Source organism: Littorina saxatilis, linkage group LG16 (genome assembly GCF_037325665.1).
Source record: "Littorina saxatilis isolate snail1 linkage group LG16, US_GU_Lsax_2.0, whole genome shotgun sequence".
In the NCBI taxonomy this organism is placed as follows: Eukaryota; Metazoa; Mollusca; class Gastropoda; order Littorinimorpha; family Littorinidae; genus Littorina; species Littorina saxatilis.
In genome coordinates, this window is record NC_090260.1 from 44,494,217 (window position 1) to 44,565,909 (window position 71,693).

General features: G+C 41.5%; 1 protein-coding gene and 1 long non-coding RNA gene across 2 annotated transcripts; one reads left to right on the forward strand and one right to left on the reverse strand.

Annotated features, from left to right (window-relative positions):
* Positions 1–17,602: 17,602 nt before the first annotated feature.
* On the reverse strand, positions 17,603–27,495 carry LOC138951103 (uncharacterized). Its single transcript, XM_070322760.1, has 3 exons — positions 27,246–27,495; positions 23,999–24,219; positions 17,603–19,602 (listed from the first exon to the last, which is right to left on the reverse strand). Exons 2-3 carry the CDS (start codon positions 24,192–24,194, stop codon positions 19,223–19,225), a joined length of 576 nt encoding a protein of 191 aa, XP_070178861.1. The 5' UTR covers positions 24,195–24,219; positions 27,246–27,495; the 3' UTR covers positions 17,603–19,222.
* A 5,635-nt stretch (positions 27,496–33,130) lies between these two features.
* Positions 33,131–43,374, forward strand: LOC138951106 (uncharacterized). The gene is made up of 5 exons (XR_011450987.1): positions 33,131–33,779; positions 36,822–36,890; positions 37,979–38,073; positions 40,328–40,498; positions 42,116–43,374. It is a non-coding gene; the product is annotated as an uncharacterized lncRNA (long non-coding RNA).
* The last annotated feature ends 28,319 nt before the right edge of the window (positions 43,375–71,693 follow it).

The window sequence follows — 71,693 nt, forward strand, 5'->3', positions numbered from 1 at the left end:
CCCCCCCACACACACACACACACACAGATAAAGCAATGACAAAAAAAATAGCAGAAACTTACACTTTAACACTCGAACACACACACACACACACACACGCACACGCACACAAACACACGCACGCACGCACACAAACACACACACACTCACACACTCACACATGCACACAACGACGCCCATTTTCATAGAAACACAGTAACCCCCTCGTATAAGCGGGAATGAAAGAGTGGTGGCCAATGACCCAGAACAAACAAAAGTCAAAGCTGGCAACTCAGGTTTGTATTCAGGGAAATTTGCACGAAATGCATGCAGAAGATACGACTTTTCCCTCTATTTTCTCTCTTTGGGAGCGTCAGCTCGGTTTGACATGAAAAACTGAAGAAAAGCCCTGCCTTTTTGCACTGAGAAACTGTGGAAGTAGCGTGTTTACTACTGGGTCTGGCTGTAGTACATTTACCCTCATTTACTTCCTCGTTAGCTTCCAAAGTAAACTCTTTTTTCGTCCCATGCATGCGAAAGTGAGGATGTACTTCCGATGTCACTCAAAACTTTAGAAGTAGTCGCAAAATACCCTGAGTTACTTCCTCGCTTTGCTTCGAGGTAAACCCTTTTTCCGGCCCATGCATACGAAAGTGAGGCAAGTACTTCCGATGTCACTCAAAACTTCGGGAGTTGTCGCGAACTTCCCCCATAAGCATACGGGCCCAGTACATGCATCCATGTTTAAAGGTAAACTGTTGGAACTGGAAGACAGGAGCTGTATGAATGATGCACATCATCTCTGGTTTCTCGGGAGGCCTGAAAACAACCATAACAATATTATCTTACCTATTAACATGTCTTGAAAATGAAATAAGTACTATTTCAACTTCACTATCAGACGATTCAGAGCAAAATCACTCACTAATTCGGTAATTGTTTTGTTTATTCTTTTACAACCATAGTTCATACACTGATACAGCAGCATTTGATTATGTGCATACAGATTAAAGATCAAGCATTTTCTAAACTTGAGTAAAAAAAAGAACAGAACAAGCACACACTCTGTGACTCACACTCACAGTCACATCCAGTTACTCATTAACACACACATACACAACAGATGAATCTTGCTCAGTTCTACAAAGGCCACGTTTGCTATGGTCATGTCTTGGATTTTAAAAACAATAACTTACCTGCTTGTTGATCCAAACCGATGATTGAAAATCAGTGAGAGTAGTGTAGAACAGTGCGATTCATCGCCAACCTCCCCATTCAAGGCAGACCGTGTCCAAAATCAGCTGTATCATTCACATCCCGATTGAATTCTTTCAGAAGGGCAGTCGGTGTTTCAACTTCTTTGTCGGTATATTTCTCTGGTGGACGTGTTGAACTGCCAAATATTAGATTGTTTTCAATATCAGTCACGGCGGCCGCCATGTTTTTTGTCATCAATACTATTCATGTACTCCACTAAGGAAGAGCGTTTTATTGTGTCTTAAACCCGACTTCTCGGGAAAGTGATGAATCGAATTTTATGGTCCACAAAAACTTGCTTCATATTTTATTTAAGGGCTACTTTTATTTGCCTTTATTTTTATGGCGCACATTTTGTGCCCCACATTTTGTTTTGGCCTTCATTTTGTGGTCCACAAACTGGAAATGTGTCCCACAAATTTGTGGGCTTATTTTTGTGGTCCACAAACTGGAAATGTGCCCCACAAATTTGTGGGCTTATTTGTTGGATTAATGACATCGAATGCCAAGGATACTCAAACCTGTGCGACTGTGAACAATGACTTTCAAACAAGTTGATGGAAAGCAACACTGTTCACCGGCTGCTGGTTGTAAAGGTAAGTTTGTGTTTGTTAATCTGTTGTTGACGTCCTTTGAAACCTTACGTGTCTGGTAGCTCATCTGCAGGTCAACTCAAAGGTTCGAGTCCAGGCCGGTAGGCACACGGGTCCACTTATTGTGCAGACTCAGGGACGGATAGCATGTCTAACACCCGGTCTGCCGCCATGGCACGTGAAAAACCTCGGCCGTTACTTTGCCAGAAGTGCATGTGGCTGAACACACACACACACACACACACACACACACACACACCTTCACACACACACACACCTTCACACACACACACCTTCACACACACACCTTCACACACACACGCACACGCACACGTACACACCTCCATTGCTAGTGCTAACTTCCTATTCGAGAAAGTGATCCGAATCTTCCAGGAATGGAACTTTGGCCCTGTTAAAGACATCGGACACAGATCGACCGAAAAAATAGATTTCGCTAACATTTTCCCTGTGATATTTTCAGTATGTGTTGAAACAAGTGTAATCGGGTAGACTTCATGATACAACATTTTGAATATGATGACAGATAATCTTGACAATAAAACTTTTTCAGAGAGGAGAAAAAAGTCTTAATTTTTCCAAACTATCGAACAATTTGAAAACACTCACATTTAATAACTACATGTATTTCAAGGTAATATGAAGTCTCGACTTTACCAAGACCAGTTTCAACAAAATTTAAATTTCAGAAACAATTATCCTTTTCCAACAAAATTACAGGTCCTGATTTCTACAAACAAAATTAGGAGTGATGAAAGAAAAGATATTTTAAGTCCAATACCGAACATTCACAACAATACATCAAAGTACATTACAACGTTATATATATATATTTAACAAATCGTTTCAAAACAATCCTTTATCCGGCTCCAATGCACACAGTTTTATCTGTATTAAAGGTGGCCATTGTTTTTTTTCTTACTAACTGAATATGAAAGAGATTCAAAATAATGTTACGACAAGCTGTCACCAATAAACTTAAAAGTTTGAAAACTTGAATAGCGCAACTATTGAATCTGACCTTCAGAAAGGCATATGTGGTGGGGTTTTTTAACAAGGGGTCACCACTGTAAGTAGATGCGTGTTATGTGAATATAACCTTTACGTTCACTACTTAGTTATGAAACAAAACGGACACAGAACAAACAACACACATGTACACAACAGAAATGATAAAAAGCACCTGTAGGTGATTTAGTCATCCAGTAGCTTATTAATGTTACCAGCAGCACATGTATTGTAATTACACAAATATAATTACAATACTAACTAATTATAATTACAAAAATAAACATACAGTTGTGTACTCACTCAGAAGTAGATGTTGAATTCTTTAAAATACAGGCACAATTGTAGAAGTATTAACACTTTTTAAAACAAACTACTGAAAACGTACTCAAACTTTAAGTTTCATCCGCAATTGTGATAGTACAGAAAATACCTAAACTAAGTATGGATATTCAGCAGCACACTTTACCGCTTTCAAAACGACGTTTCTTTTTCCACTTTAACAGTTTTTCAAAACATAGTGTCTAGAAAACAGCTCACTAAACTCCTTAACCTACACCATCCTCACTATAGAGGGTTCACTCACTAATTTAGACTACGGAATGAATGCTATGCTAAATTTCTATTTTTGTCCCCAGAATAAGAATCTATTTGGGACATGAATCTTGGTCATTAGACAGACATAGAAGCGGTGATGGGTCGTCGACGGTGGTGGGACCGTGTCGTCAGAATTTGATCACACGAAAAGAAGCAAGCCGTGCACGGGGCTAATAACAGATTTGATCACAGTCTTAAACAGTAGTTTGCTGTAGGGATTTTATGTCTAGTATTTGCACTTCCGCGGAATCCGCATGCGTGCGCTCTTTGACACATGCGGATCTCAGCCGCCGATTGAAAAAAAGCTAACATAGCACAGTCTTCGTCCCAAATAGAAATAGTTTCTGCGAGGATGTAAACTCCCCCCTTTAGTTTCCAGTCTTCGTCGTGAAAATGTCCTTGCTATTTTTAGCACTATATTATACAACACAGGCAAAACTCGACCGACCTTCGAACACTTCGTCGTAAAAACCGCTAGTTTAACGAACGCAGCTTCGCCACAGAGGTTTGTGCGTTTTGATATGCATTACTTTCATTTTGGTTGTGTCCCTAATAGATCTGAGCTGCTTAAAGAGCTGTCACCGTGTCAACAAGTGACTGTAGGTTAAGTTGAACCAGGTACCCCTTTTCTGCTGTGACACCGCGAGCAGTACCGCAGAGCTATGTTTAGGCAAAATCCGGCAACTTGATGGCACACAGTCTCTGCTGACTACAGAATTTCACAGGGCAGTTTTACTCGCACGAATTTACCCGGATCACTGGGGTATTTCGCGTCCTGAGGACAGTGTCACACATACATCTTTTAACTTTTCTAGTCTCCCACATAACTAAGCTTCGTAGTTGTCGAATTCACTTCAGTCCGTGATATGGGCTAAATGCCGCTTTTTCACAATCATTAGAACGAGAAAGGCTCCTCTGAATAACTCGGATTCATCTGTCATCTGGCATCTGGTGATTCTTGACAACCGTCGTTTATTCGGCCCCCGCCGGAATTGGATACTGGACGCTGCAAATAATAAATTAACGGTCTTACTAGTAACCTAATATCAAGGTTACCATAATAACTCTATCGAAATTCGGCATACGAAATACAAAACTTTTTTTCTTTTACTCACGCGATATTACTCCAAAGTAAATAGCTACCTTTGTTCTGGGACAAAGCAGTCTCATAATTTGACATAATCACGTCCCGCCATAGACTTCGCCTGAGTCTATCTCCGTCTCTCATCTCGAACGGCTGACAGGTCCGATCGCTTCGACAGCGAGATCAACAGTGAAGAATATTTCTCGTATTTTCTGCCACTATGCTCCAAACCATTTTCACTGAAAGCGAATTCTGGCGAGTTTCATGTAGCGTACGTGATTTATGCTTTACCCGGCTAAAACATAACTAAAGATCTGGCAACACAACATATCGACAGGCACTCGCTATAGTCCTTTCTGGGCTGTGGACAAAATTCTTTACACGAATATGAACATTGAAACAATGAAATTTGCTTGGTATGACTCTGAATAGGTTTTTTTTTTCTTCTGGCAGATGATCTCCATAAAAGTGATACCCAGTAACAGACGACACGAAGAACACCAAGAGGAGTGAAGGGAAGAGGCGTGGAGTTGTGAGATGTTTCCACAAACTGCCAAGAAGACTTTTCAAAATGAAAACAAAGTTGTGGCTGTGGACCCATGGGACTTCAGTGTGCACACAGTGGAGAAGGTGGCTTACCAGACACTAATATGGCCGTGTTGATGAATTGGTGTCAAGAGATAGGAGGTAAACTGACAGTCAAATACAACATGATAGTCTCCTGAATAACTTGAGCATCCATTGAGATAATGTTTGGGAATGATGTTAAGAATGTTACAGCGTTAATATAAAGCAACTGACTCTTTCCGCCTGCATTTCTTTGGACAAGACGTGGATATAGCGCACCATGGTAAGTCCACCAAAGAAAGCTTATCATGACGTCAGCAGTGAATGACGCTCTAGAGTTGAATGACTGGGCTGAAGTAGTACCCATCTTCTCTTTCATAGCTGACGTTTTCCCTCACATTGCTGACGATCAGCTGCACTCTGTGCTGGCACATCTTGTGAAACGGGGTGAGTGGAGAGCTGTAGATAGGGTGTTACATCGAGTTGTGAACATAGAGCACCACAGATGGGCTGTTGAAGAATGCTGTAAGTATGCAAAACGTGATGACTTCATACAGTATGCATTGCATCACATTGCTGACGATCAGTTGGACTCTGTACTGACACATCTTGTGACACGGGGTCGGTGGAAAGCTGTAGATAGGGTGTTACATCGAGGTGTGAGTAACGCTCGTCAAAGATGGTCTGTTGAAGCATGCAGTAAGTATGCGAGAAGTGATACTTTCATACAGTATGCTTTGCCTTGGTGTGCTGACGATCAGTTGCACTCTGTACTGGCACATCTTGTGACACGGGGTCAGTGGAAAGCTGTAGATAGGGTGTTACATCGAGGTGTGAACAAAGAGCGGCACAGATGGGCTGTTGAAGAAAGCAGTAGGTATGCAAAAAGTGATGACTTTATAAAGTATGCGTTGCCTCACTGTGCTGACGATCAGTTGGACTCTGTACTGACACATCTTGTGACACCGCGTCGGTGGAAAGCTGTAGATAGGGTGTTACATCGAGGTGTGAGTAACGCACGCCACAGATTGGCTGTAGAAGAATGCAGTAAAAAGGCCAACAATTATGACTTTATACAGTATGCGTTGCCTCACTGTGCTGACGATCAGTTGGACTCTGTGCTGGCACATCTTGTGACACGGGGTCAGTGGAAAGCTGTAGATAGGGTGTTACATCGAGGTGTGAACAAAGAGCGCCACAGATGGGCTGTTGAAGAATGCTGCAAGTATTCAAAACGGGATAACTTTATAGACTACTATGCTTTACTTCACTGTGCTGACGATCAGTTGGACTCTGTACTGACACATCTTGTGACACCAGGTCAGTGGAAAGCTGTAGATAGGGTGTTACATCGAGGTGTGAGTAACGCACGCCACAGATGGGCTGTAGAAGAATGCAGTAAAAACGCCAACAGTGATGACTTTATAAAGTATGCGTTGCCTCACTGTGCTGACGATCAGTTGGACTCTGTGCTGGCACATCTTGTGACACGGGGTCAGTGGAAAGCTGTAGATAGGGTGTTACATCGAGGTGTGAACAAAGAGCGCCACAGATGGGCTGTTGAAAAAAGCAGTAAGAAAGCGACAAGTGATGCCTTTAGACAGCATATATTGCTTCATTGTGGTCACTTTCAAGATTCTATTTTAACACATCTTATTCGACGCAATTTCTGGAAAGCTGTTGGTAAATCAATTCATCAAGGTATAACTACAGCGGATGATATGTGCAACTGCAAGACGCGAATAATAAATAGATATATTCTTCCGCGTGATTACGCTATCGTCCTGCCTTTCATGGTAGAACATGGTAAAATGGACTTAGTTTGTATTGTTTTAGACAAGGTCGTTGCCAGCTCACTTCATAGGTGGGTTACAGGTGGAACCAGACTCTCACAGGGTGATGAAAAAGTGTCACTTCATGATTTGAGTAATTGTCATGTTGATGTACTATTCACAATCAGACTGTTCAAGGCAGTACTGGTTGTTAGAAAAGATGGCAAGGCACGACGTAGATATCTTGAATTGACGAAAGACCTGTATAAAGTGCTGTACAGGTCATTAGAGCACAATGTGTGTGTGGCGTTGTGCAGTGATGACAACAGTTTAAAAAACATAAACGATCCTGTTGACAACTGTGTGCCTGAGATCTATCACAAGATACATTCTTGCATGGAAAACATTACCGTAGGGTGTTCTGTTGAAGAAATTATCGACCAATGGAAATTACAAGACAGAAAATCGCCATCTGAGCCGTTTGGTATAAGTGAACAGAGTTCCAGTTCCACACATGTGTTTTTCCAGTTTCTGCAGCACTTAAACCTGTACTACCAACACAGGAAGGGAGAGAATGATGACGACATCCTTCTGACGATGTTTGCTGTTCTGCCTCTTTTCCCTGAACTGCAGAGTGTGGCCCTTAGGCTCATGCTACGTCACAAGAGGTGGGACGTCATCAGCCACGCTTGTTTGTCACGTGTGTGGGAGCAAGATCGGTGGCAGTTGTTAAAGGCCGCTGTGAAGCAGAGACAGTGGAACGTTGTCAGGAAGTGGGCAGACCACACACTGTGTGACGATCAGCGGGTCTGGGCGCTGAACAAAGCTCTGAATGAGAAGCAGTGGGACGTGGCCTTGCTGCTGGCTGACCACGGACTGACCGACATCGAACTGATGAGAGTGCACTACCGGGTGGCCAAATACGCCGACTGGGATGTTATTCTTCCCATGTTTGAACGGGGAGGTGATGTGGCAGAGATCAGAGAACGGCTGGGGAAAATGAGAGAAAGGACCAGGATACCTAAGGACATAAAGGAGAACATTGTTCGCACGCATAAAAAAGCCCTGACACTGGAGACCAAAATGCGAGGTAAAAAGTCTAAGAAAGCCCTGAGAAAATGTTGTCAAGAAAGTAACTGGACCTTAGTGTTGCATTCTCTTGTTCGTTTTACCAGCAAAAAGTCTCGTGACATGGCTCTGGCAATAGCAGTGACGAAGAAGGCCTGGCACGTGGTGATACAACTGGTGAGACTACGCCGGATGGATAGAGCCATGCGGGACTCCTTCTTCTCCGACATGATGGGACAACAGCAGTGGGGCGTGTGCAGAGCGCTGCTGGAGCAAGGGCTTAGTGTTCAGGTGTGTCGGTACGCTCTGCCACAGCTGATGGAGATGAATCAATGGACTCTGGTTGCCAGGGTGATGGAACACGACGTGGGTGACGATGTGAGACAGCAGGTGATGCAGCGTGCCTGGGAGAGGAGGGAAGGGAGCGTGGTGTGGCTCTGTATCAAATCCTTGCCAGCTTTTCTGACTGTCGAGAAACGCGAGGCTCTGTTCCAACGGGCATTCAGCTGTGAAATCTGGCAAGTAATAAAGCCGCTGATAGAGGAAAAGGACGAGACTGGAATCAGACATCGTGACACCGCTCTGCTGGAAGCCATTGAGCAGCACCAGTGGGATGTAGTGGATCACTGCCAACGTCACCACGCTGACATCAACATGAAGAACGATTACGGCCACACACCGATACACAGAGCGGCCATGAAAGAAGACTGGGAGGCAGTGAAGGAGCTGACAGTGAGAGATGGTGATCCCAACCTGTTGGACAGGGAGGGCCTATCTGTGCTGCACATGGCGATTAGAGCTGAACAGTGGGACGCTGTGGAGTTGTTGATTCAGTTCCATGGGAACATCCATCAAGCTGCACAATACAGAGAGGGTAAACATGGCAGTGATACACGCACAGCACTAAATATGTTGATTGACGCACGTCAGGGGGGAGTAATCAATTCCACATTCCTGTGGTGTGCAGACCAGCAGAAAGGTTTGAATAGCAAAGGGGAGACAGCCCTCCATGCTGTGTGTTTGTCTGACTGCCCACAAGCGATGTATTACTTGGTAGCCAGGAAGGTTGACCCTCTAGCCGTGACAGATACACTAAAACAGTCAGCACTGATGTACGCCGTGCTGAACAACAACTATCCACAGACAATGGTGGCCGAGTGCATTAGGCTGGGCTTTTCCACACACCAACCAAAGCTGAGTCATTTAAAACGAGATTTAGAATGGTTACGCAGTCGAATAATGGGAGGAGGATTTAATCCCAGTGAGGCAGCAACGGAGATCACTTCTCCAATTCTCTGCTCGATACTGCGTGATCTACCCACTGTGACGCGTATGATGTATGAATCGGGCGCATGCTCAAACGGAGAGTTGTTCAGGCTGTGCACAACGCTACACTCATTCACAGACCTTGCTACAGAGGTAGGACGACTACTGGACCGGAAAATAGACCTTGGTGACCCTCAATACGAAACTACAAAAGAGCGCATTGAGGTGGCCCTGCCCTACCTAAAAGTGACAGCCACCACTCCTCGGCGGCTGGAGTGTTTGTGTCGTCTGGCGATCTCTCACCGCCTCAACGTCCGGGGCAAACGTCACAGAGACGTGGACTGCCTTGACATCAGTGAGGCCAGAAAAGGGTTCATTTTGTTTTCTGACCTAACTGGCCCGTTCTGTAACAGAGATTGACTGTGTTTCTGCTGACCTCACGCTGTAGCAGCAATATGTGAAAAGTGCTCTGTGGTCTCATTGCTCCAATCCCTGTTTGGAAAAAAAATCAGTGAACCGTTCTGTGACAATATTCTAGACATTGTTTTTGTTTACCGTTTGATCCAAATCACAAAACAATCGTGTGACTAGACTAAAAGAGTGTACTGTGATATTGTAGATTAACTCTGTGCTGAAGGAAAATCTTTACGACAGTTGGTGTTGGCCGTTATACTTTTGGTTTACTGTGGCACAGACTGTGTATGGTTCAGGGGGGTGTTTATACAAACAGTTTATTCAACTGAACAGAATTCTAGCCGATTTCAAACATTTTATTTCATCAAAGGGGCAAACATTTCATGTGAAACTTAGTGACGGATAAATGTTTCCTGGGTATTCGTTTTACACGTAGTTATTTAAGGAGTCAGCTGGCTACTTGCTGGATAAGTGCAGCACACCTCGCAGCCTGGTGTCCACGTGTCGCCTGGTGATCTCACGCTGCCTCACACTCAGCAAGACACGTACGTCACGCAGACATTGTACAGCTTCCCCTCTCGCCCATGATGAAGATCGAACTACTTGATGTTCTCTTAGTTAGTTAGTTAGTTAGTTAGTTAGTTAGTTAGTTAGTTAGTTAGTAAGTTAGTTAGTAAGTTAGTTAGTTAGTTAGTTAGTTAGTTAGTTAGTTAGTTAGTTAGTTGTTGCTTTTTGGGTCCAGCGGACCATGTTCTCTTAGTAATCTCACTAGTCCACGGTATCTTGTCTGACCTGTAGGCTCCGTGGGACAAAAGGAGACTGTGGTATGTGTGGGTTTTTTTTAATTTTAAGAAGACACAGATTTGGAACAAGATCTGAAATAAAAAGTGTGAACAGATAATTATGATCTTTTTGTAACGTCATTTTACTGTGATAGACCTAATTGTAACTAGGTTCAAACATGGAGACCGCAATGGCTGTTTATACTGAGAAAGGAAACAAAGAGAGTCAGTCCCGAAAACTAAATAGCTTAAAGTGATACAAAAAACCAACAACCAACCAACCAAAGTCACGGACTTTTTCTTCCCTGTCGGATCGACCGGAGTTGGGCGCTCAGAGTAGCCGCCCCTGAATGAGACTCTTCTGGCAAGGGAGAAGCAACGTAGCGGTCTCTCTGTGACAGAGCCGCGCGGGTTGTTGTTGTTGTTAGGGCAAGAATGAGTGTACATATGGCCAGTTTGATTAAATAATAATTAAAATCCTAAAAACACCCTCCAACACTCCAGTATTGTCAGGAAAAACGAGAAAACGAAAAACGAAAGGCCCTTCGCTCCCAGCAGTCACTGAGGCGCCGGCGGAGTCTCGCACGTGACACACAACAAGCGCGGACCAGCAGACGAGCGTCACGCATAAGGTCTGGTGTGCCGCTACCCGCCTGCAGGGTGGGACGGAAACTGCCCTTCGCTCCGTGCTCGGCGGGCGCTGACGTACAAAGTGAGGTGGGCGTGGTACCGGTATGGTGGGGAGGGGCCACATGTACCACTTGTATGTGAGGGAAAAGGGGAAATAGGCCTCGTCGGTATGTGTCAGTAACGGTAGCTGCGACCCTGTATTTGGAGCGCACAAACACTGTCTTTTGTAGTGTGGGCTATCCCACTAAATAAGGACTTTTTGTCGGACTCTGACGTCACATAGCTTAAAGAAGGAAAATCCCATATTCAATCGTTACATTGTTTATTAAATTAATCTCTTCATTCCTTTGATCCTGTAGAAATAATGATTCAATATTATGACTCAGATTTGTTTTTATCGTTTATCACTCATAATGTACTGATCTACATCACGTGAAATGCTGGAGTAAAAAATAAATTCTTCATCTTTTGACAACCATGTTTTATTGATCCATTACAGTTGACATTTCTTCATTGGTTGACGTTGCCCTGTTTTATGACGTATGAAGTGTTACCTTTGATTTCATGGATCCATTAATATTCATAACGATCATATCTCTTCAGTATGAAATGCTGCTTTCCGTTGGTTTTAATTTTCCAATAATCGTAATGTACAAATCTGCCATGTATTAAGTACACATCTGCCATGTATGAAGTATAAATCTGCCATGTATGAAGAACCCATCTGCCATGTATGAAGTACACATCTGCCATGTATGAAGTACACATCTGCCATGTATGAAGTACACATCTGCCATGTATGAAGTACACGTCTGTCATGTATGAAGTACACATCTGTCATGTAGGAAGTACACATCTGCCATGTAGGAAGTACACATCTGCCATGTAGGAAGTACACATCTGCCATGTATGAAATACACGTCTGTCATGTATGAAGTACAAATCTGCCATGTAGGAAGTAGAAGATGGTGATTCATTTTGATATTTTCCCCCCGCGGGTTAGGGGGAAGAATTTACCCGATGCTCCCCAGCATGTCGTAAGAGGCGACTAACGGATTCTGTTTCTCCTTTTACCCTTGTTAAATGTTTCTTGTATAGAATATAGTCAATGTTTGTAAAGATTTTAGTCAAGCAGTATGTAAGAAATGTTAAGTCCTTTGTACTGGAAACTTGCATTCTCCCAGTAAGGTAATATATTGTACTACGTTGCAAGCCCCTGGAGCAATTTTTTGATTAGTGCTTTTGTGAACAAGAAACAATTAACAAGTGGCTCTATCCCATCTCCCCTCTTTCCCCGTCGCGATATAACCCTGAACGGTTGAAAACGACGTTAAACACCAAATAAAGACAGAAATTTTGATATTTCAATGAGCATGATATAAAACTCTAATGCCTATTAAATACAGTTGATTATTTGTTTAGGTTCTTCAATATTCTTGATGTACTGATCTGTTGTGTATGAAGTACGCTAGTACAAGGGTAGATTATTTTGTTTATATCAATCAATGATCATGATGTATATAAGTTACTTATGGACGACACTATTTGATTATTTTGATCCATTAAATTGCATGATATACAGAGCTGTAACAGACGAATGTTGTGTAACATTTATAAAATGTTTGCCTTTGTCCCAGCTACAACTAGTGTGTACGTGTCTATCTTAAAACAAATGCTACAGTTGAATAATGTTACCTTTGATACACTTCATAATGCACCAGCATTGTTGTATTATATATGCTACTAATTCTCTGTTTGCTCCCTAAGGTCATGATGCATCAGCTTTTTTTGTATTAAATGCTACTAATTCTTTTTTCCTCTAAAAGGTCATGATGTCCCAGGTTATTTTATATTTAATGCCACAGTGTGTTTTCCATGCAGCTACTGTGGTGAAAATACAACCTCATAATCTGTGAACGCTGATATTGTGATACGCCTCTTTTAGATGTGTGGTATGCACAGGTGTGCTTAGTGTGAAACGCTGCCTTTGATCCATAATTGATGATCCTACTACAATGACATGCTGCTGTACTTTCATTCGAACCTACTTCTTTTGAAATATTGTGTCGCTGTGTTAGCCTCTCTCTCTCCCCCCCCTCTCCCCCCTCTCTCTTTCCCCCTTCTCTCTCTCTCTCTCCCTCTCTCTCACTCTCTCCCTCTCTCTCTCTTTCTCTCTCCCTCTCTCTCTCTTTCTCTCTCTCTCTCCCCCCCACTCTCTGTCTCTCTCTCTCTCTCTCTCTCTCTCTCTCTCTCTCTCTCTCTCAACTAATATTTTGAGCTAGTTGTTATCCATTTGGTTTTCACACACGAAAATATGTATTCGTATCTAGTATCCCTGCCATAATTATCTCTCTCTCTCTCTCTCTCTCTCTCTCTCTCTCTCTCTCTCTCTCTCTCTCTCTCTCTCTCTCTCTCTCTCTCTCTCTCTCTCTCTCTCTCTCTCAACTATGTGTTCACCAATTTCCCTTCCTCATGGAACATAATTATTTTCGTGTGTGAAAACCAAATGGATAACAACTAGCCCAAACACACACATTATTATTGTCTCTTATTCATTAGCTATGTATTACTCAAATACCATGGTAACGATGTAAAAGTAAAAGCGCGCGCGCGCGAGTGTGTGTGTGTGTGTGTGTGTGTGTGTGTGTGTGTGTGTGTGTGTGTGTGTGTGTTCATTGAAATGAGATTTCATACTTTTCCTGTTGCACTAACGCTGTGCGGTACTAAGCCCGCTACATAGACAACGTGCAAAGCTGTCTGCGTTAACGTGGCAATATACTTGTTCCAAGCTTTAAATGTTATAGTGATCCTTTTCTGAGCTAATTTACTGTTATGGTGAAAATATTGCAATAATATTCATTTTCACTCGAAAATTAAGCTTTTCAGTTTTGGCTTGGTTCCTGACGGATTATGGAGCCAACATTAAATATTATATAGGGCAGAAAATGAGTAATTGTCACCTGAAAATTTCAATTATCAGTGAAAATTACTCATTTTCTTGAGTGATGTTGGCGCTGTTAAACCGTCATACTGTCCCTGTTTTACTGACAATGTACCAAGATTTTACTCTTTTTTGTTGTTGTTTGTTTGTTTGTTTCTTTGTTAGTCCTGAAGAAACTTCCAAAGGCGAACATTTGATTTAGTATTGTATGTGCTGTCCTTGTATAGGTGAGTGCAGAATTCGTTTTTTTTTATTACTTTTTTTTTAACTTTGTTCATCTCACCCACAGTCATTTTGTTGTTTGGACTAAGATTTGTTTGTAACACAGAAAATGCACTTAGGTTTTTGTGTGACAGTGCCTGAAAGACTGTGTCTGCTATACTACTACTGATAGTCAAGATTTACAGACATTGTTGAACGCTCTGGCAGTGGGTTTCGCCATTTTCTTCCATATCGTAATAAAACTATAATCCTGTTGGTTTTATTTGCTACTGCAAAGATACCGTGTTTACCTTTTGAGTGATTATTCGCAGGTCCGCCCAGTGAGCGGGAGGTCGTGGGTTCAAACCCCGGCCGGGTCATACCTAAGCCTTTAAAATTGGCAATCTAGTGGCTGCTCCGCCTGGCGTCTGGCATTATGGGGTTAGTGCTAGGACTGGTTGGTCCGGTGTCAGAATAATGTGACTGGGTGAGACATGAAGCCTGTGCTGCGACTTCTGTCTTGTGTGTGGCGCACGTTAAATGTCAAAGCAGCACCGCCCTGATATCACCCTTCGTGATAAAAAAAAAACCACACGTTTTTTTCGTAAACCAAAAAAAAAAAAAAAAAAAAAAATTATTCGCAGCACAATACATCTGTCCGGGTTTCACGTGTGATAAGAGCATCCTTGCCCTTGGACATATACCAACAATCTATAGTCTGTTCTATGTTTCTTCCACAGCATATTTGTTGTCCTTAACTAATTTCTTAAGGGACACCTGTGCCAATCTGTTAATTTAATTTAGCAAATACTTTTTTTTTTATTCTGCTCAGAAAGAAGTCTGGCTGTTATAATGTTCAATATGTTTCTAAGTAGATTAATTATGTTATTCCACGTGCAATCTTCAGCACATCTCAGATGATTAACACGATCCCTGCGACAAGATGGACTTTATCTTGATTGCCTTCCCAGACAGTTTTCTCATTCATAGCGTCAAAGTCAACAACACTTTCAAGACGAAGCAGTAAATGTATGTAACAATTGATGTTTTATTCAATTTTACTTTTCCCTCAGAATGATTTACTGGGCCATTTTTTTCTGCTGAAGCCTCATGGTCCTCTGTTAACGTGTGTGTGTATTTGTCTAAGTTTATTTCTTTCGTTGTTGTTGTTAATGTGTTTTTATGTGTGTCAGTGAGCATAGATTTTCGGGAACGGTTTTCCTCATGGTTTTTGAACTGTTGGTAGATTTGAGGTTTAATTAACTTTTGAATATGTTAGTAATGATTAATTGTTCTGAATTATTCACACTGACATTTTGCTAACGTATTTGAGAAAGTGACTATAATATTTGAGTATATTTTCACAAGGTTAACGCTGTTTTGTTTTATGTGTTGTTCTTCAGTTTCAACAAAAGCCCAAGTTTGATATTTTTTGTTCCAATTAAAAAGCATAGTACATGTATTTGCAGGAAAAGTCCTCTTACATATATTCCCAAACATCATTTTAGATAACGTTGCCAACTCAGGAATTGTAACTAACCTGGGTTAGTATAGGTTATATGTTAATATATAGGTTACCAGTCTGAACTATCATAAATCATTGGAAATAATAAAAATTTAGTAGCTTGGCATAAGAACTAAGAAGACCCGTACATGTGGTATTATGCTTCCTTAAAATTGGTATGCTTGTAAAGTGTATGAAGTGTATAGTTAATAAATTGTAAGCAGTGTTGATTTTTGTCTTACGTTTTGGTGTGTGTGTGTGTGTGTGTGTGTGTGTGTGTGTGTGTGTGTGTGTGTGTGTGTGTGTGTGTGTGCCGTGTGTGTGTGTGTGTGTGTGTGTGTGTGCAGAGGGATTCCGATTACGAAATACACAGGAACATATGTATATATATATAAATCAATCAACAACTACGCTTTAAATACATGTACATTTCTTTTGAACATTTATTCCATATCAATCAAGGAAACCAATCGACAAACAAAGGGGCAGGCAATTGAAGACATTATATCTCACACACACACACACGCACGCACGCACGCACTACACACACACACACACACACACACACGCACGCACGCACGCACACACACACACACACACACACAAACACACACGCACATTTTCACTAAAAGCCGTAAAGTAACGAAATTGGCGGATCAAAGATCAGGCTCAGGCTCAAATAAAGCCACACAAAAAAAGTCCGTTAACAGTAACATAGGCCAAAAAAATAGGGTTGGTAGGACGGGATTTTTTTTTCTAAAAAAACCATATTTTTAAGTTATTTTGCCAAAAAACAGACTTTTTTTTTTTTAAATATTTTTTTCCCCCAAATGCCCCCAAAAAAGTCTAGGGTCGCGCGAAAAAATAGGGTCGGTCGGGATACCTTAAACAGACTTTTTTTTTTTTTTTGCCTAAGCAACAGCGGGAAAATCCGATATGAATACAACAGAGACGTTGCACGTCAAAGACATGTTGATCCCTTGTCGACAGGCGTACAAAGGGGGCACAATATTCAGCTCCGATCCATTCATATCAGTCTCGCCTGGATACTGTCGCCTGCCTGGAGGGTGTCAGATCTCTCAACCGTTCTACCTGAGTCTCCCACTGCGCACCCTATTACAATCCCGAGCGGTTGGGATCGAGTGAGAGAAATTCAAGTTTTACGCCCTCACGGCAAAGCCATTAGGGGCATGTTCCCGGGTTTTAACCCGACTTTAGATGAAATACACAAGTGTATTTAGGCGTGTGTAGGTGGTATCAACCATCTGCACTTATGGCAGAATGACCGAGGTCTTTTACGTGCCACTGTGGTGACACGGGGGTGGGAGATGGATACCGTCTCTGGGTCTGCCCATAAGGTTGACCTGTCTCCGTCCCGCCCCGGATTCGAACCAGCGACCTTTCGATCACAAGTCCAGTGCTCTACCACCTGAGCTACCCGGACCCCCTGGGATCGAGTCTTTGGAATGGTATCTATACAAGTGCCTGCCAGGGTTATCAATCAGAATTTAAGCACTCGAACAAACAAATATATGCACTGGAATCAGAAATACTAACTACAATCCATCCACAAACCAAAAGTGTTCATTATTCCGTTTGTGTAGGAAACATCATTGTAATAAGCATATACTGATGTCCCTAATAGGTGCTTATTCCTGTGAGGACGTAAAACCCAATAGTCCGACAAACTACATAACCCAACCCACCCCTCCACCTTACAAAAAAATGCTGTGCCAGCTTCATAAAATAATGTCCAAGAGAACATTCGTGTCCGATTAATTGACACAAAATTGATCCTAATGTCACCTGTATCAATCCGTTCAGTTATTCAACCCTGTGAATATCTGTGAATATCCCACATACACAAACTTGCACCCCCTCCCCCCCCCCCCCCCCCCCCCCCCCCCCCCCAACCCTCCAACCGACATCCTCCCCACCAGCATGACTAGCCTTATACTCAACACCCTCTGTGACCCCAACACTTGACGAGGGTCAATCAAACTTGGGCTAAGTCGGGAGATCATCAAACCCTAGAAGTGTACACAGTTTCAAAAGTCTAGCTTCAAAAACATCATCCTCAAATTTAAGTTTTGATGGATTGAACATGACCCTGGTGTGACCCCAACATTTGACGAGGGTCTACCATACTGGGGTCAATTCGGGAGATCATCAAACATCCGAGATGACCTCAACGTTAAGTTTTGTTGTCGCCGTCCACACAGACGGACACGGATGAGTGCTAATTAAGACTCACCAACTACTCTGGTGAGTCAACAACTTTTGGAGTTTCTTTTAGGGACATTGGTATGTAAACTGGCCCACAGAAAGGTATCAAATGCAACTTCCCGCTATGCTGCTAACTTGGTTTTTCTGTCCCTAGAACTATAGTTTATTTGGGACATTGCGTGGTTAGATGCTAAGCAATCTCCCGAAAGAAGTTACTGCTTTTGCACCTTGTATTTCCCCGGACATTTACTTTTAGCCATGGTGTCGAACGGCGCAGTGGCGTGGTGGTAACACGTCGGCCTCCTAATCGGGAGGTCGTGAGTTCGAATCCCGGTCGCTGCCGCCTGTTGGGTTAAGAGTGGAGATTATTTCGATCTCCCAGGTCAACTTATGTGCAGACCTGCTAGTGACTTAACCGCCTTCGTGTGTACACGCAAGCACAAGACCAAGTGCGCACGGAAAAGACCCTGTAATCCATGTCGGAGTTGGGTGGGTTATGAAAACACGAAAATACCCAGCATGCCTACTCAACGAAAGCGGAGTGAGCTGACTATGCTCTCAGAGTATAGTGTGGGGAACCCAAATGGGCAAACGAGCTCACACGTAACCAGAACATTCTGGAATGCTGAAGAAGAAGCCATGGTGTCGACGCACAAGGACTTTCTCCTGCACAAATGTGACTACAACAACAGCACTGGTGGTCGAGTCATTAAAAATAATAGTGCATGTGATCAGAAAAAGCATGTCTATATATTTAAAATAAATGTATGTTCTTCAAAAGTACGCCCGGACAGTTTTGAGTTTTTGGCAGTATGTATTGCTCTCGTGACTGGGAGATACGTACTACACGTAATTCACGTGTATTGATGTCAGTGGCGGATTTAGGGGAGGGGGAGATAAAGGGGGCCCGGGCCCCCCCTTCAAGGGGGAAAAGAGAGAGAGAGAGAGAGAGAGAGAGAGAGAGAGAGAGAGAGAGAGAGAGAGAGAGAGAGAGAGAGATGATTAAATGACAGTTTCTGAGCTCAGGTGGGCCTAGATTGCAGCATTTTGCTTCCTTGAAAAAAAAACAAATTCCCCGGACCCCCCTAGCTTTGCACCCTCAATTCAGGCGCTTTGCGCCTTCAAGTTTGTACAAACAAGTCCTTAAGATCCTGGATCCGCTCTTTGATGTGGCGCAGAAATGTGACGGCCGACCATAACAGACGTAATAACAGTTTATCTTATACATCTGCTGCACAACTCCCGGATAACGAATAACGGAAATGCTCGCTTCTTATTGACTTTGAGCGTCATACATTTAGCGAGTCACCTACAATCAGACCTGATTGGCTAAATAGCCATATGGTTCACTAAAATGGTAAAACATATCACTACAGTCCAGGTGGACAATGACGTGTCTCTTTGAGCCCCACACTGTGTTCTCGTTGACCACCGTCACCGCCTCGTTTCGACCCCTACCTGCCGCTCTCTGTGTGGCACCTGACGTCATTTCATCTACTTGTCTAAAGGCCGCTGTGTCGTAGTGAGTCACTATACGGGTGGGGACGCCGCGTGACTTAAGGCCCCGGATGAAAGGTGCTGGTGACATGTCGTTATCATCCGTTATGTATGACGTGCCACAGTTCATTGGACCCAGCACAAAGACGTCATTAAAGGTGAGGCCGCCCTGCCCTTGAGGAGCGTTGTCATGGCAACCTGTAACATCACAAACACCCTCAACATCTCACCAACATCGACTGAAACAACAACAACATCAACGACGACGATGAAACCATCACCAGCAATAACAGCCACGACACAAACAACATTGACGACCAATGTCTTACTTCCGCACGAACACCAGCTGCAGCAACACGTGAACAGAGACTACTGTTACCGTAAACTACCTTGTAAGCACACACTATCGAGCAAACACCCACCCCTTACGTTGGGTCAAAAACTGTTTATGTTACTGTACCTTGTAAACGCCCCACCCGTACCCCTACGTTTGGACCAACGGTGTAAACACAAGTTGTTTCTGATTGTTTTTAAAATCTGCACGCAATATACATGGACACGTTATCAATCAAAAACAAGTCGCGTAAGGCGAAAATACAATATTTAGTCAAGTAGCTGTCGAACTCACAGAATGAAACTGAACGCAATGCCATTTTTCAGCAAGACCGTATACTCGTAGCATCGTCAGTCCACCGCTCATGGCAAAGGCAGTGAAGTTGACAAGAAGAGCGGGGTAGTAGTTGCGCTAAGAAGGATAGCACGCTTTTCTGTACCTCTCTTTGTTTTAACTTTCTGAGCGTGTTTTTAATCCAAACATATCATATCTATATGTTTTTGGAATCAGGAACCGACAAGGAATAAGATGAAAGTGTTTTTAAATTGATTTGGACAATTTAATTTTGATAATAATTTTTATATATTTAATTTTCAGAGCTTGTTTTTAATCCGAATATAACATATTTATATGTTTTTGGAATCAGCAAATGATGGAGAATAAGATAAAGGTAAATTTGGATCGTTTTATACATTTTTATTTTTTTTTACAATTTTCCGATTTTTAATGACCAAAGTCATTAATTAATTTTTAAGCCACCAAGCTGAAATGCAATACCGAAGTCCGGGCTTCGTCGAAGATTACTTGACCAAAATTTCAACCAATTTGGTTGAAAAATGAGGGCGTGACAGTGCCGCCTCAACTTTCACGAAAAGCCGGATATGACGTCATCAAAGACATTTATCAAAAAAATGAAAAAAACGTTCGGGGATTTCATACCCAGGAACTCTCATGTCAAATTTCATAAAGATCGGTCCAGTAGTTTAGTCTGAATCGCTCTACACACACACACAGACACACACACACACGCACACACGCACACACGCACACACGCACACACGCACACACGCACATACACCACGACCCTCGTTTCGATTCCCCCTCGATGTTAAAATATTTAGTCAAAACTTGACTAAATATAAAAAAATTGAAGCTTATATGGGGTTGATGGGGTTATTGAGGTGAATAATGACAGGGTGCTACGCTGCAGTCATGCCGTTGATTTCATAGTTTGTCTCTGAATAGCCATGCCAAAACTTGATGAAGATTTGGGAGGCTTGTTTGATAACTGCAGAGCTCGACCTTTGGGGATTTACAAGGATCAGAAGAACGAACTGTTGTTTGAATACGCTGTATTTGACATACACCTTACTCCCCCTGGATGACAATACGCTGTATTTGACATACACCTTACTCTCCCTGGATGACAATACGCTGTATTTGACATACAGCTTACTCCCCCTGGATGACAATACGCTGTATATGACATACACCTTACTCCCCCTGGATGACAATACGCTGTATTTGACATACACCTTACTCCCCCTGGATGACAATACGCTGTATTTGACATACACCTTACTCCCCCTGGATGACAATACGCTGTATTTGACATACACCTTACTCCCCCTGGATGACAATACGCTGTATTTGACATACACCTTACTCCCCCTGGATGACAATACGCTGTATATGACATACACCTTACTCCCCCTGGATGACAATACGCTGTATTTGACATACAGCTTACTCCCCCTGGATGACAATACGCTGTATTTGACATACACCTTACTCCCCCTGGATGACAATACGCTGTATTTGACATACACCTTACTCCCCCTGGATGACAATACGCTGTATTTGACATACACCTTACTCCCCCTGGATGACAATACGCTGTATTTGACATACAGCTTACTCCCCCTGGATGACAAATGAACTGACTACATACATCACATTTTATTTTGTGATTTTTGTTCTTCTAATGCCAGAATAAAAGAGATGTTTGTGGTTAGTTTCCAGGCTCCATTCCGGTATTAAGGCACTGACACTCACGCGATCGTGAGTTTGTTTGTGTGCTTAACGCCCAGCCGACCACAAAGGTGCTGCTTTGACATTAACGTGCGCCACATACAAGACAGAAGTCGCAGTACAGGCTTCATGTCTCACCCAGTCACATTATTCTGACACCGGACCAACCAGTCCTAGCACTAACCCCATAATGCTAGACGCCAGGCGGAGCAGCCACTAGATTGCCAATTTTAAAGTCTTAGGTATGACTCGGCCGGGGTTCGAACCCACGACCTCCTGATCACGGGGCGGACGCCTTACCACTAGGCCAACCGTGCCGGTTCGATCGTGAGTGTGTCAATGAGAAAGAGGGAAGACATCTTTGCCCAGAAACATATCAAATTACCATTTTTACTCCGAAGGACTAAATACCATTATTTTTCACCCATGAGGGGGGTGGGCGCTTACAATGTAGTTTACAGTACATCAGCAGTACCGGCACAACCACCTTAACATTTTAAAAACGAGTTTATATTATTCATCTTGGCAGCCTTGTGACGTTAATAAGTAACGACGTCACAGTTAGTGGGGTAAATATTAATTTCCTGTGAGTTTTTATTTCAATTATTAATATAATGACGTCATTGACATGTTGTACAACAACCTGACTTACACTTATTGCATTCTTGGTGTGTGTGTGAGAGAGAGAGAGAGAGAGAGAGAGAGAGAGAGAGAGAGGGGGGGGGGGGAGGGAGAGGGGGAGAGACAGACAGACAGACGAAGGTGTACAGGCAGATAGACGTAGATATGTGTATATGTGTGTGTGTGTGTGTGTGTGTGTGTGTGAGAGAGAGAGAGAGAGAGAGAGAGATAGAGAGAATTGAATTGAATTGAGTTGAATTGAATTGAATTGAATTGAATTGAATTGTATTGAATTGAATTGAACTTTATTTAACAAGGATTAAGATTTAAGGCTACGCCTTTTCTTACAATCTGTCCTTGGGACGCACAGACACACAATGATAAAATTTAAAAAAATAAAATAAAAAGTTAACAACAAAAGGAGGTCAGAAAACTTGAGCACGTGATGATAAAGATGACGATGACGATGACGATGATGATGATGATGATGATGATGATGATGATGATGATGATGATGATGATGATGATGATGATGATGATGACGACGACGATGATGACGATGATGAAGATGAGGCATGAAAAGCAAAACACATGTGGTTATTCATAAAATCAAATGCATACGATGCAGGTAATTATAAGTACAAGCTGGTAGCAATCGAACATGTAGCAATAGTACAACAAATATATGTTCAGAATTTACAATGCACAGCATATCTTTGACGTAATACTAAGTGTGGTGAATCAAAAAGCGTTAAACTACTCAGACATTAAGTGTTTTTTCAAAACATTTAAAAAAACTTTTTAATGACTTTAAGAGTGCTTAAAGGATGATGGAAGTGAATTCCAAACTGATGTACCCGAAAAAGCAAGACTGGTCTTATAAAGGTCAATTCGTGGAATCGGTGGAATCAAGTTGACCGACCCATATCTGTCGGTAGCTTTTCTAAATAATGATGTAATGTAAATCGGCACTGTACCGTAATACGGTACAATTTATGCATGAAAACTGCTTTGTTTAACTTGAGATGCTTTTCTAGTGGAAGAAAGTTAAGCATTTTTAATTTCATATCTGTTGAGGCATTATCGTTTACGATGAGTTTAACCGAGCGACGATAGAGAGAGTCTAACTTTTTCAAGTGGACATCACTGCTGCCATCCCAGAGCGTCGAAACATAATTAATGTGAGGCATTACATGAGCATGGTGGAACATTTCCAGAGTCCTTCTGTCCGTAAATTGCTTTAACTTGGATAGGAGGAAAACGTTCTTGGCTACTTTCTTGCAAATATGTTGTAATTGTGCCTGCCACTTGAATTCACAATCAATAATTACCCCTAAAACCCGATGTTGTTGAACTTCTTTAATTGATTGCGTACCAATGATAAGATTTGGTTTGAGTGGAGAAATTTGGTGTTTTTGTCTGGTTGCAATTACCATACTTTTCGTTTTTATTGGATGGACAAGCGTAGCATTGGCATTACATTAGAGAGAGAGAGAGAGACAGAGAGACAGAGAGAGACAGAGAGGACGACAGAGGGAGACAGACAGACAGATGTGTACAGACCGAGATATGTACAGACAGAAGACAGACAGACAGAGGTGAACTGACCAATTCGTAGACGATTCAACATGTCGCCCACCAGCTCACCGCACCGAGCACACCGCCATGTATAGATGCCCTCATGTCCCTGTCTGTCACCGCGGTAGTTATCACCATAGTGATCAACCGTCAGGACAGGTGCTGACACTGGCGGCTTGTTGCAGGCCGGGACCTTCCCTTCCCTCATATGGTCAGCCTGCTCCATCTCTCTCACCAGTGGTATGGAGAATCTGTCATCATACACATGTATACGTAGTGCGAGGTACATATCTCTCTCTCTCTGATACTACCTTACATGCAACAGGGAAAAGCCCTGCACAAATTCAAGACAAATTGCAACAGAGCCTAAACGATGTTTCTGAGTGGTGTTCTGCAAATCGTATGCTTATTAATCCAGTTAAAACAAAGTCTATGATAATCAGCACTCGCCAAAAACATCAACTTTCAGAAATGACTCTGAGTCTGTCCCTAAATGAGCACTCCATTGAGCAAGTAGCTGAGCACCGTTTACTAGGACTTACTGTTGATAATAATCTCAAATGGCAGACTCACATCAATGGGATCTGCAAACAAATTGCTAAAACCTGTTTCTTTTGTCAAAGTTACAAAGCATTATTAATCTAGACACAAGAAAACTATTTTACAATGCCCACATAAAACCCCATATTGATTATGACAGGTTTCACAGTCTTCAGAGTCGGGTATGTCCCTGACTTTGATATTAAATAAAATGTTTCGTTTTGTTTAATCGTGAATTTTCACTGGTCTATGTCGAATGTCCTCGGAATTTACATATGAAAAATAAACTTTGATCGAATTCAAGTCAAGTTTGTATTCCCCACCTGTATTTTGTATTCCTCGGTCTTGAGAAATGAGACGGACACGATTTCCCTTTTTTGTCACATTGCAATAGACAAAGGCACCAGTACAAAACACACAAAGAAATCCAGTTAAAAGTACATTCAAACCAAAGAACAGAGATAGATGAACACACTTAGTTAAAAAGAACCAATGAATGTGTTTATATTTATTCGATACAATCGCATGTGAAGTAAACGGTCTTTTTTCTAAATGTGTCCGTCTCAAAAACATTAATTACAAATCTGTTCAGTTTGAATGGCTGTCAAAAGGTTTGGACGTAAAATGCTTTTAATAAGTAGGAATTTCCATCAAATCACGACATGAAATGGTTTTGAAAGGCTAACTGCGGCTTATTCTACTTGCGCTTGGTCATTTTGTCACTCGGGCAAGGTGTCCGTCTCATTTTTTTCTCACGACCGCCCTGCAGACAAATCGTCTGTTATAACCGCCATACACAGCAAATTGTCATGATGCGACCAATGTTACACTTCCTATCCGTTGTCAGGCAGATGATCAACTGGCTGACTGAAGAAGTGTTCGGCATGTGTTTATTTCAGAACACGTTATTTACTGTCTGTCTCTGAAAACCTTGAATTCTCACGACCGCCCGGCACTATTGACGGTCATTTCTTACCAAATGTTAAGCAGATTCATGTGTAAAATAACAACATTCAATGACTGTGTCTGATCAATGCCAGTGTTTTTTTTCAATCCTTGAATGCACTGCATTGTGAATGTTGTGGTCAAGTGAGAGTTTTATAGACATCGCCGTACGTTTTTCAACACTTTGATGACGTCAGACAGCAGATTGAAAACGTTCCAACTTGGAAAGACAGCCAGTCACGATCATATAATCGTAGGGAATCAATAGTTGCTTTGTTTGTTTACTTTCAAGTGCTTTTAAAAGTTTGATTTTTGTCATGGTTATTGTTGCATAAATGCTTCCATAGTATGGGACGGGTGTAGTGAAGTTCACTTGAAGAAGCTGAACTCGCTCCATTGTAGAGCTGCTAAACTAGTTCTGCCCAGTCCATCCCTTTCTACAAAGGAAACGATAAAAAGTATTGGGATGTTAAGCTTAAAGAAGCAGCTTGTGTATAATGAATGTTCATTTATGTATAAAGTTGTCTATAAGGACGCCCCAACGTATCTTCTACAACTCTTCAAATCATCTCCGTCACATTATTCAAACACTAGAAATAACCTTGCCTTGCAAAAACTACTTTCTCTCATTCTGGTACGTTCCTTTGGAATTCACTACCTGTAAATATTAGGTCATGTCTTTCATTATCTTCTTTTAAAAGACAGCTCCGAAAGCACCTGTCTAACGACTAAGTCGGTGTACAATTTGTGCGAGTGTGTGTGAGGGTGCGTAAAAAAAAGTATATAGTATGTTTCCACAAGCACACTAATGTTTGTTATACTTTCCCTACATGATTGTGTTTTATTTGATTTGATTTTCTTTTTAAATTCTTCATACGTGTTCTTCGTTTCAGGTGTGTATTATAGTAGGGACTAGCTGTAATAAAGGACCATATGGACCTAATGCTATCATCCCTCGGTAATAAAGTTTTCGAGTTCGAGTTCTCTCTCTCTCTCTCTCTCTCTCTCTCTCTCTCTCTCTCTCTCTCTCTCTCTCTCTCTCTCTCTCTCTCTCTCTCTCTCTCTCTCTCTCTCTCTCTCTCTCACTCACTCTCTCTCTCTTTCTCTCTCTCTCACTTTCTCTAGCTCTCTCTCTTTCTCTCTCCCTCTCTCTATCTCTTTCTCTCTCTCACACTCTCTCTCTCTCTCACTATCTCTCTCTCTCTCTCACTCTCCCCCTCTATCTCTCTCTCTGACATTTCTGCCAGGGAACTAGGCAGAGCAGAGCAGTGCTGACACTACTGCCAGTGAACTAGGCAGGACAGAGCAGTGCTGACACTACAGTCAGTGAACTAGTCAGAAAAGAGCAGTGCTGACACTACTGTCAGTGAACTAGGCAGGACAGAGCAGTGCTGACACTACTGCCAGTGAACTAGGCAGGACAGAGCAGTGCTGACACTACTGTCAGTGAACTAGGCAGGACAGAGCAGTGCTGACACTACTGCCAGTGAACTAGTCGGGACACTGAGAGCAGTGCTGACATTACTGTCAGTAAACTATCAAATAACCAAAGGGAAGTAATCGCTCTTTATGCATACGACATGTGGTAATAGAGAAAGCGAGAGTTGTACGAAACCTTTTCTCCTGGCACCTACAGTAGCCTACATAGCAGTGCTGACATTACTGTCAGTAAACTAGTCAGGAGCGAGCAGTGCTGAAACTTCTGCCAGTGAACTAGGCAGGACAGAGCAGTGCTGACACTACTGTCAGTGTTTTAAGGACGTCACTTACACTTCAATTAACACAATCTTACCTCTAAGCAAGCCAACAGATGTAATAGTTGGTTGGTTGTTGATGTTTCTTGTTTCGATAAGCCAGGGGCTCAAGGGAGATGTTTCTTAGTCAGCGTTGACAGCATCCAAGGTTGCCCTGCTTACGCTATCTTGTTTTTCAGTCAGTGTTCACAGCATCCAAGGTTGCCCTGCTTACACTATCTTGTTTTTCAGTCACTGTTCACAGCATCCAAGGTTGCCCTGCTTAAACTATCTTGTTTTTCAGTCAGTGTTCACAGCATCCAAGGTTGCCTTGTTTACACTATCTTGTTTTTCAGTCAGTGTTCACAGCATCCAAGGTTGCCTTGTTTACGCTATCTTGTTTTTCAGTCAGTGTTCACAGCATCCAAGGTTTCCCTGCTTACACTATCATGTTTTTCAGTCAGTGTTCACAGCATCCAAGGTTGCCCTGCTTACACTATCTTGTTTTTCAGTCACTGTTCACAGCATCCAAGGTTGCCTTGTTTACAATATCTTGTTTTTCAGTCAGTGTTCACAGCATCCAAGGTTTCCCTGCTTACGCTATCTTGTTTTTCAGTCAGTGTTCACAGCATCCAAGGTTGCCTTGTTTACACTATCTTGTTTTTCAGTCAGTGTTCACAGCATCCAAGGTTGCCTTGTTTACACTATCTTGTTTTTCAGTCAGCGTTCACAGCATCCAAGGTTGCCTTGTTTACGCTATCTTGTTTTTCAGTCAGTGTTCACAGCATCCAAGGTTTCCCTGCTTACACTATCATGTTTTTCAGTCAGTGTTCACAGCATCCAAGGTTGCCCTGCTTACACTATCTTGTTTTTCAGTCACTGTTCACAGCATCCAAGGTTGCCTTGTTTACAATATCTTGTTTTTCAGTCAGTGTTCACAGCATCCAAGGTTTCCCTGCTTACGCTATCTTGTTTTTCAGTCAGTGTTCACAGCATCCAAGGTTGCCTTGTTTACACTATCTTGTTTTTCAGTCAGTGTTCACAGCATCCAAGGTTGCCTTGTTTACACTATCTTGTTTTTCAGTCAGCGTTCACAGCATCCAAGGTTGCCTTGTTTACGCTATCTTGTTTTTCAGTCAGTGTTCACAGCATCCAAGGTTTCCCTGCTTACACTATCATGTTTTTCAGTCAGTGTTCACAGCATCCAAGGTTGCCTTGTTTACACTATCTTGTTTTTCAGTCAGTGTTCACAGCATCCAAGGTTTCCCTGCTTACACTATCATGTTTTTCAGTCAGTGTTCACAGCATCCAAGGTTGCCTTGTTTACACTATCTTGTTTTTCAGTCAGTGTTCACAGCATCCAAGGTTGCCTTGTTTACACTATCTTGTTTTTCAGTCAGTGTTCACAGCATCCAAGGTTGCCCTGCTTACGCTATCTTGTTTTTCAGTCAGTGTTCACAGCATCCAAGGTTGCCTTGTTTACACTATCTTGTTTTTCAGTCAGTGTTCACAGCATCCAAGGTTGCCTTGTTTACACTATCTTGTTTTTCAGTCAGTGTTCACAGCATCCAAGGTTGCCCTGCTTACGCTATCTTGTTTTTCAGTCAGTGTTCACAGCATCCAAGGTTGCCCTGCTTACACTATCTTGTTTTTCAGTCAGTGTTCACAGCATCCAAGGTTGCCTTGTTTACACTATCTTGTTTTTCAGTCAGTGTTCACAGCATCCAAGGTTGCCTTGTTTACACTATCTTGTTTTTCAGTCAGTGTTCACAGCATCCAAGGTTGCCTTGTTTACAATATCTTGTTTTTCAGTCAGCGTTCACAGCATCCAAGGTTGCCTTGTTTACACTATCTTGTTTTTCAGTCAGTGTTCACAGCATCCAAGGTTGCCTTGTTTACACTATCTTGTTTTTCAGTCAGTGTTCACAGCATCCAAGGTTGCCTTGTTTACACTATCTTGTTTTTCAGTCAGCGTTCACAGCATCCAAGGTTGCCTTGTTTACACTATCTTGTTTTTCAGTCAGTGTTCACAGCATCCAAGGTTGCCTTGTTTACACTATCTTGTTTTTCAGTCAGTGTTCACAGCATCCAAGGTTGCCTTGTTTACACTATCTTGTTTTTCAGTCAGCGTTCACAGCATCCAAGGTTGCCTTGTTTACACTATCTTGTTTTTCAGTCAGTGTTCACAGCATCCAAGGTTGCCTTGTTTACACTATCTTGTTTTTCAGTCAGTGTTCACAGCATCCAAGGTTGCCTTGTTTACACTATCTTGTTTTTCAGTCAGTGTTCACAGCATCCAAGGTTGCCCTGCTTACACTATCTTGTTTTTCAGTCAGTGTTCACAGCATCCAAGGTTGCCTTGTTTACACTATCTTGTTTTTCAGTCAGCGTTCACAGCATCCAAGGTTGCCTTGTTTACACTATCTTGTTTTTCAGTCAGTGTTCACAGCATCCAAGGTTGCCTTGTTTACACTATCTTGTTTTTCAGTCAGTGTTCACAGCATCCAAGGTTGCCTTGTTTACACTATCTTGTTTTTCAGTCAGTGTTCACAGCATCCAAGGTTGCCTTGTTTACACTATCTTGTTTTTCAGTCAGTGTTCACAGCATCCAAGGTTGCCCTGCTTACACTATCTTGTTTTTCAGTCAGTGTTCACAGCATCCAAGGTTGCCTTGTTTACACTATCTTGTTTTTCAGTCAGCGTTCACAGCATCCAAGGTTGCCTTGTTTACACTATCTTGTTTTTCAGTCAGTGTTCACAGCATCCAAGGTTGCCTTGTTTACACTATCTTGTTTTTCAGTCAGTGTTCACAGCATCCAAGGTTGCCTTGTTTACACTATCTTGTTTTTCAGTCAGCGTTCACAGCATCCAAGGTTGCCTTGTTTACACTATCTTGTTTTTCAGTCAGTGTTCACAGCATCCAAGGTTGCCTTGTTTACACTATCTTGTTTTTCAGTCAGTGTTCACAGCATCCAAGGTTGCCTTGTTTACACTATCTTGTTTTTCAGTCACTGTTCACAGCATCCAAGGTTGCCTTGTTTACACTATCTTGTTTTACAGTCAGTGTTCACAGCATCCAAGGTTGCCTTGTTTACACTATCTTGTTTTTCAGTCAGTGTTCACAGCATCCAAGGTTGCCTTGTTTACACTATCTTGTTTTTCAGTCAGTGTTCACAGCATCCAAGGTTGCCCTGCTTACGCTATCTTGTTTTTCAGTCAGTGTTCACAGCATCCAAGGTTGCCTTGTTTACACTATCTTGTTTTTCAGTCAGTGTTCACAGCATCCAAGGTTGCCCTGTTTACACTATCTTGTTTTTCAGTCAGTGTTCCCAGCATCCAAGGTTGCCTTGTTTACACTATCTTGTTTTTCAGTCAGTGTTCACAGCATCCAAGGTTGCCTTGTTTACACTATCTTGTTTTTCAGTCAGTGTTCACAGCATCCAAGGTTGCCTTGTTTACAATATCTTGTTTTTCAGTCAGCGTTCACAGCATCCAAGGTTGCCTTGTTTACACTATCTTGTTTTTCAGTCAGTGTTCACAGCATCCAAGGTTGCCTTGTTTACACTATCTTGTTTTTCAGTCAGTGTTCACAGCATCCAAGGTTGCCTTGTTTACACTATCTTGTTTTTCAGTCAGTGTTCACAGCATCCAAGGTTTCCCTGCTTACACTATCATGTTTTTCAGTCAGCGTTCACAGCATCCAAGGTTGCCTTGTTTATAATATCTTGTTTTTCAGTCAGTGTTCACAGCATCCAAGGTTGTCTTGTTTACAATACCTTGTTTTTCAGTCAGCGTTCACAGTCATCCAAGGTTGCCCTGTTTACCGGCACTATCTTTTTTTCAGTCAGGGTTTACATTCATGCAAGGAAACGTAGCGTAGCGTGTTACTTCCTGCCCTCCGAGTGTGCGGTTTCGTACTGATTTGGCAATTTCACAACTACTTGAGCAAGTAGAAAAACACCGATTAATAACACGCAGAAAAACACCATGTCGTACCAGGAAGAAAAAACCGAAGTGATTTCCTGCAGACGAACACCAACTTATATCACACAGCACAACACCGAGTCGAACAGCAAGTCATATGATTCAAAATGTAACCGGAGCCCTAGCTGAGGGTCCGTATCCTCATTCTCAGGGGGAGGCTGAAGATTGCCGAGGAGAGCAACTATATTTATCTTACCTTTACTCTAGCCCTATGTAATGTAGCTGCACAATCAGTCTAGTCTATGCCTCGCGTTGTGTTCAATACATGTGCCTACAATACTAGCCGACCTCGGTATTCAGAGGAAACCCTGTGTGTTTCTTAGTAATCTAGACTGTGTGTTACAAAACACACAGCATTTGTTCAACGCTGAGAGACAACAAACAAGCAAAACACACAGCATTTGTTCAACGCTGAGAGACAAAACGAACTACGAAACAGAGACAGAGTACACACTTGTGCAGCGTGTACGAAAGAGAGAGAAAAAGACGAGGGAAAGAGAGCAAGCATTTATTCAGCGCTGACTGACGAGACTCGCAGAGCCGGCCTCTTTTATAGTCTCTCAAAGACTCGGTACTAATCTTCTGTGATCGCTGTGGGCTGGCTGTAAGGGAGGGGATGGGGGTATCTACAGGAAAGGTGGGGGTGACTAGAAGGAAGGTGGGGTCACTGAGTACCTGCAACTCTGAGCTAGTAGGGCTCTCCCGCTACAAAACGAACGCAGAGTCTGGAACATTCTCAGTCTCTCTTGGCCACTTAACTTAAATCGCGAAACTCGCAGCACGAAGCTATTTTGTTTGTTTGTTTGTTTGTTAGCTAAAGTGACGCCCAGCCGACCACGAAGGGCCATATCTGGGCGGAGCTGCTTTGACATTTAACGTGCGCCACACTGACACAAGACAGAAGTCGCAGCACAGGCTTCATGTCTCACCCACTCACCGTAATTATTCTGACACCGGACCAACCAGTCCTAGCACTAACCCCATAATGCCAGACGCCAATTTTAAAGTCTTAAGTATGACCCGGCCAAGGTTCGAACCCACGACCTCCCGATCACGGGGCGGACGCCTTACCACAAGGCCGGTCGCGCGAAGCGATATCTATCACATAACTTGATCAACTATATTCATACACAATATGTCAGTGACGCCGCTCTGAAAGAAAACGTTGTACCCACATTGACACACAGCAACCACTAAATAGACACATGCATTGACTCACACCCAGCACACTGCATTACTGAAAAAGACGCAGTCACACAGACGGAACAAACACCCCTCCTGTCAGTCTTGTTGGCTTCACAATGGGCCTATACTAGACACTCACTTTCATACCGCGGGCTGAGAGAGAGAGAGAGAGAGAGAGAGAGAGAGAGAGAGAGAGAGAGAGAGAGAGAGAGGGTGCACTCATTGCACTCCGGTTGGACCGTACATAAGGTAACGTTAAATTACAATTATCAGTGCAGCGGGTTGAAAGAATACCCTATAGGCCTACCTCGGAGATATACCTTCACTCCGGTCTCAACGACCTCACGTGACATGTTATATGGTGGAAGAGAATGCTGTCGCTTATTTTCCTTCTGAGGATGCGGGTTTAACATGGATCGGGAACTTACAGGACAACCCCTGCTGTGCTTGCAAGTTTGGATAGTTCTTTCCGTGACTGAGCATCGTTTCAGTCTTACCGAACTGAGGGTGGAAAATAAGCGACAGCATTCTCTTCCACCATATAACATGTCACGTGAGGTCGTTCAGACCGGAGTGAAGGTATATCTCCGAGGTATAGGGTATTCTTTCAACCCGCTGCACAACAGGAATTTATTGTTAACTTATCTTCGGTCGAACCGAGGTGTAATACAGAGAGAGAGAGAGAGAGAGAGAGAGAGAGAGAGAGAGAGAGAGAGAGAGAGAGAGAGAGAGAGAGAGAGAGAGAGACGGAGAGATAGAGAGAGTGAGAGAGAGCACCCATTGCACACCGGTTGGACCGTATATAAGGTAACGTCAAATTATGCTTGTGCAACGTATGTGGGAGTATCACTTATACCCTCAGGATATCTCTTATCCTGTTGCGTAGCGTTACAAGCAGAGAACAGTATACCGAAATGGGAAGGGGAAAAAATGGATCGGGAATTTACAGGACGTCCGCTGTGCTCTCAATCTTCAGTAGTTATAAGTCCCTCTTAGTTTATCCGAGTTGAGTCTGTCTAGATAATGCCATTTTCTCCACCCCTTCTTTTGTACTTTTTTAATTTTTTTTGTTGACTGTGCTTGAAATGAAAGTTATTCGTTAGATCGTTTCTACTTTTTTGTCACTTGAAACATGGCGGCCATCGGATGAAGTCACGAGTGGGGCGGTTTCGCCCTGCGAAAAGAAGCTTCGTGCCGGTTGTAAATCGGACTATAAGTAGGGTCGGCAGGCCCAAAACACGCAAAATAAACCTAGATTCCTCTTCTGGTTCCTCGCGTTGCGAGTCGTCATGGGTTCGCTCCTCAGCCGATTCAACCCAGCAAGGACTCCAAGTAGGTCAAGGAGACGGCGACTGGGCAAAATCCCAAAGTAGACTAGATCATTAGAGGAAAGGACGTTATACCCATTCCGTAAAACTCCAAAGGTATGTAAATGACTTAGGACATAAATCGGAGGGTTAGATTGCAGTTGATTCGGAGCAATGAATTTACAACGCTAAAGTTCAAAACTTCTACACCATGACCATACAAATTACTTTTTTTTTCATTCAATTTCAAACTCAAAGATTCCATTTTGTTCTGTCTGTGTTTGAACTGCATTTCGACTCTCAGCATCATGATATTGATAATGACGCAGAGCAATCAACACCTACTGAGCTAAGTTCCTTTTTATGTCTGTTGGCTAGTACAACAGTACAACTTGAACTACAAGTACAAGGGCCATGAGGTTGACATAATTTGGGGTTGGTTAATTTTGTTTGTTTGTGATGTTGCCACATAAGGCTTTAGCAGTTTTTAGTCCCATGACTCATTGAATGTTTTAAAGATCTACATATTTATGTATTACTAGAGGAATACCCGGCTTCGCCGGGGTGAATCGCGAGACAGAGACAGACAGCGTGGCGATTCATCACAATCACCTCTGCAAGCGAAGTCCTGTCAAACGGGATTGAGAATTTTAGAGCTTATTTCTTAGCCCTATATTATCTGTTGTGGCTTCTCAAATGCCAGAACATACAGACAGACAAAAGCCGCTAGACCCCATCACAAACAGAACTCTACAATCAACAGGTTTTTTCCCCCACACACACAAACACACACACAGAGAAGCCGTATATATAATATGCATATCTGTATCTATAAATATATAGAGATAGGTGAGAGTGTATTTTTCGCGTGGCTATAAATTGATTCGACCTTTTCACTTTGACAGTAAGAACAACTTACGGGTGCAAGGGAAGCGTTCTGGACAGCGCAGTGACATTCTAAAAATAGTCACTCTCAGAAACGGGAATTTGGGGTGAGACAGACAGCGTGGCGGTTCACCACAATCACCTTTGAAAGGCGAAGTCCTGTCAAACGGGATTGAGAATTTGAGAGCTTATTTCTTAGCCCTATATTATCTACTGTGGCTTCTCACATGCCAGAACATACAGACAGACAAAAGCCGCTAGACCCCATCACAAACAGAACTCTATAATACATAGGTTTTTGCCTACACACACACACAAACACACACACACACAGAGAAGCCGTATATATATTTATGCATATCTGTATCTATAAATATATAGAGATAGGTGAGAGTGTATTTTTCGCGTGGCTATAAATTGATTCGACCTTTTCACTTTGACAGTAAGAACAACTTACGGGTGCAAGGGAAGCGTTCTGGACAGCGCAGTGACATTCTAAAAATAAATAGTAACTTACAACTGAACGGGAAAGCCACACGAAGGAAGGGAGATAAACGCCAAACACTGGAGAAGATAAGGAAGAGTTACTTATAATGGTGAAATGAACACAAAAACGAACATGAGTTTAGCGCTGCGCGCTGAGAGCACGTGTTGAAATATCTCATCGATGATATTGTGTCCGGGGTGTAGCTGAATACGGTGTCCAAATTTGAAAAAGAACCACCGAGAACTTTGGCGTTGTGATGTGGTGTAGCGGCTATGGTGTGTCGGTATGGGGGCCCGGGTAAGCTGAGGTGGAACCAAAATAGCTGAGGTGGAACCAAAATCGGTTCCGCGCTGCGCGCTGAGAGCACGTGTTGAAATATCTCATCGACCAGGTTGTGTCCAGGGTGTACCTGAATATGATCACCAAATTTGAAACAGATCCATCGAGAACCTTGGCCGCGCATCGCGCACAGACACACAGACACACAGACACACAGACACTAGTCGTATATATATATAGATATGTCTACACACCAATGTCTCATGCACTGAGGAATTTCTGTTATGATGATGTATTGGTAACAATTCTTATTCTGCAGATTGCTCCAATTGTAATACTCACTAATACTGGTATGATCATAATGACATGTAGTACTCACTACTGCTGACTCAATCAGTCAATGAAATTAAGCCATGAAACTACAGTGTTGCAACTGGATTTGTTACACATATTTGTTATGCGGTGTCTGCATGAGGAGAGGTACAACCTCTGTCCCCTCTGTTAAAATAGCAAAATCTAGATCGGCACTTTTCAGGGTGAGTACGGGTAAGGTCATCAAATCTAGTTTTTAGGCCACATGTTTGCCAAGATCTGCAGTCTTGGTTGGAGCAAAACAACGTTTGATTTGGAACAAAAAGGACTGGGTGGTCGGGTGGTAACGCACTTGCGCTCAGAAGCGAGAGGTTGCGATTTCGACCCTGGGTCAGGGCGTTAGCAATTTTCTCCCCCCTTTCCTAACCTAGGTGGTGGGTTCAAGTGCTAGTCTTTCGGATGAGAAGAAAAACCGAGGTCCCTTCGTGTACACTACATTGGGGTGTGCACGTTAAAGATCCCACGATTGACAAAAGGGTCTTTCCTGGCAAAATTGTATTAAGGCAAAGATAAAAATGACCAACCAAAATACCCGTGTGACTTGGAATAATAGGCCGTAAAAAGTAGGATATGCGCCGAAATGGCTGCGATCTGCTGGTCGATGTGAATGCGTGATGTATTGTGTAAAAAAAATTCCATCTCACACGGCATAAATAAATCCCTGCGCCTTGAGTCCGAGTCTGGAGATACGCGCGCGATATAAGACTTCATATAACATCCTGACTGCTTGCTGTGCAGAGGAAGTGTTCTTTTTAAGAAATGCATTCAAATAAAACAAATGGAGAAATGCCCACTGAACAGAAACAGCCAGGCTCCTAATGTGTGGTATGAATCCAAGTTGAGAGAGATCAGCTGAGCTAGGATTTTACATGGAACAAGATCATCCCTCCACTTGCATACATACCAGAAATGAACATACAGTGTGCTTGATGTGGTGATCAAGTGACATTTTGCTATGAATTTGTTTAAGCAACTAGTAGCTTCTTCAGCGTTAATTCATTAAACAATTACTCTTATTAGAACACATTGCTAAGTTAAGTTATGCGTGTGTTTGTTATTGCAATGTAAGACCTCATGACATAGATATAACAAAATAACACATGATGAGATTCTAAAAATGTTTTGTTTACTTGCAGGTCTCAGTTATTACCAAGCCCTGCCTCATTCTTCCCGCAACAGTGACATGGTGCTGTTATAGAACACAAGTAAGGCTTTTGATCATTTCCAAAATACACTAGCAATAGATTGTGAGTGCAACTGGTAATGAGAATATTTTACCACAAAAGGCTAAAGTACAAATAACAGATTTATGATGTTGGAAAAAGAAGTCCGCCAGAGCAAGTGATTAGTGTACCAGTTAGCTAGGGTGGATATATTATATAATTACAATTTACAGTCAGCATAAAATGTTGAGGCCAGTCTTGAATTGTTCTCGCCCTGTGAATTCACCGGCAAATCAGATGGCATGAAGAAATCAATGGTATATTATGCTCTGCATTGAATGAACCATATCCAGTCATTCTGAGTGACACACCTCTTTAAAAAAAAACATGCCAGTAATTAAATCCAGGCTACATGGGGATGGAAAATGACCCTGGCAATTTCAACCTCTGCTTGTGCCTTTGTGTAGCAGGATTGGATATGGATCTTCAAAAGCCTTAGTTCATTTGTTTGTATCATGTATGACGTTATAAGTTAATACTATTAGTCAATTTCAGATAGAGTTATTTTCAGAGCTTTCTAACCTCAAACCCTGTCTGCCCCGTGGATTCTAGTTTGTAATTTAAAGGGTATTTTGATTTTGACTCAGTTTCTTTCTTGCAAGTTCATTCTTTTCTCATTCTAGGTACTAAACCACTACTGATGACTGCCTGCATCAGGGTTATAATTTATGAAGAAGTCAAAATGCACATATATAACAGTTTACAATTTAAAGGCACACTTGCCTTGTCACTATAGTGTGGGTCACTGTCTCAGATATTATATGGCTATGCTTTAACATGGAATCCCTCATCTTGGCCACATACTAAAAAATAAAATATATATTCAGTGACTGCTTGCTGTGGTGAGTTAACTCAAAATATGGGATATTTTCACAAACATTCAAGCTGATCTATGTTGGTATGCGTCCAAGTAGAGGGATGATCTTATCCCAAGTAAAAGCCTGACAAGATCTGAGACTGTGATTGTGAAGCAAAATGTTTTTACATAGTAAAGTAAGCCTTTAACGAGAAAGTATGTCTATTGCACTGGGTGTTTTATTATTATTATAGTATATATATTTTTCTTCCAGGTAGTCTCTCTTTAAACTGACTTTCTACACCATGGTGTCTCTGGCAGTGTTATAGTGGCAGAAGACAGTTGGAACTGGATATCCTCATTTAGATGGTAGGCATGTTTTCGGCTTTTGTGTTGCTTTGGTGTATGTGTGTATGGTGTGTGTGTGTGTCTGTGTTAAGGCCATGTCAGATGCACAACACAAAACAGTGTTTCCTTTCAAAACAAACACAAAACAGCGTGTTTCCCATGTGACATCCCCCAAAACGCGTTTCAGAAAACACTGTTTCGTGTTTTTGCATCGTGTTTTGGGTTTTAGAGCATGCTCTAAAATCTAAAAACACGTTTTGGTAGTCAGCCAATGAACGCGGACGATCAACTCAAGTGACTCGGTTTCCGGCACCACGGAGATAGAAAAAAATGGCAGACTCAGATGTGGTACCGATTCAGGGTAGTATCGGACCCATGAATCCTAACTAGAGTCTATGGATCCTGTCACGATTGAAGAGAGGCAATAATATCAGTGGGCGCTGCCAGCCGTGTTGTTTACAAACCCAAACACAGCGCGGTAGCTGAACGGGTCAAGCTGACACTGACCGTATCAGTGGACACTGACCGTATCAGTGGACACTGACCGTATCAGTGGGCACTGCCAGCCGTGTTGTTTACAAACTCAAACACAGGGCGATAGCTGGACGGGTCAAGCTGACACTGACCGATATTTCTGTGAAAACACGCACCGCGCTTCATCTGTGTGTTTCGCAAGTGACATCCCCTCTTTAAAAACATGTGTTTCCCCGACGTTTTGAGATGGTGTTTTTGTCGAAAACAGGGTTTTGTGTTGTGCGTCTGTCTCCGCCTTTAGACACATACCAGAAATAAACACACTGTTTGCATGCTGTGGTGAAGTGACATTTTGTGATTTGTTTTTTTAATGAACTAGTACAGGTAGCTTTTACAGCATTTATTCATAACACAATCGCACTTTTTGGGGTATGTGAACAAGTTAAGAGATCAGGGTTCGACACTAGCGGGGGCGGGGGGCGGAACGCCCCAGAGTTTTGTGTTCCGCCCCAAACATTGCCGAAGCTTGGGGCCCACTCCGCCCCAGGATAAATTCCAACAATGACAAACCGAAAATTCTAATGCCAGCAGAGCCAATCACTAAAAATCGCCAGTCAAAGTCGTCACTGAAATTTGCGTTACGATCAATGCCGCAGTCAAGAAAAAAACACATTCAAATCGTCGAAGGACAATGTCGTAAGGGAAATAACTCCCAGATTGCGCTCTTTAGCGTGAGAGATAAGTATCGCCTTCAAATGCCAAACGCAAAATGTGGCGACACATCCCTGGTGTAAAAAGACATGGTCAAATGAAGATGAAGAACAGGGTGGAGAGAAACGAAAAAAGGAGACCGATGCAGCCAAAAGCGCGAAGCGCTGTCGTAATTTCAATGTCAAATGGTTGAAAGAATTTCCCTGGCTTCAGTACGATGAAGAAAAACAGACAATGCATTGCCGCACGTGAATACTGAGAGTGGGCCCCAGATTTTTTTTTTTCGCCCCAGCAATTTCCATCTCTGGGGCCAGTGTGGCCCCAGGCCAAATAAGTTAGTGTCGACCCCTGGAGATCATGTCTTATCCCATTTTAAAGCCCTACCAGATCTGAGACGGTGAGCCAAATTGTTTTCATGAGAAGGAATGTGCCTTTTAGTGAAATCTATGTACTTTACAAAACATATTTTAAGAAATGAAATGTGTTACAAGTAACAGCCATAGGAGTGATAGCCTGTAGGTGGAATAATTATCTTCAATTGCCTATAAATGATTATCTGGTTAAGAATGACCTCTTCAAGAAAATTAATGCAAAGCATTTTGATGTTTGTGACGATTAGTTACTCTTTATCACGTTTGGTCGCTGATTTTGCTGTCAGTGTCAGTGTTGGGCAGGTGTGCGTCCATGATGTCATTGCTATTGAAAACTAATCTGTACTGTAAAGTAAATGTACCCATACATGGCAGTTGTCTGGTCAAACCGGGGGCCAGCCATGACTGGGACTGATGTATCCTCAGGCACTCGACACCAGGTGGGCGGGGCCAGTGGTTGGGGTGTGATTCCCTGCCTTACACCACCACAAAGTGTTGTATCAGTAGACAAGACTGAGCAGAACTTCTGCCCCTCCCCCCCCCCACCCCCCTCACCAATTGACCACTCAGTGCCATGTGCCTGTGGCTGTATCATAAACACTTTGTGACAATAGTTGTTACCTCCTTAGAACATATCTTGTGATGCTCCTCGGTGTTTGATGTATGCTAACTGGTGTACTTATGACATAGTGTTCATATGAAAGTTTTATGTGTTGCAGCTCATCCAGATCACAGGTACACAAAGGAGCTGGTTCCAGTGAAAACATAGGCACATGGAACTGCTTATGGACTACTTTAGAAAGTGTGCGGTTACAACCAAGACTCTCCAGTTAGGAAGGTCTGCGGAAGGGTGCTTGTTCTGTTTCCTCGGACAGGCTTTTCAAGACTAGGTAGGTTAAACCACATGATTGGGCTTTAATTATGAATGCACTTCAAAGTTCACTTATTTCATTATCTGGTACAAGTTCTCTTGCATGTGGGTGTAAGGCTGAAGAAGAACCTCTGACAAGTCAATTTTCAAGCAACTGAGCATGAACCCAGGTAAAAAAAAACCACAGAGCTCTCGTTCTCTCTCTTTCTATTGGTCTGTTATTCATAGAATGACACTAACAGTGACACAAGTAAAAAATCTGTATCATTGTTTTGACCTCTAGAAATTTGGTAGAGAATAAGATGACTAATAGTATTATTTTGAGTATTTTATGGTCATTACTGTAGACTCCCCCCCCCCCCCACACACACACACACCACCCCACCCCTGCCCCTTTTAAGACACCCCAATCTAAGACTCCTTCCTATTAATGACCCTGTTTACGCAGACTTCTTGTTCATAACATCTGTAAATTCACTCCCATTTTAAGACTTGCTCCTTTTTAAGACCTGATTTTGCTTATTTTGGATTTCGAAAAAGAGAACAACAAATCCCCACTCTCTAGCCAGGCACATGATTTTTGTATGAACCAAGTTGAGGGATGGCATTTGTATAGGCCTGACCAGATCTGAGATGTTGAATCTATTGCTTACAAAGAAAGCATTGTGTCATTAAAGGCACACTACTTCTCTTCACCGTCTCAGTTCAGGCCAGGCTTTAACATAGGATAAGCTCATCCCTCAACTTGGTCACATATGAACAATCAACACACTGACTTCTTGCTGTAGTGATCGAGTCAGATTTGCCAAGGCGTGTACATGGAATAAGATCATAATTCTAAATGCTGAAGTAACATTCTGTTTCCTATGAAGCTAGGCTTGATTTTGGTATGAATCCAAGTTAAGGGATAGCATGTGTAAAAGCAGAATTGTTTACAGAGGCAGCTTTGTGTTATTAAAGGCATCTCAGATCACCTGCCAGGCTTTTTTTTAATTTTTTTACATGGGGTAAGACTATCCCTCCACTCCGGCACATACCAGCAATAAACACAGTGGTTACTTGTGATGAAATAGTGGCAAGACAGATTATTTAAGCATCACATAACCTTCCTAAGTGAAGTCAAGTCGTGTGTGTGTGTGTGAGCATAGAATGTTGAGGACAGCCTTGAAATTTTCTGACTGTGTGAATTCAACAGAACTGCTGTAAATCTGGCGCAGTATAGTTTTTATTGTATGAAACTTCATTTCCAGTCAGGTGCTATGAAGAAATCATATCAGGTTATGCTTTGCAGTGAACCACCACCAGTATTTATTTATTTATTAAGGAGATTTCTATAGCGCATAACTAAAAGCACTATTTCTGAGTAACACGTCATCTTAATTAAAGCATGCCAGTATCGCCAGGCTCCTTTTGGGTGGTAAATGTGGATCTTCAAAAGCCTAAGTTAAAAAAACAAGATGTAAAAGTACATTTTGAATAGTAGGTTTTTTTCAGAGGGCAGATATCACAAGATATGATCGTTCAACTGCATGTATGCCTCATTACTAAAACAAAAATTAAGTGGTATTTTACTCGTCTTTCTGGTAAAACATATACACCATCAATATATTATAATAATGATCTTGCTTGTTTACAGATGGACAACAGCTGCTGCCAGGACTAGGTTACGCATAAAGAAAACAGTCAACACTTGGCTGGTGCTGGAGCTTCTTTGATGTCTATATCAACAACAAAAAGACAGACAGATACCAGCTCATTCAAGACTATATCCCCATTTTACTCACACAGAACAGAGAGCCATCTTCCGCCTTCGCACAGAACACTGCTGTCTGAAGGTACACCTCAAAAGGATAGGTTTTGCACCTACAGCGGACTGTGGCTAGGGTAGGAAGAACAGACTCTGCAACACGTTCTGAGAGGGTTGCCTTTCCTTGCCGCCCCTGTGCAACAAGACTTGGCCAGAGAGCACACATCCAAATGCAAACACTGAAGAGGAAGAAGAAGAAGGTGCCCACACAGAAGGGCATGAATCTACTTTAAGGGCAGAAAGGTTTACAGCAGTTTATAGACTTGTAGCAGATAACATGATTGTTGAGACAAAATTACCTTAAAGGGAGAAAATGAACAAGCTAAATAGGCTGTACAGTACTTCACATGAACAATTTATAAGGTTCCCTGTAATGTATTAAGTATCAAGAACATTTACAGATCACAAGACATTGTGTTTTCTTTTGTTTGCAATACAAATTTTTCACAATAAAAAGATATGCACTTGGCAAGATCCTTAAAATGTAAAACTAGTACGTGTGACAATTTTGAATTGTTCAGAGAGGGTTTTGCTTCAGTGGTAAATGTTTTAGCTTTGTTATAAGATTCCGTTACTGAAGCATACTTTAAAACCTTGACCTTCCAAGTCTTGAACAACATACCCTAACTGTGTTAGCACCCTGGGCTGCGATCATTGTGTTGAGCTACTTAACAGAGGACTCCTTGGTTTTATTACATATACTTTGGTTAACTTTAATTATTTGATAAATAATTCTAATACAGGACAACTCCCCCATCAAATGTAGAAATGTCGTCTGCATTTTTATTTTGTATACTGCATATTTTAAAAGGCTATTTTTGTGCACAAAACATGCATCTGCAGGGAGGTTTAGAGGGTGAAGTTAGGATCTATTATGGGGCATGCAGCACCACACCCATTTTGTGTGTGTGTATTTTGTGTTGACACATAAGACACTGTCATTCCAGCAGAAACCTGTGATGATGCACATTTTATTGCAGTAACCAGCTGAAATTGTATGTACGTTGTTATGAAATTGACAAATGATCCCTGCTTTGCAATCCTGGGTTAATGATATTGCCAAAATTAAAACGTGGAGGAAAAAGTGAGTGTAAACCTATTCTTGTGGTGGTGGTGGTGGTGGTGGTGGTGTGTGTGTCTGGTTAGTGTGTGTGTGTGTGTGTGTTTGAGTGTGTGTTAAACAAACAACAACGACAAACAACACCAAACCTAAATCAAACAAGCACAACAAAAACAAATGACACAAAAACTGACAAAAATCAGAATATCAACTGAGGAGAAAAAAACAGTGGCTGAATGCAATACTTATAACTTAAAAAGTAAAAGTGTGCGTGTGATGTGTGCGTATGTTTGAGTGTTTTAAACTAAAACAACAAACCTAAATTAAACAAGCACAACAACAACAACAAAACAAACGTGGCAAAATTCTGAATATTAACTGAGGAAAAACAAACAGTGCCTGAGTACGAGACTTATTATCAGGGAAACAACGGCAAAACTCGCTGCTGTCGCAATGTCGTATGGAATAAGGTAAAAGATGTAAATCATGGTTTACAGAGAACATCAGTACTGAGTTCTGTCATGTTTAATTTTCTCCAGAGTGTGACGTCTGCAGAATGATCGATACAAAAAGCAGTGTCTCCAGTCATGGCCATATGCTGCTTTCCTAATTTTTGCTTTGCACTATTTTTGCTTTGTGCACATATTTGAACCTTGTGGTGCTATGATTCGGTTCTTAAAAGAAAATTATGACTCACACTCACATACAATCCTTGTTTTTGAATGTTTTAAAACATTGCTGCTTTCTGCTTTGAGCCTGGAGGAACAAAATGACTCTGAAGCCGGACTGCCGAGAGGAAGAATGAGAGGGAAAAGAACACGCAGCCATGAAAACACACACAACTCCCTGACAGATAAACTGCTTATGTTCCAAAATCAAGAATCTTTAAGCGCGCACGCACGCCGCACACACACAAACACACACGCGCGCGCGCGCGCACACAGAGAGACTCTCCTCGTGGAAGTAAACTTATACTCGAACTTGAAAGTAAGTATAAATGTTTGATACGAAATAAACCTGTGATAAAAGTCTTTTTATAAATCATCGGTACCAACAAAATTGTCACAACACGTAAAAGGACATACTGTAGTTTCAAATTAGTAACAATCTAAGCCATTTTAATCAGCACTGGTGTCCGGCAAGCACTAACAGATACAACAGCACGTGTATGCATCTTGAAGTAATAAGACCTTGAAGTAGGCCTAGAGTTTACACTATGCATTATGTAATGCTTTAATTCAGCTGCCTAACTGTGGAACTTTGCAAATGTGTGAGGACCGTTTCACAAAACAGACAAAACACCCTCTCAGTTATTTACACAAATCAGTTCCAGAATGTGCGAGTTCCTTTTCCGCAGTCTCTACAAATTAATGTTATCTGGGGGGAAAACGAATCATTGTCGCTTCCGCCCTCAGTTATAATTGCCTGAGCATAATAGGAAATGCAACAGGTGTAGTCTTCCGCCTGATCATTTTTAGTCAAGATATTTCGACACAGAATGTTTCTTTCTTTTTTCTTTGTATGTTCACAAGCTCACATACAATCATTTATGCAACACTGACAATAAGACCAGACCAGAGTTGTGATTGAAATGGGCAGTTTATTTAATAAAGCTCCAGAATGAATAAAAATACATGACAAAATAAGGTGGTCCCGCTGTACAAAGCCGGTTACCAAACACACACACACACCAACACACACAAACACACTCACGCACGCACGCACACACACACACACACACACACACACACACACACACACACACACACACACACACACACACACAGTAACATTGTACAACTTACTGTCACATTCAAGCGGGAACACCAAACAAAACGTATCATCAAATGAAACAACATTTTAAGTGGTCAAGCAGATGACCACAAACCACACTTGAAATCTTCACATTTTAACACTTTCTCCTGTATCCATAAAAGTCATTTATGCTGACTAGATAATGACATAATAAAATGACATCAATAAAACCATTCCCTTTTTTATTTTAAAGAAAAACAAGAAAATTAAAATAACGCAAAGAACTGATGCTCAGTAAGGTTGGGTATTGATCTCAAATGTGTGCATAGCTAATTACATGTAACCGGCATGGACTGGGGCTAGAATTGGCCTTTCTGTCAGGCAACTCGGCCTCTAATTGGTTTTATATTGTCTGATCCCCCTCCAGAAAAAAACAATACCATTTGCCCCGTGCTTCTGCGCCCACAAAAAATATTCGGGAATAAGAAAAGTTCAAATTTTAGGCACCCCACATACAACCTTAATTGTCAGTCAATTACTTTACTGCAATCAACGTTGATTTTAAAGTACCATGTCATTATTATTTTGGAGATAGATTTGAAAAAGTCCATAATTGCAGACTGCGTATTGCATACCTGTCAAGTACTTTTGGCCTCTGACCATAGTAAATGGCATAAGAAACCATAGTTGGGGATCAAAAACCATAGTTAATGCGTGGATCAGGATGTGGTTAAACGCACAAATTCAACTTCTCACGCATACACACTAAACCAATCAGATTGGTTTTCACAAACTAAAAGTAAAACACATAAATTCCTTTCTACACAAACTGCTCTTTATTTACCACTACATGTAATACATTTACACTGCACTCTTGTTCGTTCATTTTTTTTGTCACTTGTCACTTGTGTTCTTTGTTGTATTCATCTGTGCAAATCTTTGCTTTGTCAATCATGCTGCCAGTCACCTTAAAATCATGGCAGCATGCATCAGAGTTAATTTTGACCTGTAAGAAGGCAGTCAGTGTGTCAGCTCCCAGACTGTGATCCAGCACTTGAAGGTGTTGCAGGGTTTCACTGCCAAATGGAAATTTATTCAACATTTTCCTCACACAGGCCATGTAGAACTGGCGCACATCATGCCAGAACTTCTGTTGTGTGGCTGGTGCAAGCTCCTCCTCAGAAATGAATGAACGGCAGTCCATGCCAGCAAAAAACAAAACAAAATTTTTTTTTTATTTTTTTTAATGCTGAAAATGCGTATGGTTTGAGGTATACGACGTAGGATCCAAAAAACACCGAAAATCCGTAAGAATTACGCAGAATGCGTAGGACTTGACAGGTATGGTATTGGTTTGAGTGATTTGAATTTTGATTTGTCAGCGGCACCTCAAGGATTGCCCCAAATGTGAGTGCGGTTACCCAAGGGAGACTGCTGAGCACTATTTGTTGCATTGACCCTTGTGTAGAGATGTACGATTATTGTCAATTGATAACTGATTATAAGTTTATTGAAATATTATTGAAAGGCATCCCGCAATATTCCCGGAATGTCAATCAGACCATATTCATAACTGTACAAGAATTTATTAAGACAAACAGGCATGTTCCGTACATGAGCCTCTACATTTTATTCATAATGTTCATTTGACACTGTCATGAGACAAATGCTGCCTGACCAATTGTTCTTCGTAATTTCTCTCGTGTTTTGTGTCCTTGTTTCGACTTATCGATTATGGCCCAATCGTTATGTAATTTAGTGCCATTTTCGCCGATCACAAAATGTATTAACTTTGCGTGTGTGTCTTCTGTGCATTTAATATTATTGTGACGTGACCCACTCTTCCAACATTTCTGGCGCTCCAAGTCTTCGTCGTCCTTTTTTTTCCCCTTATGCTGAATTCTGTTCTCTCGTACCCCATTTCTTTTTGTTTCTTGTTTTTACCCCCACCAAGTTCTGTACTACCACCCCCTCCCTTTTTTGATTGCTTGCGCATCAGGTTTGTCTGTTTGTTTTCGTTGTCTGAAATGAGTAAATGTATCTAGTCCGCCATCATGCTAAACTTTGTTATGTACATACCAGGATAGTTATCTTAAAAAAACAATGCATTGTTTCTGTCATGATAACAAATTGAATAAAGTTTTGTAAACCAATGGACTGATTATAGTTGACCCTGATATGTGATTACGGGATAGTGTCACGTTAATTTATTTCTACTTTCACTTGTACTTTTGTACTTAAAACAAATCACTGAAATGTAAAAGTTATTTTTCTTTCCATTGTGAAGTGTCGTCAGTCTCCTCAAGGTAATGCAGTCAAACTCAACCAAAAGTTGGAGGGGCTTCTTCATACTTTCAGTGTGTGTGTGTGTGTGTGTGTGTGTTTGTGTGTGTGTGTGTGTGTGATTTCTTTTGACACTATGCACGTTTCAAAGTGAGTATAGTGCGCTTCCCAAGCATAAAACGGTGCATGACTCTGACATCACTGTGAGAAAAAGCGTTAATGAAAAAAGAAGACTATTTATTTTCCTTGAGCATTATCTTAAAGTGGTGTGCCAAAAACTTTTAAATTTAAAAATTCAATATTTAACTTTAGGAAAAGCACTGTAGAGAGAAAACCACGCTTGTGTGTTCAGAATAGTCTCCATGTGGTATCAATATAAATGATTCAAATGTATGGAAGAGAAGCTGTTTCTGCTGGATTAATACACACACACAATTGTGCACTCACACATAAGCACGCATGCATGCATGCTCACACACACACACACACACACACACACACACACACACACACACACACACACACACACACAGAGAAACAACAAATTCATTATGACAAAACCAAATACAAAGTCCTATTTCACAAATTTTATATCTTCTCCTTTTCACCATACACAAATACAGTCACGGAGTACATTTATAAGGCTATATTTATGGGATAGAGCCACTTGTTAATTGTTTCTTGTTCACAAAAGCACTAATAAAAAAATTGCTCCAGGGGCTTGCAACGTAGTACAATATACTACCTTACTGGGAGAATGCAAGTTTCCAGTACAAAGGACTTTAACATTTCTTACATACCAATCAATATGAGGCTTATATTGCGCGTATTCTGTGGGTACAGTTCTAAGCTCAGGGATTTTATTTTAATTTTATTTTATGCAATTTATATCGCGCACATATTCAAGGCACAGGGATTTATTTATGCCGTGTGAGATGGAATATTGTTTTACACAATACATCACGCATTCACATCGGCCAGCAGATCGCAGCCATTTCGGCGCATATCCTGCTTTTCACGGCCTATTATTCCAAGTCACACGGGTATTTTGGTGGACATTTTGATGAAAATTTATCTATGCCTATACAATTTTGCCAGGAAAGACCCTTTTGTCAATCGTGGGATCTTTAACGTGCACACCCCAATGTAGTGTACACGAAGGGACCTCGGTTTTTCGTCTCATCCGAAAGACTTGAACCCACCACCTAGGTTAGGAAAGGGGGCAGAAAATTGCTAACGCCCTGACCCAGGGTCGAACTCGCAACCTCTCGCTTCCGATCGAGCGCAAGTGCGTTACCACTCGGCCACTGAGTGGAAGGTACACCAACACGATATTAGCACTCCAGATTTTTATCTCGCAGTTTTTCTGAAGGACTTTGCATTTGAAAACTATTCTCAGACAAAATCGCTGCCCTACACGCCACGAGGCGTGAAAGGCAAAACCTACTACTCAGACAAAATATGAGTTTAAACTGCAAGTACATGTACAGGGAGTCTGAAGGGTTCAAGTCGGATGAGATAGACTACTGTTGTGGCAATCTTCGAATTTGAAAATCATTTTTTTAAAAGAGTAAAACTCATAGTTCTTCTTCTTCTTCGCTCATGGGCTGAAACTCCCACGTTCACTCACAAATTTGCACGAGTGGATTTTTACGTGTATGACCGTTTTTACCCCACCATTCAGGCAGCCATACGCCGCTTTCGGGGGAAGCATGCAGGGTATTTTTGTGTTTCTATAACCCACCAAACTCTGACATGGGTTACAGGATCTTTTCCGTGCGCACTTTGTCTTGTGCTTGCGTGTACACACGAAGGAGGATAAGGCACTAGCAGGTCTGCACATAAGCAATGACCTTGGAGATCAGAAAATTCTCCACCTTTAACCTACCAGGCGGCCGCGATTTTGACTCATGACCTTCTGAATAGGAGGCCGATGTCTTATCCACAAGAACACCGAGCCCGTCCAAACTCCTAGTAAAAACAACAACTGCAAATCTGGGAGCAAAATGTGAACGGTTACAGTTTCAACTATCCTTCCCCTTTAAATCAGCATTTTTGGAAACCTAAACGAAAGAGTATTCAAGAACAACAGTCACGAATTCAGATTTAAAAAAACAAATGGTAACTATGCTTTTTGGAAATTCTTTCTTTAATTGGTGTTTAACGAAGGTTATATCGCAACAGGGAAAGGGGGGGGAGATGGGATAGAGCCACTTGTTAATTGTTTCTTGTTCACAAAAGCACTAATAAAAAAATTGCTCCAGGGGCTTGCAACGTAGTACAATATACTACCTTACTGGGAGAATGCAAGTTTCCAGTACAAAGGACTTAACATTTCTTACATACTGCTTGACTAAAATCTTTACAAACATTGACTATATAAGAAACACTTAACAAGGGTAAAAGGAGAAACAGAATCCGTTAGTCGCCTCTTACGACATGCTGGGGAGCATCGGGTAAATTCTTCCCCCTAACCCGCGGGGGGTCTTTTTGGAAATGCGCTTCAGACAAATGCCTTTGCACACGTTATGTTACTCACAGCAAAATGCAAGAATAATTGGGGACCATATGGGATGGGGCAAATTGGGAGGGAGCAATTCGGGACACCACCATATATATCTACCAAATATTTACAAATAGCTATCTTAGTACATGCATAACATGCTGTACCAATACACAATTTCTTTAAATAACTATGTAAGGATTATTGTCAGTCTCCCGGAGCATGTTTCACGCTATCCTGCGATCAGGACAAGCGACTGACTGTGATGTGTATGCTGTGCGGCGTGCGCTACATAAGAAACCTTTTTTTAAATTTGTATTAAATACAATCACCTGAGCCACGAATGGCTAGCTGACAGCGGCTATCTTTTACACAACAAATTCTGAACTCTGATGAACTCGTGACCGCTGATTTTTAAAGGCAAGGGGTATCATATTGTGCGCATGGCATACACATCCAAGTTGGTCGTTTGTCCCGATTGTGGGATACAGCCTGTCAGAGGCGTAGAGCGTGCTCGAGATGTTTTGAAAAACCTGACTGCAGTACAGGGATTTTTACACCTCCGGACTGCTGATAATTGGGGCGGGGATATAGCTCAGTTGGTAGCGCGCTGGATTTGTATTCAGTTGGCCGCTGTCAGCGTGAGTTCGATCCCAGGTTCGGCGGAAATTTATTTCAGAGTCAACTTTGTGTGCAGACTCTCTTCGGTGTCCGAACTCCCCCCCGTGTACACTACATTGGGTGTGCACGTTAAAGATCCCACGATTGACAAAAGGGTCTTTCCTGGCAAAATTGCTTTGGCACAGTTAATAATTGTCTATCTATACCCGTGTGACTTGGAATAATAGGCCGTGAAAGGTAAATATGCGCTGAAATGGCTGCAATTACTGGCCGTATAAAATTTCATCTCACACGGCATCACTGCTGAGCGCCTAGAACTGTACCCACGGAATATGCGCGATATAAGCCTCATTGATTGATTGATTGATAATCCTAACAGAATTATTTTCAAAAACCGTCTATTGCCTTGAAAGCAAACCTGGAATTTCTGATGCGAGTTGCCAGAAAGAAAGTTCACTAACAAGATCCAGGCCAACACCACCTCCCCCCCCCCCCCATCCCCCTAAATAACACTAAGGAGTGAGGTGAGCTTAAATAACTAATTAATTAATCAATCAATAAATTCTCTGCTGAAATCCCCAACTTCGCGCATCGAAGCTATGAAAAACAGGACACTGCCACGTTTCCATTCAGCTAAACGCCACACCATTTTCAAGAGGGGATGTCTCAGGAAGAAAGATGTGACGCTCCCGATTCATATGTTTCAGAAGACAGCCCACCTGAGAAAAAGAAGAACACAATATAGAAATAATAACAACCTGTCAACCACAAATACATTAAAGTTTTTCAAACAGTTCACTAATCCGACAAACTCATGCTCGTTTCTGGTGCATTTGATAAAGCCAATTACGGGTAGATGCTAGACAACAGCAAAACCACTACCACATAACAACAACACAAGATTGTTTATGGTTGTTTACAGTCTCTTGAACACAGGAGTCAATCGAGACCGTATATATAACAACAAGAAGCATAAAAAAGCACTTCAGTTTGAAACCCAGGTTCAATGTAGTAAATGATATTGCATCAATGTTCCATCCATCCTCAGCACTTTCAAAACCAGTTTCTTCTAGGTCATACACACCTTTTCCTCGATTGATCTACAGTATATCAGATCACTATTGTTCTTTTTATGATTTGCACCAAGGGAATGATTAACATTTCTGTCTTAGTCATAATGTAACAAGCTTTAAGCAAAAGCATAATATTCTACACATTCACATATTGTAAGGTTGAAGGGGTCTATGTCGACCAAAAGAAGGTGTATTCCCCATAGCCATAGGTGTTTTCCCTGTGTACCGGGAATACAGTTGGATTTTCTGTAGAGAAGTATAATATCGTACAATCTTGCGCCAAGCGCGTGACTGCGGTTAGATAGGAGAATCTATTTAAAATCCTGAAATCGCGTGCGGCATCCAGTCAAGCAAAACATGCTTCGACCGTTTATCAAAACGGATTTAGTTAAAGAAACATCTGCACCCCCACCCCCAACAGCCTGGTATTATGTTTTCCTCGCTGGTACTCTCGTCCATTGAATCACTTTCACTCTCGTAAGCTTGAAGTAACTCCATGGCGTCTAACGGAAGTATATTCCCTAGTGTATATGTACAGGAAATTAACATACAGGGAATACAGCCACTGTTGGTCGACATAGACCCCTTCTAAAGTGCTGCAGTGGTTACCTTTCCCTCCAAGGACCAAGCTGTTCATCCACTGTAGGGCTGACCGGGGTTCCCCCTTAGCAGAGTGAGTGGTGAATCCTGGCTGATAAATTTCCTTTCATTTTCCATGAATGAAGAATACCAGCTGGGTTCTTTTATTCATGGACCTGTGTTCTGCAACACACACAAATCAGCCACCAACTTGTAAATATATGTAAAAGAAAGCAAGTGGCAATCTGAATAACAGAATACAAAATGATCAATCCACACAATCATACTTCAGCACTGAAAGTCCACAAAATGAAGCACTGCTAGTACATGTACTTCTCATAATTTACTGAAACTTTACTCGTCAAAACAACCATTTGTTTTATCAACTTTACTCGCATGTGGCGAGTAGATTAACATTTCTACTCACCATTTACATGATTTTTACTCGCCATGGCGAGTAATTGAAAATACTTGCCACTTTCAGGCCTGTACTTGTGCATGAGATGTGTTTACCATCCATATGCCCAGACCATGCGCCCTTCTGTTGTGCTCAGAACAGTAAAGAGTTGCTTGCTGGGGTGGTTGTTCATAAGTTAACAGTTCACAAGAGGGCACAAACAAGAGCAAAAACACAGGTGCCTGATTCAAACTCATTCAAATGCAGAACCTTATTTTTGCATGAACAGAGTAAGACATGATTCTTACATAGCTGACCCTACCCCTGGCAGAAAAGTGCTTGAAATTGTCCATGTGGTCTCTATCAGTACATTTGATGCGTATTTGTGATACATATATACTGATATAGAGACAAGTAACAAGTGGACATTTCCTCTGACACCTCTACCATTTGTACACCTGCACAAATCTCCTGCCATAGACTACAAAAGGAAAACATACAAATCAAAACAAACACAAATTTAACCTAATGTTTACCTTTCAGCAGCAGAAAAGGCTGTGTTTTCTGTGGTGTCTCAGAGAAAAGCCACGGTGTTGGAGATGCAAAACTAGGCTGTAGGCAAGGTCCAACATCTTTAGCTGCACACACAAAAAGAAGAAGCAAGAAATCACATGACATAGATGACATTCCTCACTAGTACAAAACCACAACTACACTAGTCAACTACCAATGTAAGAATCATAGTCCTGCAAGATTACCCTCTTCTTCTTCTTCTTCTTCTGCGTTCGTGGGCTGAAACTCCCTCGTACACTCGTGTTTTTGCACGAGTGGAAATTTACGTGTATGACCGTTTTTACCCCGCCATTTAGGCAGCCATACGCCGCTTTCGGAGGAAGCATGCTGGGTATTTTCGTGTTTCTATAACCCACCGAACTCTGACATGGATTACAGGATCTTTTCCGTGCGCACTTGGTCTTGTGCTTGCGTGTACACACGAAGGGGGTTAAGTCACTAGCAGGTCTGCACATAAGTTGACCTGGGAGATCGGAAAAATCTCCACTCTTAACCCACCAGGCGGCAGCGACCGGGATTCGAACTCACGACCTCCCGATTAGGAGGCCGACGTCTTACCACCGCGCCACCGCGCCCGTCATATTACCCTCTTAAAAAGTAAGATTGCTTTCATTCAAACACTACCGTGGGACCAAACTCCCCCCCCCCCCCCCCCTCCTTTTTTTGAGTTTTTCCTGCATGTGTGTTGATGTTTCCATTAATTCCAAGCCCTGAAACTGTGAACTTGAGATCTTTATGTATGCACACAGTCACAGGCTTAATAAGCTATTCAGAAACCAAGCAGAGTCTGCACAACGTTAATTCTGAGAAATAAATCCCCACAACTGGTTTCAAGGCCACTATACCGACTGAGCTATTGCTTGCCATGCCAACCTCCACCCCCATTTGGAACACGCACAACTAGTATACCCATACACATGTAATAATACTGCTTGTCTTCCTCCCCCACCCTCCAAATCAATAAACACTAAATGTATGCAATCAGTAATCTTTTAGTTAGTAGTTGACTACCATGACTACTCTCTCCACACCCACCCACCCTCTTGCACACCAGCGACACACCCCCATCACCCAATCATTTCCATGATTCTCTCTGCCATATAGTTATCCTAAACACTAACATTATGACACATTTGTTTTCCAATTAGGAACATTAAAAATTACTGTAAAAAAAATGTACAATCATGCACTCTCTGAGTCTGACAAGAGAGTGTGAGAAAAGTCAAGAAAGCAAGACGTGTGACATAACTAAATCTTCTAATCTATTCCTGAGATTTACTCTTGACAGCTTAAAATGGAACCTCATGCACTTACTGTTCTGAATTGTAGAAATTGCTTGTAGTTATAGCAGCAAAGGCAGTTTTATTGGGTACCACCAGGTGTCACTCTGTCATCATCTGATCAAGAATTCAAGCAAATGGTTCAGCACTGAAACAGTAAATAGCAAGAGTGTACAGAAAAATACACAAATTTTCTCATTAATTTGTATCTTCAACTTCACATTTTTCATAAATAATGATACCTTACTTTGACTAAGTTTGAGTAGGATTAACATCATGCAGAAGTTAACTTGAAATAAAATAACTATACGTTACTCAATACGGCACTCAATGAGTCAATTGTCAGCAAAGGTGATAATCAATGCAAGGTAAAACCAAAGGATGCAACTCAGTCAGCAATTGCAAAAACTACATAATTCTAATCAAGCTGTCAGTTTCACTAGCTATCAGAATTCAAAACATGTTCTTGTTTTTGTTGTTGCTGTTGTTCATGACTACATCAATGTATCTCAGCATTTCTAGTTTCTACACTATAGCCATTAAATGTTCAACAACAACAAAAGAAGTGTCCCAATGTTTAAGGAAGCGCTGTTGCAAGTCACAATTGTTAGCAGTTGCTGAGAAAAGCTAATTGTCCTTACTGTAAGTTGAGTAACAAATTATAAACAATTGCTGTTAACACTCATAGTACAAGACAGCAAACCACTGCAAAACTATAGTCATCTATCAATGTTATGCTTGCCATCCCACCCCCGACCCCAAACCTCTGAGTCCAAGCTAGGGTTCGTCGGGTGATCAGGAACAGACTTTTTTTTGTTTTTGTCTAATCTTCCTGTCAGTGTCATGCAACTTGAACTGATGTTGTACAATCTTGTAAATTATGATAATTTTGTACAATGAATTATCTTTTTGACTTCTTAAAATTATAAAATACATGCACATTCTGTCGGATGAGACCTTAAACCGAGGTTCAGTGTGTGTAGTGTACACACCTAGTGACGTATGCAAAAAGACTGAGCACGCAAAATAAAGATCTGTCAGCATTAAAGTGGCCTATAGAAACACGGACACACCCAGCATACACCTATCCCTGTGGTGTTACATCAGTACTACTAATACTACTAAGCGCCGGCGGCAGCCGAGTCACTGGTCTCACCACAGGGTGAGACAGCCACCACGAGGGAGGACTAGAACATCATCCAAACGCCTTGAGCATACACCTAGTGTGTGGATATGTGTGCTATGTAAGTTGCATATCAATCAATCAAATATTTACTCTGTGATCTATGAGCGAGCTAAAATGAACTCCCCCCCCCCCCCCCCCCCCTGTACATGCAATCAATTTTAATCTCAGTTACCTACTCCAAGATCTATAGAATTTTACTTACGTGTCATTTGCAGGCCTTTGGACTAGATCTGTTTGGATGTCAGTCAGTAGTACTCCGTTGCTGCTCTCAGTTGCACGTCGCACCCATCTGCAGGACTCGGAAGTGACGCTCGTTTTGCTGTCAGTTCTGTAGTCGATGACCTCATACAGTGTGGCCAGAACATGGCGGCAATAACCATCCAATCTGCAACAGTTTACGAATTCAATGTAAATTGTAATGATGCATTTATACAGTGCTAAAATAGTTAACCCTCTCAACATGAATGACACTACTGTGTGCTTCCCCAGCACAAGCTGTTCAGACATTACACCAGATTTTAACTTTTAGGTTTTAAATGTCATTGGTACAATGACAAATACTAAAATAGGGAGTAATATATGAGTTGGACATCTTAAAGTTATGAAGTCGCAACACTAATGCTGAAAAGGTTAATTAATTTTTTAACACTTCAGTATAAAGCACACACAATGACTTCATCATTCTGCCCACAACTGTTGTTTGCATACACATGTATGTAGATCAGTTTAATTTAAATGAAATAGATAAGTTACAAACAGTGCAAGTCTACTGATGGCCTGTACCAAAGTTTGTTATGGCCTAAAAGTCAATCAACCATTAAAATAGTCCCCCCGCCCAAAAAAATAAAATAAAAATTAAAATTAAAAAAAATACTGCCTGACATCCTGGTTAGTTAGTTAGCTAGCTTTACTTCCCTTTATCTTGGTGTAGATGTAAGGAAGAATAGACAGCCTGCTAAATGTGTTAACAATAACGAGCAAAATATGAACATACCCTCCCTTGCAGGTGCAGAAGGCTGACAAAATGCAGCTCCTTATGTCCATGTCCACACTTGTCATTACAATCCACTGTGAATAAAATTTTGCACCAGTCACTGGGTTCTTGGCTTCACTTTGCTTTTGACAGCAAAATAGCCATCTGTTGGGGGCTCTGATGGCAGTGATGGGATGCCACACGCTTGTATAAATTCTACCACATAATTATCCATCTCTCATCATCTGGAATCCTTCTGATTTACGATAATCCCGCACACTGGCAACAGACGCATTTGATGCACTGAGCTGGTACGTGCACACATCAAACTCAGAAAAGTCAGGTAGAATGTTTATGTTGGTACTTCCTGACAAGAAACCAGGATTCTGCAGAGCTCTGAACATTGCGTCGTCGTGGGTTTTCTGGACCGGCTAAATCGCGCAGTTTCAAGCCGATCACTTCGGCTCGATCCTCGATCAGCGCCTCGGGATCGATGGGCAACTTGATTTCAAATGCTTTCTGCACTAAATCGGACAGTTCATGCCTGCGGTAATCGCTAAACGTGACGCCTCTTTCACGCAAGAACGACTGTGACTCGCTCACAGATCTACACAGATACAGATGGTAGGATTTCCCTTCGCTGACGCCATTGTTTGGCCCAAACAAGGGAAACTACTCTCATAGGTCAGTTTCCACTAAAAAGACGGGAGTTTATGCTATTGTTGATGGGTTTTTTAAAATTTGTGACAAAAGAATTTAAACGTTCAAATGACTTACCACCCCCCTCTGATATGTCAGTTGCGAGTGTGTCAGTATGTGTTTGTGTATGTGTGTGTGTGTTTGTTTGTGTATGTGTGTGTGTGTGTGTGTCACTAGTGTACGTGTGTGTACGTGTGTGTGTCACAGTGTGTGTGTGTGTGTGTGTGTGTGCAAGGGCGGATCAATTCACTTTGGAGGGGGGGGGTTACAAAATGACTGCGAAGATACAAGTTGACGGCGCCGAAGGCGCCTAAGCCTCTAGGGGGGTCCGGGGGCATGCCCCCCCGGAAATTTTTTTTATCCAAAGAAGCAAAATAGAGCTATCTGGTGCATCCTGAGCCAATAAATTACCTCTTTTTTGGGGGGGTGGGGGGGTTACGTAACCCGTGTACCCCCCCCCCAGATCCGCCCTTGTGTGTGTGTGCGTGCGTGTGTGTGGGTGTGTGTGTGTGTGTGTGTGCCGGTGTGGGGGTGTGTCTGTGTGTGTGCCCATGTGTGTGTGGTCACGTTGTGTGTGTGTGTGTGTGTCACGTGTGTGTGTCAGTGTGTCAGTGTGTGTCGGATCAGTGTGTGTGATCTAGGCCAGGGTGGACTCCCAAGGTTCCTGGGTTCCGGAAGTCCACCCACCCCCCTTACTGACTCCACAAATGTACCTTTTGCCTTTTTCTCTCTGCGAATGTATGTATTCATTTGCTAATTTGTTCGTTTGTTCGTTCGTTTGTTCGTTGGTTCGTTCGTTCGTTCGTTCGTTCGTTCGTTCAACAGTCCGTCCGACAGTCCTTCAGTACGTCCGTCAGTCCGTCCGTCCGTCAGTCAATCCGTTCTTCCTTCACTGAGTCCGTATCAATAAATTCCTCTTGTGCAGGGCCGAACTACAGGAGAGAGAGAGAGAGGGGGGGGGGGAATGTTCCTCATGGTTGGTGGGACACCCCCCCCACCACCCTGGCCTAACCGTAAACCTCCTCCAAACGTTTGACAAATGCTCTGAAAATGCGCCAGTTTGCACATATTGTTTATTGTTTGCTTGTTTATTTGTGGGGTTTTTTGTTTGTTTGCTTGTTTGTTTGTTTGCTCGTTCGTTCGTTCGTTCGTTCGTTCTTTCGTTCATTCGTGGGTTGGTTCGTTCGCTCTTTCGTTCCTTCGTTATTTCCTTCGTTCATTCGTTCCTTCGTCCTTTTAGTCCGTCCGTATGTCCGTCCGTACGTCCGTCCGACAGTCTGTCGGTCAGTCCATCAGTCCGTCCGTCAGTCCGTCCGTCCTTCAGTCTGTATCAAAAGATTGCTCTTGTGCAGAGGGTTGAAGGAATACCCTGCAGGACCGGATCAGGAGGGGTTACCCGTAACACCCCCCCCCCCCCACCCTCCCCCCACCCCCTGTCCATCGGTCCGCCCCTCAATCAGTCTGCCCGTTGGTCCGTCCGTCAGTCTGTCCGTCAGTCCGTCCGTCCGTCCGTCCGTCCGTCTGTCAATTCGTCCGTCCGTCCGTCCGTCCGTCCGTCCGTCCGTCCGTCCGTTCTTTGGTTCATTTGTTCTTTCGTTCGGTCGTTCTTTCCTTTGTTCGTTTCATTGCTTATTTATTAGCACACATCATTGTCAACTAGTGAATATCCTGAACAAGGCGGTGCGTGAGAATATCTTCTTGTTTGTTAGGATAAAATAACATCAGTTTGCTCTGAAACAAAACACACACAAATTCCGCTGCTTGAGCATCGTTTCAGTCAAACCGAAGTGAAGGTATACCTCATCTTCAGAAGGAGAATAAGCGACAGCATGCTCTTCTACCATATAACATGTCACGTGAGGTCGTTCAGACCGGAGTGGAGGTATATCTCCGAGGGATCAGGGTATACTTTCAACCCGATGCACAAGCGTAGTTTATTGATACCTTAGTTTCGGTCGCACCGGTGTGTAATACCTCGGAGAGAAAGGGGGAGAGAGAGAGAGAGAGAGAGAGAGAGAGAGAGAGAGTCGAGAGTGAGAAGAGAGAGAGAGATAGTCGAGAGAGAAAAGAGAGAGAGAGTGAGAGAGAGAGGAGAGCGAGATAGAAAGAGAGAGAGTGAGAGAGTCGAGAGATAGTCGAAAAAGAAAAGAGAGAGAAACTGAAACTGAAACTGAAACTGAACTTTATTACCAAAGGATAGAGGTTTTAGGCAAAGCCTAATCTTACAACCTGTCCCTTATACAAACACTTAATACAGACGCACATAATATAGATAGTAAAATTGACAAGGTTATTGTTACTTACAGACGTATATAATGCAAATAGTAATAAGAAAATTAAAGGGTTATGGTTTTGTATACACATTCAAAAATGGGAAAAACATGTAGTGTGGAAATTGCAGCATTGTTGCAATAATGCATTGCATATAAACATCCAAAACAACTAATAACAAAAGGGAGAAAACAAATGTGGGGAGGAATTGTCCCAATCATTCGCATGTATATCATTATCAATACTTACACATAAAGAACAAATCAAAATACAAACATAACTTGACTAAATGTAAAAAGCACTAAAAAATCAGACATGAAAAGTGTTCTATTTACCCATTAAGCGGGAATGAAACTGGCGCCTAAACGTTTTCACAGAAGAGGCATTTCGGAGGGGTAGGGGTATGGAATTCCATAGAGATGCTCCTGAGAAGGCTAAACTTGACTTATACAAGTCTAGACGAGGGATGGGGGGAATCAGGTTCTGGGACCCATATCTTTTTGTGGCATGTCTGAAATGTGATTTTAAATATCCAGGAACATTATTGTTAATTACTTTGTACATAAAGACAGCCTTGTTTAGCGTCAACTGATCTTTCAAGGGAAGGAAATTAAGGAGCTTTAATTTATCATCTGTTGGCTTATTTGACTCATGCAGAATTAGTTTTGCAGCACGGCGATGAAGAGAATTGAGTCGTTTGAGATGAACATCACTGCAGTTATCCCAAAGTGTTGAAGCAAAGTTAATATTGGGCATTATGTGAGCGTAATAAAACAACTTGAGTGCTTCCACATATCGGCATAATGTCTTAATTTAGACAATAAGTACAAATTTTTAGATACTAATTTGCAAATTTTACTCAAGTGAGTTTGCCATTTCAATTCTTGATCAACGGTAACCCCTAATAATTTATGCTCTTTAACTTGTTGCACTTGAGTTGAGAGAGAGAGAGATAGAGAGAGAGAGAGAGAGAGAGAGAGAGAGAGAGAGAGAAAGAGAGAAAGAGACAAAGGAGAGCGAGATAGAAAGAGAGAGAGTCGAGTGAGAGAGTCGAGAGAGAGAGACAGAGAGAGTCGAGAGAGAGCGCAAGAGAGAGAGAGAGAGAGAGAGAGAGAGAGGGGGGGAGGAGAGAGAGGGAGAGAGGGAGGAGAGAGAGAGAGAGAGGGGGAGGAGAGAGAGAGAGGGAGGAGAGAGAGAGGGAGAGAGGGAGGGGAGAGAGAGAGAGAGTCGAGAGAGGGCGAGAGAGAGGAGAGAGAGAGAGGAGAGAGAGAGGGAGGAGAGAGAGAGAGAGAGGGAGGAGAGAGAGAGAGATAGAGAGAGGGAGGAGAGAGAGAGAGGGAGGAGAGAGAGAGAGAGAGAGAGAGAAAGGGAGGAGAGAGAGAGGGAGAGAGAGAGAGAGGGAGGAGAGAGAGGGAGAGAGAGAGAGAGATGGAGGAGAGAGAAAGAGAGAGGAGAGAGAGAGAGAGGAGAGAGAGAGAGAGAGTCGAGAGGAGAGAGAGGGCGAGAGGGAGGAGAGAGATTCAGATTCAGATTCAAAACTTTAATACAAAGGGATAAAGGTTTTAGGCAATGCCTAATCTTCCAACCTGTCCCTTTTAGACATACATGACATTATACATTACAATTATATATTTATATAACATGTATTGAACAGCCAAACGAATAACTAATTAACTAAGAATTTGTAATCAGGTTAAAAGTAACAAAACACTAGTTATAATAACGTGGTTCATTGATTAATAAAATGATGATTAAGATGTTATGCAGTAACAGTTATGATTTTAAAGCGTAGGGAGAGAATTATTTTTGACAAAGATATTTTCGAACATTTTTTTTAAAAGATGAAAGGGTTTGACATGTTTTACAGTACATTGGAAGTATATTCCACACAAGCGATCCCCAGTAGGATAAACTAGATTTATACAAATCAATGCGTGGGAGCGGTAGCGTATAATTCAAAAGCCTCGCTCTACCAGGAGGACGCTCAAACAGGTCTTGGATGTATGAAGGTGTTTCATGGTTGTACATTTTAAACATGAAAACACTAGCATTTAAAAAGAACTGCTGATGTAGCGGAAGAATGTTCAGTTGAGTGTATTTTTCTTGAGTAGTCATATTGGGATCTCGGTTTAATAACTTTACACCTCTCTTGTGAAGTGTGTTTATTTTCTTTATATGAACATCACTGGCATTGCACCAGACAGTAGATGCATAGCAAATGTGAGAGAGACAGTGTGCGTGGAAAAACATTTTGAGGGCATCCACAGAAACAACGCACCAGAGCTTGTTAAGTAAGAAAAGGTTCCTAGAAACTCGTTTATAAACTGTATCAATGTGAGAGCGCCAGTTAAGTTCATCATCAATTACAACTCCAAGCACACGGTGTTGATGGACTTGAGCAATGCTAACTGTACCATGCATAAGATCAAGGCTCAGAGGCTGTCGCTGGTGTTTTTGTCTTGTGGTTATTAACATGCTTTTTGTTTTCTTAGGATGCAGTGCCATTCTGTTACAATTACACCAATCATTAATATTTGCTATACTTTCTTGGAGTACTTTTCTTATGAGATTTATATCTGTATTACTGCTGTGAAGTGTTGAGTCATCCGCAAAAAGATCAAGTACAGCATTTTCTTGTTTGAGGTGTAATGGTAAATCATTAATGTATAGTCCAAACAGTAAGGGACCACAGTGAGAGAGAGAGAGAGAAGGATAAAGAGAGAGAGAGAGAAGGATAAAGAGAGAGAGAGAGAGGGAAAGAGAGAGAGTGAGAGAAAGAGAGAGAGATAGAGAAAAAGAGAGAAAAAGAGTGAGAGAGTGAGAGAAATAGAGAGAGAGAATTAAGTATCTCTATCCCGAAAGAGACAAAACAGATGTGTACTAACGTTTTACAGACGAGATCTCTGATGCATTTAATAGTTTTAACGAGTTGCCTTTTGTTTTATCATTCTGGTGTTTATCTAGATGTGCTGTGTATCTTATAAGAAGTTCTTAAAAGTTCGAAGTTATTTTAGCATATAGGTTTTTTATGGTCTTAACAGTTAAATATGTATTACGTTATCATTAAGATTCATGCTTTGTTAGCACTAAGCAGTTGTTTTAATCAGTCTGGTTTTCTCTTTTTTTTCATCTTATGAACATTCTAAATGTTAGACTAACTTATTGTCTTGTACAGAATAACAACTGTGTGAATGGTGCTATACTGAATGAAAGAGTGTGACATGCAGTTCTTGTACATCATTGCAAAGAGTGTGAATGACGTTTTAGTTTAGATGTCAAGCGTATTATTATTATTATTATTATTATTATTATTATTATTATTATTATTATTATTATCTCGACTGATTTAGTCACAGCAAGTGTTTTGATACATCTAATGCATAATATTATCTTTGCAAAATATACTACTTGTAGTGTCAATCACTAACACACACACACACACACACACACACACACACACACACACACACACACACACACACACACACACAGTCAACTCATTATTAATCACAATCGTAACTTCAGATAAAGCAAATTTATTGAAATGGCGTTGAATAGGAATTCTACACTCAACCAAGAAAATGAAAATCAGAGCTAAACAATGTATAAATTTCTACAGACACGTGTGTTTATATTTGTCCCGATTAGACAAATATAGAAAAAAAGGCGTCATCTAGTCTCTACTGCAGCAAAAGAATAAGGCTACTTAGAAAAACAGTCAATATTTGAACGCTTGTGACAACGACAAAAAAAGGTATAAAGAGTACTGAACACTATTAACAAACAAATAGAAGGTATAAACACCACAGAATGTGATCAAATAGGTACACCTTTCTAATCCAGAGAATGACACCGAGTACACGATGTAAGTTCCCGTAGATCCGCTCAGGGTTTTACACGAGATATGAGCATCCTTGACATACACCAAAATCCTCACTGCTTTATCCACAATTTTGACATTTTTTGTTTGTGGATAAAATATGTTCGTAACTGACACCCATGAATATTTGCAATTTTAATTCACCAAACTATTGTAACTCCACACAGCAATTAGGCGTGTTGTTAACTGTGGGTGTGTGTGGAAGTTGAAGGATGCCTTTAACTCGTGTAACAGCCTGGAGAAATGTACATTGGTATTGAAGAAAGAAAACAACTACCGCCCATACATGTAGAATTAAAGTACAAAAAAATACAAAAACAATGCGTAATATAAACATACCATTTATATAAAGAGAGCAATGAAATCCTACAAACTCAGCAAAGGGAACAGACTCGATCCTAAGATATTGATATAATCAATCCAGTTACACATCATTTCCCGACACCAATAAAAGCTTTGTACATGTCTTGCAGGTTTGAGCTGTGTTACAAATGGAAATGTACTTGTGCAGTTTAAACCCCTTTTGTATACATTTGAGCGTTTTGAAAAGTGCATGCTGCGCGTGTGTGTCTATGTTTGAAGAACGTATTGTAACAACATAAACTAAGAAAAAATATTTACAAACTTACACACACACTTCAAGTTAAAATGGGGTTTAAAACGTTAACAAGACACATTTGCTGAGTACAGCTAGACTTCACCAGAAGACACCAACAGACACAAATCAAGGCGAAACGTCGTGTGTTGGTTGTCTCGCCAACTCCAACCATCACAGTCAATTCACAATACGTGAAAATCCTGATGTTCAGACAGCAGCCATAAACAGAAAGGTCAACATGTCGACTAAAAGAATGCCAGAGGATAAACAGCTGCAAACAATCTCGGCACAGTCCTTGTCAAAACAGTTGTGCTCGCTATCCACGATCTGATTGGTTACTGCATGGGGTGAGAGATCTGATTGGTTACTGCATGGGGTGAGAGATCTGATTGGTTACTGCATGGGGTGAGAGATCTGATTGGTTACTGCATGGGGTGAGAGATCTGATTGGTTACTGCATGGGGTGAGATATCTGATTGGTTACTGCATGGGGTGAGAGATCTGATTGGTTACTGCATGGGGTGAGAGATCTGATTGGTTACTGCGTGGGATGAGAGATGTGATTCGTTACTGCATGGGGTGAGAGATGTGATTGGTTACTGCATGGGGTGAGAGATCTGATTGGTTACTGCATGGGGTGAGAGATCTGATTGGTTACTGCATGGGGTGAGAGATCTGATTGGTTACTGCATGGGGCGAGAGATCTGATTGGTTACTGCATGGGGTGAGAGATCTGATTGGTTACTGCATGGGGTGAGAGATCTGATTGGTTACTGCATGGGGTGAGAGATCTGATTGGTTACTGCATGGGGTGAGAGATCTGATTGGTTACTGCGTGGGATGAGAGATGTGATTCGTTACTGCATGGGGTGAGAGATGTGATTGGTTACTGCATGGGATGAGAGATGTGATTGGTTACTGCATGGGGTGAGAGATCTGATTGGTTACTGCATTGGGTGAGAGATCTGATTGGTTACTGCATGGGGTGAGAGATCTGATTGGTTACTGCATGGGGTGAGAGATCTGATTGGTTATTGCATGGGGTGAGAGATCTGATTGGTTACTGCATGGGGTGAGAGATCTGATTGGTTACTGCATGGGGTGAGATATCTGATTGGTTACTGCATGGGGTGAAAGATCTGATTGGTTACTGCATGGGGTGAGAGATCTGATTGGTTACTGCATGGGGTGAGAGATCTGATTGGTTACTGCATGGGGTGAAAGATCTGATTGGTTACAGGGACACGACTGCCAAATAGTCTCGGCCCGCTCAAAATAACAATGACCGAGACCACACACACCACGCGAGAGAGAAAGACTACAGGGAGGCATGCCGTCATGATGCATTAATTGACGTCAAACACTTTTGACCGTGACGTAATCTTATGCGAGCTTTATCCATAGTCTTGGATAACCACTCACATACAGACTCGGAAATGTTAAAGTTTCTACCACAGACATACACACACACACACACGCACGCACAAACCCACAGACAGACAAAGTTACGATCGCATAGGCTACACTTCGTAAGCCAAAAATAACCGACCGACATACCAACGTCCACGAACAATGATAAAACTGTAGGTGATTAGCCATCATGGTATAAATCACAACACAGCACAACACAATCAACGCCAAAATCGAAGAAAATTACTGTGATTAAAAGGAGTTGAGATTTCACGAACAAACCAAAAAAGAGAGAGAAAAAAGAACAGGTGGCTAAGCCAAATATCTTATTTGGGATTAGGATTTTCTCTAAATATACTTTTTGGTAAATGTTAAAAGGGGGATGGGCGCAGTGGCTTGGTGGTAAGACGTCGGCCTCCTAATCGGGAGGTCGTGAGTTTGAATCCCGGTCGCTGCTGCCGCCTGGTGGGTTAAGAGTGGAGATTTTTCCGATCTTCCAGGTCAACTTATGTGCAGACCTGCTAGTGACTTAACCCCCTTCGTGTGTACACGCAAGCATAAGACCAAGTGCGCACGGAAAAGATCCTGTAATCCATGTCGGGGTTCGGTGGGTTATGGAAACACGAAAATACCCAGCATGCCAACTCAACGAAAGTGGAGTGAAGCTGACTATGCTCTCAGAGTATAGTGTGGGGAACCCAAATGGGCAAACGAGCTCACACGTAACCAGAACATTCTGGAACGCTGAAGAATAAGTTAAAAAGGGATGAAAAGGTCTATAGTCTCTATCAAAATTCTAGAAAAACATTCGTAAAAAGTTAAGTGTCTCAACATTAGGTATGTACAACAGGGTGTTATTAACCAAGTAATGTAGCGGATCTGACAGAAATCGGATCAAATCCCATACTACACGATAATGATTTTATATCGTATAGCGTCAGTTGTTCTCAAGCAAGTAGTTAACACAATGATAAAATATACGTTTGCCTCCAACGGCGATGGAAAACAACAAGATTTCAAACATCTTAAACGGAATACTGTACCGTACTATCCATACTGCACAGTATAATCAGTACATTTGCTTGATGAGAAATACAAGTTCTTCATTAAAACTCAAACTATACACATAAGCTTCAAACCCAAGCGAGAAACTGCCAATAAAACTTCATCTTGAAGGAATGAACCGCAAGCAATGGTTCACATGGAATAAAATCGAAAGAAATCTCATTTTGTTGAGTTAACAAAGAACATACGGTAAAAGACATACATTATTGAAGTCATTACAGTTCACCATCATTAATTGGCAGGAAGCTTTGCTAACACTGCTTTATCCTAATATATAAATAACAAATGGCCCACTCTAATAGCACATGTATCAACATTGTATAAACCAAACATGTAAAAGTGGAACGTCCATCAAAAAAAGTAATGTACAACATCAGTATATCATCCGAGTAACAATACGGGACATGCAGACATAGATATTATTAAATCATGTGCCGCATGAAATCATTTAAGCGATAAGAGTGTATACAGCATGACTTCCCTTCTTTGTCTCTGTTAATCTAGGGAGAAAATATCCAGCGATATTTCTCCGTAGGCCTAAAGTTCGGCCATGACCTAGGCAAAATAACTTGCGCAGCCGCAGAAACAAGAAAATGGAAATCTTATGAAGCCGTCATCAACACGAACACAATGATTGCAGAAGCAAACTCTGTACCTACACGACCGAGACACAAGACTGATTATTTCACAGCTGCAAAGGGTAAGCTTACTCACGTCAGGTCTTCACTGACAAGCTAGGAACAGGCGGAAAATTCCAAACAAAAGTAAATGACGTCAAAGTCTCTTTCGCTTTGCGTGTAACTTGTCATGACGTCTTTTTGTGACGACAGTATACGCGACAATTTGTTCGCTTCCGGTGTCATTTTAGACTGAAAAGCAACTCAAAAGAAGGAGCTAAGCCTCTGTCTTGAAACAGCTGAAACACTCTTTTGGATTGCCGTTTCAATGTTAACCAAAAAGTTAAAGAAAAAACCAAGGTTCAGTTGCGAACTGACAGCGGATTGAGCATTTATTCCTGTTGATGAAGGTATGATTGAAGCTTTATTCTCTCCGTCAACCAACAAGACTAGATTTGTAGCAGACGAAAAACAAAGTGTGCGTTTTTCCTGTCTTGTGAAGGCGATTATGTCGTTATAAGTTATCTGTACGTTGTAATGACATTTCAAAACAAAATTTAGCTTTGATGCGTCACGGGATAATAAGCTTATACGTTTTTATCCATGGAATTGTTTTTTTCGTCTCGGCAGGGTGAATGAATTCATTATGTCTTTTCCGGAACTGGACAAAACTGGCCTTGCCAAGACTGAAACAAAATATAGTTCTACAACTTCTAGGCTTGGGTTGATTGCCCATGGTGAATTTCCAATGATTTGTTGCCACATCCCATGACAAATTCTCTTTACTTTGGTCATGCCATATATACGTTACAGTTCCGTCCATGCATGGTATCGCGTGATATTTTGTCTCGACGGGGTGAAAGAATATAATGACGTCACTCTCGGCAGAGCCTCGAGTGACGTCATCATATTCATTGACCCAGTCTCGACAAAATATCAGGCGATACCATGGATGGACGGAGCTGTAACTTATACTTATCGTTCTCAAGGCAAAACATATTTACACAATAATAAGTCTACAAGCGTTTGTATTAAAATGAAAGGGAACAATGGTGCCCAGTGTTTCAAACAAAACTCTTCCAGCATTACACACACACACAATCACAGTGTTGTGGATGATGACCACTGCAGACAACATTTTGATGACAAGTAACGTTCTGGAGTGCATTTTTTAAAAATAAATCAAAGCAACTTCACTAACAATCGATATCAATTTTGTTAAACACAATGAAGTATCATGAATTACTTCCAAAACAAGCAATGTACAACATCAATATATCATTCAAGTAACGTTGGGGGTCTGACACAAATCTCATCAAATCTAGCTCCAAATGGGAATGATTCGTAGAACAAGACATCTGTTTCGCAAGGCATGTAATCATTGCATAATGACAAAACACATTTCCAAAGAAGAGCATAAAAATGAAAACAACAGCTGTGGAATTCTGTCCACACTATACGGTATCAAACAATTACAGTACGACTGGCAGATGACCAGTACAAGTTACAACAAATGTACTTGCTTTTCATTCAATCTCTTCACTCTCAATCAATCAATCAATCAATGAGGCTTATATCGCGCATATTCCGTGGGTACAGTTCTAGGCGCTCTGCAGTGATGCCGTGTGAGATGAAATTTTATACGGCCAGTAGATTGCAGCCATGTCGGCGCATATTTACCTTTCACGGCCTTATTCCAAGTCACACGGGTATGGTAGACAATTATTAACTGTGCCTAAGCAATTTTGCCAGGAAAGACCCTTTTGTCAATCGTGGGATCTTTAACGTGCACACCCAATGTAGTATACACGGGGGGTGGTTCGGACACCGAAGAGAGTCTGCACACAAAGTTGACTCTGTGAAATAAATTTCCGCCGAACCTGGGATCGAACTCACGCTGACAGCGGCCAACCGAATACAAATCCAGCGCGCTACCAACTGAGCTATATCCCCGCCCCTCCTGTCTGTTCTCTGGTTCACATTGGTTTGTACAGACACAAGTCTGCATCACAATAACCAGTGCTATTTAAAAAGAAGAAAATTGGTACAAAGAGCAAATCATGATAACACAAAATAAGTCGGGGATTTAGGAAGCAGCGAGGTACCTGGACCCTGTGGAGGTACAGTGCAGGGGGACAGATCTATCAGAGTATTTGTGATTTTTGTTAAAGAGTTTGGAGCCACTGCATTGAAAGACGTGCGAAACAATGTACACATCTTCATAGTTTCCGCCAGACTTGTTTTGGATCAAAATTGAGAAAGTTATTAAGAAATTACTTTCAAAATCCCAATTTTCAGATCTCCGGATGGTACGTACTTTTTTTCCTGTCTTCGCCATACAGTCAAGAACATCCCTTTGTTTAACAGATACATACAGTCAAGAACATCCCTTGTTTAACAGATATATACAGTCAAGAACATCCCTTGTTTAACAGATATATACAGTCAAGAACATCCCCTTGTTTAACAGATACATACAGTCAAGAACATCCCTTGTTTAACAGATACATACAGTCAAACACATCCCCTTGTTTAACAGATATATACAGTCAAGAACATCCCTTGTTTAACAGATATATACAGTCAAGAACATCCCTTGTTTAACAGATATATACAGTCAAGAACATCCCTTGTTTAACAGATATATACAGTCAAGAACATCCCTTGTTTAACAGATATATACAGTCAAGAACATCCCTTTGTTTAACAGATACATACAGTCTAGAACATCCCTTGTTTAACAGATATATATACAGTCAACCACATCCCCTTGTTTAACAGATATATACAGTCAAGCCCATCCCCTTGTTTAACAGATACATACAGTCAAGAACATCCCTTGTTTAACAGATATATACAGTCAAGAACATCCCTTGTTTTTTTTTTTTTTTTTTTTTTTTTTTTTTTTGACCTCAGTTGCATGCAAGGTTGCTTCAACCCATCTTTTTTGCCTCTTTTGTCTTTTTTTTCTTTTTTTTTTCTTTTTTTTTTTCTTTTTGGGCGGTGAGCATATCCTTCTTCATTGGTCTTTTCTTCTTTTTTTTTCAATGAAATTTTAATTTTGTTTTCTTTTGCATTACAGGTTACATTTCCATTAAATTACTTTTTAATTCAACAGCAATCTAGCTAAGGACAATGGGGATACACCTTTCGTAGCAAGTACATCCCCTTGTTTAACAGATATATACAGTCAAGAACATCCCCTTGTTTACCAGATATATACAGTCAAGAACATCCCCTTGTTTAACAGATATATACAGTCAAGAACATCCCTTGTTTAACAGATATATACAGTCAAACACATCCCCTTGTTTAACAGATATATACAGTCAAGAACATCCCTTGTTTAACAGATATATACAGTCAAGAACATCCCTTGTTTAACAGATATATACAGTCAAGAACATCCCTTGTTTAACAGATACATACAGTCAAGAACATCCCCTTGTTTAACAGATATATACAGTCAAGAACATCCCCTTGTTTAACAAATATATACAGTCAAACACATCCCCTTGTTTAACAGATATATACAGTCAAGAACATCCCTTGTTTAACAGATACATACAGTCAAACACATCCCCTTGTTTAACAGATATATACAGTCAAACACATCCCCTTGTTTAACAGATACATACAGTCAAGAACATCCCTTGTTTAACAGATACATACAGTCAAACACATCCCCTTGTTTAACAGATACATACAGTCAAGAACATCCCTTGTTTAACAGATATATACAGTCAAACACATCCCCTTGTTTAACAGATACATACAGTCAAGAACATCCCTTGTTTAACAGATACATACAGTCAAGAACATCCCTTGTTTAACAGATATATACAGTCAAACACATCCCCTTGTTTAACAGATACATACAGTCAAGAACATCCCTTGTTTAACAGATACATACAGTCAAACACATCCCCTTGTTTAACAGATATATACAGTCAAACACATCCCCTTGTTTAACAGATATATACAGTCAAGAACATCCCCTTGTTTAACAGATACATACAGTCAAACACATCCCTTTGTTTAACAGATATATACAGTCAAGAACATCCCTTGTTTAACAGATACATACAGTCAAACACATCTCCTTGTTTAACAGATATATACAGTCAAGAACATCCCCTTGTTTAACAGATATATACAGTCAAACACATCCCCTTGTTTAACAGATACATATGTACAGTCAAGAACATCCCTTGTTTAACAGATATATACAGTCAAACACATCCCCTTGTTTAACAGATACATACAGTCAAGAACATCCCTTGTTTAACAGATACATACAGTCAAGAACATCCCTTGTTTAACAGATATATACAGTCAAGAACATCCCCTTGTTTAACAGATACATACAATCAAACACATCCCTTTGTTTAACAGATACATACAGTCAAGCTCATCCCCTTGTTTAACAGATACATACAGTCAAGAACATCCCTTGTTTAACAGATATATACAGTCAAGCTCATCCCCTTGTTTAACAGATATATACAGTCAAGAACATCCCTTGTTTAACAGATATATACAGTCAAGAACATCCCTTGTTTAACAGATATATACAGTCAAGAA

Excerpts from the sequence above, each read along its gene's own strand:
- LOC138951103 (XM_070322760.1), bottom strand. The coding sequence starts at position 24,194 with ATGGAGCAGGCTGACCATATGAGGGAAGGGAAGGTCCCGGCCTGCAAC. Across the intron at positions 19,603-23,998 it reads GTTGAATCGTCTACGAATTG|GTTGCCATGACAACGCTCCT; the intron begins GTCAGTTCACCT and ends GTGATGTTACAG.